The 71,334-nt window shown below is 30.4% G+C and overlaps 9 protein-coding genes, 1 long non-coding RNA gene and 1 pseudogene across 15 annotated transcripts; 7 read left to right on the forward strand and 4 right to left on the reverse strand.

The window, feature by feature from the left end:
* The first annotated feature begins 4,738 nt into the window (after positions 1-4,738).
* On the forward strand, positions 4,739-5,038 carry LOC109799237 (dehydration-responsive element-binding protein 3). Its single transcript, XM_020359789.1, has one exon. It carries the CDS (start codon positions 4,739-4,741, stop codon positions 5,036-5,038), a length of 300 nt encoding a protein of 99 aa, XP_020215378.1.
* A 5,846-nt stretch (positions 5,039-10,884) lies between these two features.
* On the forward strand, positions 10,885-14,483 carry LOC109799028 (putative beta-1,3-galactosyltransferase 8). Of its 2 annotated transcripts, XM_020359501.3 has the most exons (10): positions 10,937-11,039; positions 11,414-11,502; positions 11,684-11,884; positions 11,971-12,035; positions 12,234-12,427; positions 12,719-12,976; positions 13,059-13,146; positions 13,466-13,591; positions 13,762-13,871; positions 14,162-14,483. In XM_020359501.3, exons 3-10 carry the CDS (start codon positions 11,732-11,734, stop codon positions 14,308-14,310), a joined length of 1,143 nt encoding a protein of 380 aa, XP_020215090.1. In that variant the 5' UTR covers positions 10,937-11,039; positions 11,414-11,502; positions 11,684-11,731; the 3' UTR covers positions 14,311-14,483. The 2 variants fall into 2 exon arrangements, with proteins under 2 accessions (XP_020215089.1, XP_020215090.1); XM_020359500.3 differs by lacking the exon at positions 11,414-11,502 and having other exon boundaries at positions 10,885-11,039.
* Positions 14,484-14,629: 146 nt separating this feature from the next.
* Positions 14,630-19,521, reverse strand: LOC109798296 (protein BEARSKIN2). The gene is made up of 3 exons (XM_020358513.3): positions 18,975-19,521; positions 16,962-17,239; positions 14,630-16,816 (listed from the first exon to the last, which is right to left on the reverse strand). Exons 1-3 carry the CDS (start codon positions 19,135-19,137, stop codon positions 16,172-16,174), a joined length of 1,086 nt encoding a protein of 361 aa, XP_020214102.1. The 5' UTR covers positions 19,138-19,521; the 3' UTR covers positions 14,630-16,171.
* A 5,293-nt stretch (positions 19,522-24,814) lies between these two features.
* Positions 24,815-36,998, forward strand: LOC109798495 (uncharacterized). 4 transcript variants are annotated; one of them, XR_014428411.1, is made up of 4 exons: positions 24,815-25,169; positions 26,634-26,912; positions 27,159-27,442; positions 36,897-36,998. It is a non-coding gene; the product is annotated as an uncharacterized LOC109798495 (long non-coding RNA). The 4 variants fall into 4 exon arrangements; XR_003804168.2 differs by lacking the exon at positions 36,897-36,998 and adding an exon at positions 30,566-31,242; XR_003804169.2 differs by lacking the exon at positions 36,897-36,998 and adding an exon at positions 30,655-31,242.
* LOC109798494 (PHD finger protein At1g33420) lies at positions 28,046-31,017 on the reverse strand. Its single transcript, XM_020358810.3, has 5 exons — positions 30,693-31,017; positions 30,191-30,317; positions 29,884-30,099; positions 29,188-29,793; positions 28,046-29,088 (listed from the first exon to the last, which is right to left on the reverse strand). The coding sequence occupies exons 1-5, from the start codon at positions 31,015-31,017 to the stop codon at positions 28,242-28,244; spliced, it is 2,121 nt and encodes a 706-aa protein (XP_020214399.1). The 3' UTR covers positions 28,046-28,241.
* On the reverse strand, positions 36,381-42,878 carry LOC109799236 (monooxygenase 1). Its single transcript, XM_029271421.2, has 6 exons — positions 42,287-42,878; positions 41,696-41,842; positions 39,055-39,105; positions 38,647-38,818; positions 38,255-38,489; positions 36,381-37,193 (listed from the first exon to the last, which is right to left on the reverse strand). The coding sequence occupies exons 1-6, from the start codon at positions 42,364-42,366 to the stop codon at positions 36,676-36,678; spliced, it is 1,203 nt and encodes a 400-aa protein (XP_029127254.2). The 5' UTR covers positions 42,367-42,878; the 3' UTR covers positions 36,381-36,675.
* A 1,816-nt stretch (positions 42,879-44,694) lies between these two features.
* Positions 44,695-48,413, forward strand: LOC109798279 (protein ORANGE, chloroplastic). The gene is made up of 8 exons (XM_020358487.3): positions 44,695-45,004; positions 45,081-45,195; positions 45,400-45,516; positions 45,673-45,759; positions 46,963-47,039; positions 47,270-47,397; positions 47,657-47,793; positions 48,175-48,413. The coding sequence occupies exons 1-8, from the start codon at positions 44,841-44,843 to the stop codon at positions 48,250-48,252; spliced, it is 903 nt and encodes a 300-aa protein (XP_020214076.2). The 5' UTR covers positions 44,695-44,840; the 3' UTR covers positions 48,253-48,413.
* Positions 48,414-50,885: 2,472 nt separating this feature from the next.
* Positions 50,886-52,845, forward strand: LOC109799235 (putative polygalacturonase At3g15720). Its single transcript, XM_083062419.1, has 7 exons — positions 50,886-50,948; positions 51,095-51,232; positions 51,357-51,483; positions 51,673-51,924; positions 52,046-52,127; positions 52,212-52,320; positions 52,401-52,845. Exons 1-7 carry the CDS (start codon positions 50,886-50,888, stop codon positions 52,557-52,559), a joined length of 930 nt encoding a protein of 309 aa, XP_082918545.1. The 3' UTR covers positions 52,560-52,845.
* A 1,390-nt stretch (positions 52,846-54,235) lies between these two features.
* On the reverse strand, positions 54,236-55,853 carry LOC109798692 (UDP-glucuronate 4-epimerase 3). The gene has a single exon (XM_020359047.3). The coding sequence runs from the start codon at positions 55,597-55,599 to the stop codon at positions 54,388-54,390; it is 1,212 nt and encodes a 403-aa protein (XP_020214636.1). The 5' UTR covers positions 55,600-55,853; the 3' UTR covers positions 54,236-54,387.
* Positions 55,854-57,381: 1,528 nt separating this feature from the next.
* On the forward strand, positions 57,382-60,608 carry LOC109799031 (putative RNA-binding protein C1827.05c; annotated as a pseudogene). Its single transcript, XR_014428408.1, has 10 exons — positions 57,382-57,573; positions 57,674-57,775; positions 57,998-58,095; positions 58,182-58,296; positions 58,373-58,428; positions 58,923-58,973; positions 59,071-59,162; positions 59,984-60,053; positions 60,145-60,255; positions 60,366-60,608. The product of XR_014428408.1 is annotated as a putative RNA-binding protein C1827.05c (transcript).
* Positions 60,609-63,534: 2,926 nt separating this feature from the next.
* On the forward strand, positions 63,535-64,828 carry EXL3 (EXORDIUM like 3). Its single transcript, XM_020359149.3, has one exon. It carries the CDS (start codon positions 63,645-63,647, stop codon positions 64,662-64,664), a length of 1,020 nt encoding a protein of 339 aa, XP_020214738.1. The 5' UTR covers positions 63,535-63,644; the 3' UTR covers positions 64,665-64,828.
* Positions 64,829-71,334: the final 6,506 nt, after the last annotated feature.

The following is a 71,334-nucleotide window of genomic DNA, read 5'->3' on the forward strand; positions in this document are numbered from 1 at the left end:
GACATTGTTGTTTTTTATTATTTTTGTCATTGACTCTTTTTAAATTTGAATGTATGATTTTTTTTTTAAATCTTATCAAATGTTAAAAATCCACGAAAATTCTACAAAATCCCACAGAATCCATTAAAATCTTGATTTAAAAGTCTTGCAGAATCCATTAAAATCCTGATTTTAAGTCTTGTAAAATCCTACAAAATCTTAAAAGTCATGAAAATCATGCAAAGTCTTTTAAAATTCGTAAGATTTTTTTTAACTAAAAAAATCCTTTAAAATCATAATCCAATACACCCCCCTAAATTTCAGACACGAGAGTTTATTCAAAATTAGAATCCCTGCATAGCGCTGCGCCTTCCTAATTAATTGGGTTCTGATACAAAACGTAAATGAAAATTTGTGCTTTCCCTAAATATGCATGTTGCAAGCCCAATAACTAGGAACATATTTTGATGTTGGGCTGCCAAAGTCCAAATTTAGTTATGATATAATGACATTTTATGATGTTGGGCTCGACACAGTTTACTAGTCTGACAATATTTTGAAGGCTCATGATATATACACATGTATATTTTTATAAGTACACCTCTTTTATTTATTTTTTTAATTATAAAATATTGTAATTTTTTTAAAATTTTCTAATTTTACACCTTCAACTTTTAATTTGCTACTTTCTTTTTTTCATACATTTTTTGTTCTCTTTCAATTTTCACATATTAACAAAATAAGTGGGGTGAAAGAAAAGTAAGGGAGTATATATAAAAAATTTATTAAAAAAAGGGAAAATGTGTGAAAAAAGGTATTAAATAAAATTTTATAAGTGTAAAATAAAAAAAAATTTAAAAAAAAATTAAAATTTTAATTATTTTTTAAAAAAAAATTTACTTATAGAAAAAAAGAGGTGTATATATCATGAACCTATTTTGAAATTTATTGATATGTTGTTATAATGGAGCGGATGACACATTTGTAAACTGTAATCAACAACTAATTATGCTGGATGCCCGGAAACGTTTGCTATTTTTTCTTGAGTTAAGTTTTTAACCTCTCAACATTTTAAAAATTTAAACTTTTGTCTTTCTTATTTTTTTTTCTTCTAATTTTTAATCTTTTATTAAATTTTGTCACATAAATTAGTCCTTAGAATTTACTCTTATTAAGTGATAATGTGTGTTGATAAATTATGATTGAATCAATCATTGACACTCATATGACTATTTAATAAGTGTAAAATCATATAATAAGTGTAATTTTATTATTCATTCATGGTTATATTAGTAAAAATTTATTTTAATGTCATTTATTTTCAAAAAATAATGTCTGACCATAAATAAATAGAAAAATTACATATATCATATGATTTAATATTTACTAGATAGTCACGTAAATATTAATAGTTAAGTTAGTCATAATTTATTAATATATATTATCAATTAATAAAGAAGACTTGGTTCTAAAAACTAATTTATGTAATAAAAAAAATAATGAAAGACTAAAAGTTGACAAAATATTCAAGAGGTACTAAAAATTGAGTTCATAAAAAGTTAAAAGACAAAATTTATTTAGCTCTTTTAATAAAGATAATATGTATTTTTTTATGTACATATGTTGTTGACAGTTTTATCTCTAAACTTAAAAAAAAAAAATCTCTTCCATGCTTTTTTTTTGTGTAGTTTTAATTCTTTTTCTCTTTATTTCTTTGTAAATTTATTTTTTTAATGTATTATATCCTTTAAATAATTATTCAAAACTACTCACACTTTCTAATGGTTAGATATTCACACATATTTAATATTAATTAATTTTTATTATTTTTACATAAATACTAATAGACCTGAAGTGTTTTTTTTATGTTAGTTAAAAAATTAATAATTTCGTAATTATGCTTTATGACTTTAATAAAAAAAATCATGTGTTTTATTTTCGGCCTACGAATTTTAAATGGCCTCAAATAAGTCTTCCTTAGAGAGATTAAAGAAATAAAACAAAATGTTAAAAACAAAAGACAAAAATTGTAAAAATATCCTTATCTACGGATTGGCTTTTCCGACTTTTAACCACCATTTCTCATCACATAAGTTTTTTTTAACTCAAACTGAAGCGCTACGTCAAGCTATACAAAATAAATAAATACATAAATAAGAAAGATGCAACACTTATACCTCGAGTTGAAAAGAAAAAAAAAAAGATAAAACATATTTTTGAACTCTCTAAATTTATTCAAATTCATTTTTAGTCTTTTTAAATTCATTTGTCTTATTTTAATTTTTTTAATTTTTAAAATATATCATTTTTAGCTCTCTAAATATATTAGATAATGCCTAAAAAGTTATTCATCTTCTAATCACAAACTATTATATATAGTGAATTTGTTGGCTTTTATCATACATTAAAAGTATTTTAAAAATAATTATAAAATACTATTAAAAATATTTTAAATATTAAAAGTAGTGTATTTCAAAATTAGAGGAACTAAAATAAAATAAAAAAAATTAAAAAAGACTAAAATTAAACTTAATTTTTTTTAAAAGAATGAAAAGATATATATTTTAACGAAAAAGAAAATAATAATAACAAAAATGAAACACGTCGTTGTGTCTTACTCTTACGCACTATGTGATACATGATTTTTAAGTATACCTCACGTGAGAGTCGCAGTAGTCTATTGCATCTTAATTGAGGCAACAACCCATCTCTAGGAATGACAATAAGCTCACATGGAAGTGCATAGTAGGATATTTGTATTTGTTCTCATATTCGTGTGAGTATAAATACTTATAAATATTTATGAATATTTGTAAATTATTTTAAAAATAAAAAAAAAATATTATAACCTTTAAATTTATATTTGATATTAAGAATATTGAAATATTAAAAATAAATAATTTTTATTAATTTTTAAATTTGTAATTAATGATAATTTTTTTAAAATATTAAAAATAGTATAAAAAAATATAAGATAAAAATATGAATATCGTGAGTATACATACTACTATACTTGCCTTATCTATAAATGAATAAAAATATATTTGTACTTATTATCTATAAGTGTCTATTTAGATTATTCATAATAAATTTAATTCATATATACTCGTAGGTACGAATATTTTTTTCATCCATAATTACGTCCTTTACTTAGTATACACTTAGAAGCCAAATGTATTATTTATGTTTAAAAATATATTAAAAAACATGTAACATGAAATACAAAATATTTACATGTGTTTTTCAATGTAAATCACTTGAAAGCAATAATATGTTTTAAAGTAGTCTCACTTTGCAAAATAGTTTTCAAAAATACCCCCACTTTGCTCAAACAATTTAAAAATACAATTTTAACTTTATTATTTCTTATCTACTATTTACAAATATTAGATATATTAAGGATAAAAATATCTTTATGAAAAAATCAATTTTTTGTCTACTTTTCTATGTAATCAAATTAATAAAAAGAAAGCAACGTAATTGAGTTGGTTGTAGTATTAATGAGAAGTATAGGACAGTGTCAGTGCCCTGAATCCTGCAAGTTTCAGGTACAAGATGGGAAGGACAATACGTACGTACACACGATCCTTTGGGATTTCCATGTTAATGCGCGTGACGTGAGACTCAACAATCAACATTAACACTGCATGCCTACCTTCGCTGGCTTAACGCGTTTACGCATACTGCTACATTGCTCCCCTGTCCTTTCTGCCCCCAACTTACCAACATTTCAATAATTTATTTTTGTGAACAACTTAACATTTTTAGTTAAAATATTTATTTTCTTGCAACAAATTTTCATCCACAAGATATAAATTCAAGACATTATTTGCCTAACCCAATTCCACCAATAACAACGAAACATTACTTTCTTATCTTCACTTCCGAGACACAACTAAGAAAGGAGAATAAACAGTAAACACACACACACACGTCTATCCTTTATGCGGATTTTAATTTGCAAATGTTGAATTATGTCATGCTGATGTACATATGACCCATGCCATGGGGTAGAAAACTCACTTGGATCAGGATTCAGGATTACCTCCCTCATTTTATAATCCACCATCGTGTAACATTTTCATGTTTCTTTGTCTATTATATTAATATACTTCCTTTTTATTGAATTGAGCATTGTGTGAAGAATATGCTAGATGTATAGTACATTTTGAACAATCTTTCCATTCATAGGGCAATTAATTACCAAATAAGTTGGGATGGTGAATAAAATATTTAGCCGTCTCTATTAAAAACCTAACCAATTTAACATCACATCGGTGAAAGGCACAAATGTAGCAGCAAGTTGTTAGAATTGCAATTAAGAAGTTGCCTAGAACGGAGTGGAAAGTTACTTGACAAAAATTAACACTAATTGCAATGTGTCAGTGAGTGTAACCTAACCAACTTGAAGTAATAAAACTTTAACTACTTGACAAATAAAGGATGGTATGTTGTGTAGCACCTTCTGTTGCAAATTACAATTGCAATTGTACTTGAGTATATAGTATAGTTGGGAGAGAAAGGGTTACCCGAGTTGGAAGTTGGAAGTTTGAAGTTTGAAGTGTCTACAATACATAAACCCGTGAAAGGCTTGAAGGGTGAAAGGGTGATTTGAGTGATTAATATTAATGTGCATGAGTGAGGAAGGAGAAGGCAAAGAGGGGTCAAGGAAGCGGGCGCGTGGGGACGGTACGTTTCGGAAATAAGGTTGCCGGGCCAGAAAGGGCGCATATGGCTGGGCTCATTCGGGTCGGCTGAGATGGCGGCTCGGGCTTACGACTCGGCGGCTTTCTTCCTCAAAGGAGCCTCTGCCATCCTTAATTTCCCCGACCTCGTCGACTCCCTCCCTCGCCCTCTCTCCTCCTCCCGGAGAGACATACAATCCGCCGCTGCCATGGCCGCCCTCCACCACCCCACCGGAGACGACTCCACCACGACGTCGTTTCAGGATGTCTTGGAAGCTCCTCTTATGAGCCCCCCCTCCGCTTTGATTCCACTTTCGGAGACTTTTCATGGAACCAAGTCTTTGATCACATTCTCATCATGGAATCAACAATAACATCCTCTCTTCTTTAACGCTTCTTTTGCAATTACTTTATTTCTAGTACTAAACAAAACCTCTTATTATGTACTCATCACCAATAAAGGACCACTCCAGACTAAAACTTGTTACTCACACACTGCTTTCACTGTTAACCATCTTAATTCACTTTCATATATTTTTATCACTAGAAGAGAAATAAGAAAAAGTATAAGAGAAAGAATAGTAGAAATATATGCAAAAGATATGTTTATTATCCTTAATATTACATTTACACGATATAAAATAAAAGGGTAAATTTATCATTTCTCTTTATTTCACGAGTATCACATTCTTAACACTTTTCTTTTTTAATAAATTTCTTCAGTCTTGGTGAGAGAAGGTTTAGTTTCATCTTAGTTACTATAAATGAGAACAAATTTGGGTAGATTTAGATTGGGTTAAGTCATAAATGAATGGATGGGCTAAAACCTTTGGGTTTATTTTTTTGGTCGATAGACCCTTGAATTCTTACTAGTACTATATTTAAACTTCTTTTTGGGTTGTTAGTATGACCCGTAAATTAGATTCCTTCTGGTCTTCTGCTTCTGCAGCCAACATTAAATTAAAATAAAGGAGAAGGACAAATACAATATTATAAAGGGATAAAAACCAAATGATAAAAAGAGAAATAGAAATCAGAGAAAATAGTACTGCAGAGGTCCAGGTTCAGGCCCATTTATTATCTCTATACTAAAACATTCAATTTATTTATGTATGTAACCGTGGGCCTGTCATCTTCACCCTTAACTTTTCTTTCAAAATAGAAATGGATGTGTGAAGAATAGAGATTGTTTTTTTTTTTTAATTATTTATTATGAGAAGTAGAAGGATATCCGTTAGAGCTGTCAAAACGGGCCAACCCGGCCCATGTGGGCCGGCCCACCTTGACCCACTTTAAAAACGAGCCAACCCAACCCGGCCCACTTGTAATTTTTTCAAAAAAAATTTGGCCCGGCCCGGCCCACCATGGGTTGGTGGGTTATACGGGCCAGCCCACCAGCCCACCAAAAATTAAAAAAAAATTATTAACAAAATTCAAAATTTTAAATTAATTATAAATTAACATAATAGTCATAAAATTAACATCATTAATAGTTATAAGTCATAATTCATCATACAAAATTAAATACAAATCATGATAAAAGTTTAAAATAAAAATTTTCAATATATCATCATACAAAATAAACTACAAATCATATTCAAATTTTTATTGAAAAAAAAAATGGTGGGTTGGTGGGCCACCCGGCCCACCACGGGTTTAGCCCGGGTGGGCCGGGTCAAAGTGGGCCGGGTTGAAATATACCCACCTACTATAAAACTTCAATTTTTTTTGGCCCGACCCGGCCCGTTTTCAAGGTGGGCCGGGTTGGCCCACGGGTCCCGGCCCACTTTGACAGCTCTAATATCCGTGCATTTGTACATGTCACTATCATTTTTATATATGTTAAGAATATATTCTTTTTATAAATTATTATTTATATTAAGATAACATAATTAAATATTTGAATTTTTTCAAAAATATAAAAAAAATATTCAAATTGAATATAGTCTTATGTATATTAATTTTGTTTTAAATTATAAGACCCTTTCAACTAAATTATATCCTTAAAAAAATTAGTTAATTTAGTTAAAAATATTAAATTTCTCAATAATTTAAACTACTTTTTAATAACTTTATCTTTTTTTAACTCAATCATTTTTCACCTAATTAATTAATATTTATAATTTTAAAATATGAAATAATAATTGTATTTAATCATTTTAAATTCATGTTGTGAATAAAAATTTATTATATTTATAATATTAATAGATAGTATTTTTGAATATTTCATATGGATTAATAAAAAAATATTAAAAGTTGATGTGACAAAATATCACGTGTCTCATCACTCATGCCATCTCATCCCAATCAATAAAGTGAGTTAAAAATCTATTCCACTTCATTTGATAATAAAAAAAGAGTTATATGTATATAATATTTATTAAAAATAAAATAAATAAATAAATATTTTTTTAGTAATAAATAATTTAGACACAATAAATGAAATAAAAAACAAGCATTATAAAAATGAAAATTTTAAAATCATTAGTTGAACAAATAAGATTTTTTTTATCTGACTTAAAAAAATTTAAAATAACTATAAATTTCAATTCTTAGCTTAACAATCAATTTTCAATAGAATTTTCTTTTTACAAATTTAATATTCTTCAAACACAAAACATTAACAACATGTTAAAATTTTAGATCATATATTGTTAATATTTTATATCACTATAGTCTATATAAAACTCATCTGACTTCAACTATATTGTAAATAAAAATTTATTATATTTATAAACAATATTTTGAAGATTTTTTTATCGATTAATAAAAAGTTATTGGAAGTTAGAGAAAAAAATATCTTATTTCATTTCGCTAAGTTAAATGAGTTTGAAAATTTAACTCATTTAATTTAGTAATTAAAAAAGTTATATATATATACATATATATATATATTACAAATTAATAAATAAACTTAACTTTGTAGTATTATTAATTTAGACACAATAAAATAGAATACAAAAATTTAAGCATTATAAAAATATAATTTTCAATTTTTAGCTTAAAAATAACTCATTTTTTAGAAGAATTTTTTTTTACAAGTTTAATATTTCTCAAATACATAAAGATTTAATAACATGTGAAAAATTTAGACTAAGTAAAATTTATCACCATTATTTTAATTTATAGTATATATAAAACTCATCTAGCTTTTACAACTATATTGTAAACAAAAATTTATTACATTTATATTATTATAAATAATATTTTGAAGATTTTATATGCATTAATATAGAATAACAATTTTTTTTATAAATATAATTTATACAGTGTCTTGAAGTTAATAAGTAAAAACTAATATATTTTTGCGTGACTCCCACTTGTCAAGAATTATTTTAATATAGGGTAGAGATTGTTTGATACACTTTTCAAAAATAGTTTACAGCATGTTGAAATTTAGGGTTCTTAAAAACCATCATACTCATAGTGCCCACTCATGAACCACACCATAGTTGAAAAATCTGTAGCGTATGAATATTAGGATTTCTGTTCATATATATACATAAACTTTCGAATTTCGATGCCAAGCTGGATGGACTTGAAGAAACACGTTACTAATTAATTGTATTATATCATCTAGTGAATCTTGAAAGTTTTGAAACCAAATATATCTCTCAAGTTTATTTTTCATCTCCAAAACAACATTCAAAATAGATTTACCATGCTCTTTTCTACTTTTAATTTTCTTCTTAAAAATAGATTTCAAATTTGATTTACAATTTTTTTTTCCTGTTGAAGAACTATAAAATCGTGCATTAAACAAATAAATACAAGTAAGTAACTAGATTTTAGCGATACACATTTGACAAATATATTAACTTTCATAGGTAGTAAAAAAGACAAAAGTCCAAATTATTAAATTCATAAAAACTTGAATTTATAATTGTTTAATTTAATTATAGTATTAAATAAATATATAAAAGAAATTTAAATTTTTTTTAAATTGCAATACAAAAATTTATAAATAAAAAAATAGCATGTAACAAAACAATTGACAATTTGAATTTAGATAATGATAAGAGTAGTTAGAGGTTGATTTCATTAATTTTCTTCGTGTAAATTCTCTCCAATTTTCATTCATTGTTGTAATTATACAATTAATTCAACATACCACAATTATATTTTAACATAATTATTTAAGCAAGAAATTTTAGGTTATTTAAGAGAAATCTCAATTCATTGGTAACTTTTGTTAAACAATTATGCATTAAGTTCAAGGACCAAAAGTCGACTGATAATATTTATTCCAATTCTAAAAGAGTTTTCCAACCTCAGTTAAAATTATAAAATCATAAATTGACCAAAGTACACATTAAGTACAAAGTAAAAGTGACTAACTAAATATAAAAAAATATATTGAATGAGAACATGGAAGTTTAAATGAGTGTAGATGCTACACCAATTTCCTACGGTAGAAAACTTAGCTACTCATGACTAAGAATTACACAAGAAAAGAGGGATCTTTGATTGACTCATGATTACAATAATGTTCTCACAAAAACTCTCTTTAATCTTTCTATAATTGTATTTTGAAAGTAAAATAATGGATACAAAAACTTTCTATAAATCTTATTTTTATAATATTTTTTATTGGATTTTAGGTTATACATGCTTGCTCAAAAATCCATGTGACTCACTCTGATTGAGTTTATGCTAGTTCTAGTGATATTTTCTATTCTGATTCATTTAGAGCATTTCGTTGTAGCTTTGAGCAAATTTCACTTACTATCAGAGTGCTCAAGTAGCTCACTTTAAACAAGTTGGTGTAAACCTTTTATGATTCAGAACAATTTTCTATGTAACTTGAAACTAGTTTTTTTTTTTAAATTTGTAACTTTCAAATTATTTCTCCATACGTCATCATTATATCATCAAGAAAAAATATTAAAAAAAATATTATTTGAATAATTAAATTCTAAAATTAAATTATCTTTTGATTAAATATTTCGTAGTAAAAACAAAATTTATAAATAAAAAATATATTGATAATCTAAATTGAATAAAATATATATGCATAATTTGACAATTGACAATTATCAGTTTGGTTAAATTGGTTTGAGTCTTTTGGACCATACACTCTCGATCTCTCATAGTGTTGTCCATACTCCATATTGGGCCTGCTGAAAATTTCAACGTACAGCTACAAAAACTTAAAACCAAAAACAGTTATACATACAAGCCCTTAAAAATCCTTGACTTTTTTTGGTAATTTCCCGCGAACTGTCAATAGAAAATAAGTATATTTCTATAATTCAATATTTTAATCATGACATAAACATTAATCTTGTCCTATCATCTAATGTTGTTTTATCTTATTTTGTTAAGAGCTGAGCTGACTCATGAGATAGTAGAAGATTTAACTGCTTTTTAGACCACTCCTAATTGCATCCACCTGTGTTTGTGATTGCATCCACATGTGTTTGTGTGTGATGAACAAAACAAAAACTCAGTAGTCACTAGTGTAATTAATGTCTTATTATAACTAAATTACCATTTACTAGACTAGGGATGTAAAAGTTAAACTCTTTTCATGATGGTGATATAATAAAAAAAATTGACACTGAAATCAAAATTAAAACTGTTCGGAAAGAACATTTTTCAGCTGCTTACTCAGTCACTCATTGCGTGTGAGTTATCAACTTGCTACATGTCCACTGGCCAATCATTTTTAACTTTTGAGTCATATATAAATACTTTATAATTTGAAATGACAATGAGTATTAACTGATAATTGATTTAGTGTCCCCAAGTGTGTACATTAAATGTACACAACAATATGTTGGACATCTCTACCAGCAGTTATTAATCCACTTTAGTATTTTGTTGTAAGTTGTAACTTTTACTTACTAACAATTGTTAATAGGTGATTATGGGGAATGGGGTTCATTTTTCTTGTGCTTGAAAATATTGGTCATGATTTAACTTAGGAATATAAATATTTAAAAGCAACAAGAATTGTAAGCAGCGTAATTTCTGGCCTATGTTTCCATCCAATTCATGAAATCAATAAATTGTAGAATTATACTAACATGTGCTGCTCTCTCTTAACTCATACGCAGACAGTTAGTTTAGGCAAATAGCCAAACTTTAGTACACACGTAATTGGTGTTAGAGAGATTGCCCACACAAACAGAGGAGTGGAGTTCTTTTCTTGTTAATAGCTGAATTTGTTGCATCATGAAAATCACATGATCAAACTACCAATATTCTGCCAATCGAAAACATACCATATAACTATAATATTAGCATTTATAGAGAGCTATAGATAGGTACATTGTCAGACATCTCTGTCATTGATCCTTATTATTGTTGTATTTTAAGAATTTCCAGTCAAATGTAACATGATCCTGCTTTCATCAAACATTTACTTTTCAGGTAATTGGACCTCAAGTAGTCTAGTTTTATAATATTCTCTTATATTTTTCATAGTCTACGTAAATTAATTGTAAAATTTTAAAGTTGTTTTGCTTGAGTTTATTGACATTTATACTGATTGACAACCCCTTATAGTGATTCACCAATCTCTCACAAGTCACAACCTACTTAGGAATCGATAAATAGTTAGGCAATTTAGTGATTATGCTTGTTTACGTTGCTTTAGATATCTTTCGTTCAGTAACTATTTGACAAAGTAAAATAGCATAAAAAGTTAGCTGTGGTCAATTTTAGAGCAAGATAAACATTTTGCTTCACACATTCCTTGTTTTTTATAATGAACATCCCACTGATGCTCACATGATATGCTCAAGGCCTACCGTAATTTCATGGCTACGATGAGTTGGAACTTGGAAGTTGCATTAACATTATAGTTCTAATATCAACAGTTACATCAACAAAGGTAGATCACAAGATATTTGCTTATAACGGTAACCCGCATTGATTTATAATGCTGCATTTACTTGATTCCTGGGACCTAACATGGAAAATGCTGCATATATCAATATGTGTGCCCATGCTCAATTGTTTTCCATATATATAATTTTATCTAGTAACACTTTTCCATGAAAACCGTCCACAAGGCCTAATTTAAGTTGAAGGTGGTGGTATCGCTGGATCGTGAGGGAAACATGAGGGGAAAGCCAGCTTTGGGAAAAACCATTTTGTTTCTATGCATTGCATGCTTTCTTGCCGGAACACTCTTCAGTGGCCAGATGTGGACACGCCCCTCCAACCATGAAAATACACTCCTACCACCTAGAAGCGATTGTGATCACAAGCGAGTGAGTATCTATAACTATTGTAATGCTTCCTTTCTTTATTCCAAAGGATATATATGTCAAAATTCAATTTCTAATCTTTCAAGCAGAAACTGATTGAAGGCAGACCTGGTGATGTAATGGAGGAAGTAGTAAAGACTCATCAAGCTATCAAGTAAGATATAAATCTTGCTCTCACTTTTAAGTTGTTTTGATATTATATTATCAATTGATCACACATTTTAGAACCGAAGTTAATTTGAACTAATTAATTCAATCCAACAAATCCATCAGTACTGAAAATTATTTCTCACTTATATATTTTATTTTGTGTTAATCTTTGATGGGCGTGTGTGTGACTGAAATTAAATAGGTCTCTGGATAAGGCAGTTTCAACATTGGAAATGGAGCTGACAGCAGCTCGCACAAGCCAAACTGGTGGGCAGCACTTGCGGCAACAGCCTTCTAACCACAGTTCAAAGAAAGCTTTTGTGGTGATTGGAATTAACACAGCGTTTAGCAGCAAAAGGAGAAGAGACTCCATACGTGAAACATGGTTACCTAAAGGTGCGCTGCATGTGACCTCTAATTATCAATCAAGAGACAACTAGTTTTGCAACAAAACTTACATGCAAGTACTATCGATACTGTTGTTTCATCATAATTGAAATTTTATATTAATAATATGGATAATAAATAAATTAGAGTTTCACCTTGACATAACGTATCTAAGTTTCTATTTGTAGAATATGACCAACGTATCTAAGTTTTGTAGAATATGACCAACGTATCTAAGTTTTGTCATAGTTTTCTAGTATTCCGAAGGACTCAAGGAGCGTATTTTATTTGTGAAAACAGGAAATCAGCTGAAGGAACTGGAGAAAGAGAAGGGGATTGTTGTAAGGTTCGTGATTGGGCACAGCACCACGCCAGGCGGAATTCTTGATAAAGCGATTGATGCAGAAGAGGCAGAACACAAGGACTTCCTCAGGTTAAATCACGTTGAGGGCTACCACGAGTTATCTACCAAAACTCGCCTCTACTTTTCCACTGTTATTTCTATGTGGGATGCTGATTTCTATGTCAAAGTCGACGATGATGTCCATTTAAATCTAGGTACTTGTTTTTGTTTTTTGAGGTTTAATTTTGCTTGCTTTATATGTCGTATGTATGTGTCATTTGTTTCTTTGTAATACAGGTATGCTAGCGAGTACACTTGCTAAGTACCGATCAAGACCCAGGGTTTATATTGGTTGCATGAAATCCGGTCCAGTTCTGTATCAAAAGTGAGCTTTCTCTCTTTTTCCATAAATTACTACTAGTAATTAACTAACGTGTCTCTGATTAATCTCTGCATGATATATAATGAAGTGTTACTAATTTTTTTCTTAAGTTAAAACTTCTAAATATATATCATGCAGAGATTGGTAGAAGACCATGAATATTTGGTTGTTTAGATCTATCTAATAATTTCTCATGTTTTTCCTTCCAAACATTAATTGTCATCGATTATTGTAGGGAAGTGCAGAATTATTTATGTGTAGTAGCCTCACTTTTGTTTTTTGTTTTTAAAATAAAGTAACCTCGTTTTAACTTGTGTGGCAGAGGAGTAAAGTATCATGAGGCTGAACACTGGAAATTTGGAGAGGAAGGAAACAAGTATTTTAGGCATGCCACTGGCCAATTATATGGCATCTCCAAGGATCTTGCTACTTATATATCTATCAATTGGTGACTTCATCATTCTTTCCCATTGTTCAATCATTTAATTGATAAATTTTTTAAGTAGAATTATACTCTCTTCTACCTGTGGCAAATCACTTGCAGCAATTAACTAATTATTCTTTAGTGATTAATGATTATATTAGCTTATGGGCATCACATGCAAAATTACATTGCAGGCCCATATTGCACAGATACGCAAATGAAGATGTATCTTTGGGCTCATGGTTATTGGGCCTAGAAGTTGAACATGTGGATGAACGGTCTATGTGTTGCGGGACCCCTCCAGGTACATTTTCCTTGGTGAAAGGTGAAAGATAAAAAAGGATATTGTATCCCCCAATATTGTGAGAAAGTGTGATTATAACAAAACGTAGAAAATGTAGATTTACTAGCAGTTAACCTGTGCGTACGCACGGGTTTACATATAATTTACATTTTAATTTTTTATTATTATAAGTAACAAATTATTTGTTGTAAATGAGATATAAAATAAAAATAAGCTACACTATCATTGAATGTAATTTGAAAATAAATATCATTAAAATAGTTTCATTTTTGTCTTGTCTGTATATACAGATTGTGATTGGAAGGCAAGGACAGGAAATGTGTGCGTGGCATCTTTTGATTGGTCATGCAGTGGTATATGTAAGTCTGTGGAGAGAATGAAAGATATACATAAAGCTTGTGGAGAGGGAGATGGAGCTGTTTGGAACGTTGACCTCTAATTCTCTAATTGAAACACAAAATCTTATAGCTTTACTAGTTTTGCATGAAGAGGAATTGAATGCCGTTTCCTTTTATTTAAATTTTTAATGAAATTTGTTAGTGTGTTCAAGAACAATATCTATAGTAAAAGACTTTTTTCATTAAAAAAATATAATAACCTTGGTTTTGTTTATCTTTTGAATTTCTAATATAATTTCCATTTCTATATTTTACAGATAATTATCTAACTAATTCTATAAAAATTATTTTGTCAATTTCGGCACTTGCAACAATTACAAAAATGTAAATACAATTCCCTCTATTATTAATAGCGATTGTTCAAGTCTAATTTTTTTTAAAAGTATAACCTAACCATTATAACTCTAATACTACTAGGTTATATATACATGTATATATTTGCATATTTGAATTCGGAGATTTTCATAGATAATTTTTGAAAATCTCAAAGTAATTTATTCAATATTTTGGTAAACAAATTACTTAAATATAGTGGCACAATAGGCCTCTTTAGGCCTACAAAATTGGTATGGAACTAATTTGCTTATTAGTATGTCAAATTGACCTTTCTTAATTGGTAGTCAAAAATGCTACTATAAGAGATTGAGTTCTCACTCAAGCGAGTTTGGTTTGCAGTCAAATGACTAGATAACTTTAGTTGATAATTAAAATAACATCTGAGCAATTATTAGAAACATATAGGATTAAAACTTTCTTCTTAATGAAGTCAATTAGAAATCAATCATCTAACTAATTTTGATTGGTGAACCCAATTGGAATTTGATCCGAAGAAACAAATACTTTGGTTATTATTTCATATATTAACTTTCTCTTATAATTTTGGAATACATAAAGTAGAATTTGTTAAATTTATTGATATTTATGCAACTTATTGAACTAGAGTGAACAATCCGAGTTGCCCTAATGATGATATGAAATAAATACATAAGTACTAAGTTTAACTGATTTCTATCTTTGTTATTATAACCTTTTTTATTGATCAAATTTGTTTGAAGTAGTAATAAACCACTATAATTATTCGTTAATGTTTAAACCCTTCATTAAAAAGAAAAAAATAACTTTCTCATTCTGAATTACACATATGACAAGTGTACAATTTTAAAAGTATATAAAAAATTTCACATATATATAAATTTCTCTCTCCCATGCATGTCTGAGAGAAAATTATTTGTGCATGTATAAGAAAGTGTGTACATATATTTTATTAAACTCACCAAATTGCGAATTCTATCCCATTACTATTTTTATTTTTATTTTAAAAGTTGAAATAAAATCCCGCATAACATCTCACGGGTCAAATTAGCTCATTTGGAACTCACTAATATTTCAAGTTGTGACTAAGAATTACATTGGGTCCTAAGTCATTTTTTTTTAAAGAGACTTAATGTCATATTAATTATCAATTTTTATGTTCTTTCTTTTGACTTTTTAAGCTAAAAAATCTTTTATCAATACTTCATAATTAAGTGATTCTAATATTTCATACTCTATTATTCAATTTGTCTTATATTTTTAATTTTAAAAAACTTTTTCCTACTGGCAGCAACTATACGATAGTATTTTTAAAAAACATCGCTTACATTTGGAAAATATAAGGAAATCTTAGGCATACAATCAATTAACACCACCATAATTGTATTATTTTTAATGGACAGTTGACAAACAATGGATTGGAAGATTACAATTAATGAAGTCTTCTAATCAAGTGAAACATAACAAACAATATATCTTAAATCAGTATAAAAATATATGTCCTCTTTATCCATTTTGAAATGGTTAGAGCCATCCAATTATCTCCAACCTTGCAATTAGATTGTTTAATTTCACTATAAGAAAGGGAAATCATTGTTTCCCATAGGCCCAGAAATCCATCCCTCCCCGTAATGAAAGTTGGTTGATCTGGTGTGGATTTGCCTCCTCAAACCTCACCCCTTTGTTTGACTCTTCATTTCCAAGTTGAGAGGTCACCAACCTATCAAGAACACCCCATTCGTTTATTCCTTCTCCTCTTCCGCCACCTATTTCTTGATTCGGTTCACACGACCCAACTTCCATTCCAGACTCCGAAACTTGATACCTTAGGCCCTCGCTACCGCTCTCACAGTCTCTAGGGTTTGTCATGAGTTGCTTTGCCATGATGGGGGTGTCCGAAGGTAGAGATGATGCGTATGAATAATCATAAACCATAGGTTTTTGAGCCTGAAGAAGAGGTTGGGATTGGAAGAGTGAGTATTGAGGGTTTTGATGATGCAAGTGTGGGTAGTGGAGAGCAAGTTCAGGCTTATCAAGCTCAAGCCCTGACGAGTTCCTAGGGTTTTGCTGTTGATGTAGTAGGTAATGGTTTTCTCTATGCATGAAGGACCGTGCATTGGTGCTTGAGGAATTGTTCATTTGTTGATCTGGATTATGTGTTGAGCCCCCACCTTCATTTCCAATCTTGAATAGATTCTTCTTCTTGAACACTCTGCACACCACCCAGCCATCTTCCTACAAATTCATTCATATGCATAAAAATCATAAGCAAAGGAAACATGATTATGCAGAAATTTCTTATTGATATGATTTTGGTGAAGGATGATTCAAAAAGAAAATTGATATATTATATTAAGGCGAGATGTTGAGAGATACGTACATTGGCATTTCCCTGAGGATCATTGCCTTCTTCTAGGCGATACTCATGCATGATCCAATCAGTCTTTTGTCCATGAGGAGCTCTGCCTTTGTAAAAGACAAGGGTTTTTCTCATTCCAATCTTCTTATAGCTATTCCTAATGCATTTATCTCTTCCCGTTGCTTTCCAAAACCCTGCATTTGTTGCTCTATTAGTCCTTGAACCTGTAGGGTACTTTCTATCCTTGTGACTGAAGAAATACCACTCATTTTGTGGAGTTGATCCAATTCTACATCTTTCTGTTTGAAATGAAAAAAATTAACTTTAGCAAACACCATAAATAATGATAATGAAAAATACATTATTCAATATTTGAGTTTGTTGGTCATTGATATGCATGGCTTCTCCTAAACAAGACATCATTTACAATGATATCAATATATCACATATCAGTGACATGTGCCTAAACGATAAAGTCGACAGAGAGATGATAAAAAGAAGAGAGAAGTGGGAGAGAATTGAACACTATTGAGAAGGACATTGGTACTGTATCCAACGAGATCCACTAATTAACGATCTCTATAATTGTGCAGATTAATACTTAATTATAAGATAATACTAGTAATTAGCTAGCGTAGTCTGAGCCCCTTGCTTGACTTATCAAACAGTATCCTTTTTGAGAGTTTTCAGATTTAATTTGAGGACAAAGGCATTCTTCCTCAGTAATAATAAAAGTTTTTTCTGTTTTCTTAATTGGTATGTATGTGGTACTTGAGTAACATTCTATGAAGAACAAATTAGAATGACGGTACTGCAAAAAACACAAGAAACAGAATGTGCGCTTATGCCATCAATTTTATTTCTTTATTCACTAAAAGAAATCAGAGTCGAATATAGTTGTAGTAATCAAGGTGATGAGATCTATTAATTGATATCTATCTTACACACAAAGCAAGCGACGACCGGTCTAAAGATAATCAAAATTTGACGTTGAGCTTTCTCATTCAGTTTTTTCTTATCCCCATATTATTATCTTATAATATTCTCATTTTTTTCTTATAATTCTTATATATCTCTTGCATAATTGTAGAAAATATTGTAAAAAATTAAGAAAAAATAGTGTTTCTGTATTTGATTAACTAGCCATGCCTTCTTTCTACTTTTTTATTTATTTATAAGCGTTCCTTCTTTCAACTTGATTAGAATAAATATATATCCCTTTGAAAAGAATTGCATACCATTCCTTCGCGTATCTGATAACAGAATTAAAATTCAATCACAAATTAAATTTTAATAGGTCATTATTCATAAGAACCCCCCGGCTCCAGACATCAAATTGATCAACTTCAAACTTTCACATGGTCCAGGAATATGACATATAAAGAAGCTAACATATTAATTCTTATAATTCAACTAGAACGCTGTTTCATACTCTTGCAGCTATTAAAGACTAAGAAATTTATACGTAACAAAATATATAACTTGTAAATGAAAAACAAGAACGAATAATTAGTTAAACAGGTCGACGTAGGATCAAATAAACCATATGAATTTTGTCATCTTGCTTGAAAATTGAAATTCATGCTTACGGGAGCATTAAAAGGATGATGCAGATCAGAAAACAACTAAAACTTGTCTTTTTCATAAAATTGGTATTATTAAGGATGTATAATATTTAGAGTAAAAATTAGCATGATCAAAATTGAGCATTCGTAGCAACTAAGATTTGCATGATGGTGAGAGATTCGAGTACATATATGTCTGTAAGTACTTAAGTTTAATTCTTGTTACTTTGGTTGTAAACTTTTCATCATTAAAAAAAAAATTGGGCATTTGAAACCAAGTAAATTTGGATACTAAACTGTATAAAGAATGGTAGTCGAATCATACAGAGACTAACATTTGCTTATCCAAAGTCATCCCAAATAAATACATATATATGTATACTGAAGCTTAAAGTTAGAAGATAAAAAGCAAGAGAAGCAAAGAGTAAATGAAGTAACATAAGAAAGAGGTAGTTCAATTTATAATTACCTTGCAAATCCCAAGGCTCCATCTTGTTCAAGTCGACCTCTCTAATAACATCCATGTCAAACTTCTGAAAGGACACCTTCTTCTTCAAGTAGTAATGAAGCAGCTCTTCGTCCGTTGGATGAAACCTAAATCCCGGCGGAACACCACCATTAGACGAACCCATCTTTCTTCAAATTCTCAATCACTAAACAAGTAGCTCTCTCTCTGAACAATTATATAACTATCTGAAGAACTAAGCAATCAATTCGTACGTGGTGTTGCAAGCATGGCACTTATATACCTTCTTGATTGTCAACGCCACCAATACACACTGTGACCACAGAAAGGGTTGACGGCCGGTGACTACGCCGACGGGAATGGTTAAAGCTACCTATCGTAAAAAACAAGTTTACGGAATGAATGTGACCAGTATGCATGATTGTTATTTTCTATTCTTATCTTTCATTTTTTTGGATATTTAGTTCAAGTTTTTCATAGGGTTCCCCACAAACGTACAGGGAGCGTAAGGTACACTCTCCTGTCCCTAGCTAGTAATTAACCTACATTAACAAAAAGAAAATATTCCTTTTTGTTTTGAATTAAGAGAAGAAAAGTCTATAATATAATTGAGCCAAGCTTGGGAAATTTTATTAAATTAAAAATTAACTAAAGGTAATCTATTTAGTAAAATGGAAGAAGCTTTAAAATTTGTTAAAATGAAATAGAGGGTGGGCGATAATGTTCGTGCTTATGCGTGAAGGTATATAACATTCTTTGCCCTAAGTTGAGGTCATCTTTGCTACTAATTAAATTACTGAAATATTGAAACTTGCATATCCTGCACTTGATAGTGATCCATACAAAGCTGTCCAAACTTCATTATTATGCTGATGCGAATCTGCCTTAATTAGGTATACAAATTGGGCATGCTTAATTTGTGGTTAAAGGTAGGGAATGATAATGTGAGTCAAATTTAAAACCCTAGCTTGTAATTTTGACTTTTTTCAAGTAGGGTTTGTGGTGTCAGTTAGCTTAAATAAAACCCAACCTTGATTAACTAGTTTTATAATAATTATCCATTTAGCGATCGAAATGGTTCACTGACATCATAACTCTGAATTAACAACTTTTTTAATCATGTGAAGAGAAATAACTACCGAAAAAATTCTACGTACGTGAGACTTCATCTTCCAATTGGAGAGAAATCAATCCTCCTGCCAGGTGAGATTCATAAGAAAGGCATATATATATTAAGAAAAGTTTTATGTAAATCGAAGAGAATACTCTTGTTAATATAATCAGCCAGTATTATTATGCTATTATGTTGAATAATACTATATATTCCACGCGCTTCTCAAAAGACTGTCGACTAACTTGCAATAAGAATCAGTTTGCTAGTTTTCTGGAAATATTTAAATCTGTAAATGATCCCGAGAATTGAAAACTAACATAATTTATAGGTTATTTGATTGTTCTTAAAGCAATGTTCGGAAAAATAGCTACTAAAGCTTCTTGGGATTTCCGCATTTCATTGGACGGCCGAAGTTTTATACTAATAAAATTCTTGTTGATAGACAATTTTTAATGTAAATTATTGGCAATCATATAAAGTTATAACAAAATTTGGGTTTAGTCTTAAATGTTCATAGAAACAGTTAGAGATGCAGTCGCCATAGCTGGGGCACGCACATGTGGGTATGACCTGAAGCGCATTCAGATTGCTTTACTTGATTCAATTGCACGCTTTCTTCCTGTACTTTTTGTGATTTATTATCCTTCCCAATGGAGCTTGCGATCTTGCGTATCAATCCTATATATGAGATATGTTTATAAAAGATATTTACGTAGGCTAACTTTCTATCACTGAGGCAACGAAAAAATCTAAAGCTAATTAGCTGCAAAATAACTAATTATATACATTCCTAACATGCGGTGATCTCATCTTCTACAGAGAAATGATTCGGTTAATTCATGGAAACATCTATTCTCAATTCTCAAAGTCCATTTGCATTCGTGCATGCATGTTTCTCCTGTAGACCGGATATTCATTAAAATTAATTGATGACATCTGTTCGCCATATATGTTGACTCAAATTTTGTGGAAAAAAATTGTATAATAAAAGCTTATATTACGAATTATAAGTTTCTTTAACCGACTTATAATTTCTATTTGGTAAGACGACTTACTTTAGAAATTTATCATTTATTTTCATAAGTTAATTGAAACGATTTAAAGTTTTTATTCTCTCTTTTTTTTTTATCCTAATTTTACTTGATTTTTTTTTATTTTTTTAAATTTAGATACTATTTTTCATACATCTTACTATTCTCTTACTCTCATTATTAAATAAATATATTATTTTACATTAATCCAATAGATTATTAGTTAATATTATCAAATATTTTTAATTCATATTTCACTAGCTTATTATAGGTTTTCAACCAACTTATAAATTTGTTTTACTAAACATTCCCTATATATTAGAGAATAAAATCTATATACAAATTATGTAAATGAATTTTATACCATTAAATAATTATAAATCGATCCTTATATATTAAATAATAATTGTTATGTGAGATTATTTTTAAGATTTTTTTAATGAAAAGTCTTTTTAGAAATTCTTTTAATTTTTTATTTAATTCAACTTTTATTTGTTATATTTGTTTATAAAATAAATTTTAATATTTTTAAAATAAATTACTCATATTAAAAATAATATTACATCACAATATAAAATATATTTTATATGTCTAAAAATATCTATTTATATATTTGAATATTATATTTATATGTATATATGATTTATTAGTCCATATACATTAGACACAAACGTCTTTTATGTAAAAATATTTTTAAAATTTTCTCTCTAAAAAGATGGTTTTTAGGGATTTTTCTAGTCTATTATATGTTTTTTATTTTATTTATCATATTTAATTATAAAATAAATTTTAGTAATTTGAAACCAATTAAATAAACATTTATATATTAAACATGACCAACCTTGCAAGAGTGGCACAATTGGTTATTAAGTCCATTTACTCTTAGTAGTTAGGATTGAGATCAAATTTAACTTCTCTTATATTTTGTCCTTTTATGCATGTAGATTTGTGCTCTAAATGAGATTAGTGGTCCATAATTTCATTGAAAACTCTCAAAGATATTGATGATAAGCTCTCCGTAACTCTAATAAACAAACTTAATACAAAAGTGATCGGAATATTTCTCATTTCACCATATAGATGTGGAAGACTGGACAGGAAGAATAATATTAAGGAGAAGGAAGCAAGGAAAATCTAATCTTTTTTTCATTCATTTAGCATTTGATAACTATCATATTTGTACATATTGTTGACAGTTGTTATAAGCTATATTTGTTCTGGAACGGAAAATAGACGAATTGTTTTGATCCTCGGGGCATCAAAGAAGAAACATTTGCCAGCAAAACACTTAAATCACTTAACTACATTTGTACCCCTAAACTGTTACTTTGTCACGAATTTTATTCTCAATTTTTTTCTTTTGCAGATTTTGTCTCCAAATGTGTTCAAATTGTCCATTAAATTATATATGGAATATTATATTTAATTGTATTTTTTGTGCCGAAACTTTTGTTTCGTCGAATTTTGCTCCAAATTAAACCTTCTGTCACACAATATATTTTCTAGTACTTAATCCAACGCATGTGTTACACAGGTGACAAACTGAATGTGTACTTTCAATATGAGAATCACTTGTCTTTACCATATGAACTTTACCATGCATGGCTTCTCTGTTTTGGACATGTGTTCAAAATTGGTGTGAACCCAAACCTGCCCTAGTCAATGGATCGTGTAAGGTTGTAATGTCTGAAGAAGATGGAACAAAAATGTTGCAATTTGGATGTTACAGATTACAACACAATTACGGACCGTCTGATCTTGTCGCTTACAATTCCTTAATTCATGGGCTTTGTGACTTTGGTACATGGAAAGAGGCTGCAACTCTATTGGCAACTTGTTGACATGGGGGATCATGCCAAATGCGCAAACTTTTAATAGATTTTGCAATGAGGGTATGATTTTTAGGGCTAAAAGCATAGTAGGTTTCATGCTTCATTTGGGGCTGGATCCATATCATTTCACCTATAATTCAATTATTAGTGTTCATTGTTTATAAAATCAAATTAAATACGCCATTAAAGTATTTTCACTTGATGATTCACAAGGGCTGCTTACCAGATGTCATAACTTATAATTCATTGATGTGTGGGTGGTGTAAATCTGAAAGCATAAATAAGGCTATCCATTTCTTGGGTGAAATGGTTAATAATATGGACTAATAAATCCTGATTTTACTTGGAGCACTCTTTTTTACAGAGCAACATTTCTATTCCACAACATACAAAAATAGTTCCGTAGTTTTAGCCAAGTGATTGATGAGTAACAAGTAACTGCGAAAGAATTGTTTTCTACAATGCACAAGCATGACCAACTTCCAAATCTCCAAACTCATGCCACTATATTGGATGGCCTATTAAGTGCCACTTTCAAGCCGAGGCAATATCATTGTTTAGGGAATTTGAGAAGATGAATTTCGACCTTGATATTGTAATTGACAATATTATGCTCGATGGAATGTGTAGTTTTGGAAAGCTAAGTGATGCACGAGAACTCTTTTCTTCTCAGCCTGCTAAAGGTGTGAAAATAAGTGTTGTAACTTATACTATAATGATAAATGGTCTATGTAAAGAACTATTGGATGATGCTGAAATCTGAATACTAGGGACAAATCCTTCACATTTATTGCAACTGTTATGTTCATGACAATTCTTCCTGTTCCTGTCACTGGGCCTGTTAATTTGGTCTTTGGTTTGATTTTTTATTCTCTTATATCGGCGCCTATTCTGTTTTCGATATAGTTACTTCTCGCTTAGGTTTTTAAATTAGTTGTCCTGAGACACAGAAAAACTAGCTGTGAACTTTTATTGTGGGGTTTTGAATATATCTTTGAATTTGCTCCCTTTCTCATAATTTCAGTCTTATTCTTATAAGAAATATATAATATTAATTAAATACCTATAATCACCCATCATACATAAATGTTAATAAAATATAAATTGTCTTTCGATGATTAAAATAACAATTTATTTTAAATATATTTAACTTTAATAATTCGCATCTATTTTAATTAATTTTAAATTGTTCTAAACACTTTTTGTAAGCTTTAAATATCTTAACATTAATATGTCGTTATAATATAATTATAAAATAATTGAATTGTTGTATAATTTCAAAATTACAGACAACATTTTAATTTAACATAAATTATATTTTTTTTAAAGTTTTTTAAGACTTAATTTTCATCTTTGTAAAATAACAAATTTTTATTCTGTAACAATTTTTCTTTACTTTTTATCTTTTTAAAATTTAAAATAATTATTTTTAATCATCAATATTATGTAATCATTTTACACTACTACTTGTTTGTTTATTAAAATGTCAAATGATCATTGCAAATGTTACTTAAAACTATTAATGATATGCATGTGATATTTTTTTAAAAAAATATTATAAGTTATGAAAATCAATATTATTCATATACTTTAAAATCATCTTTGAAATAAAAAATAATTTTAAATTATAGAGAGATAAAAAAAAATTAAAAATTATAAAAACTAAAATTAAAAATTACTTAATTTAAAATAATAAAAAGTAATTTATAAAGATTAAAACTAATATTTACAAATTTTAAGAGGATAAAAATAAAATTAAAAAAATTAGAAGAAGGACGAAAATTATAACTCACTCGTACGGTCATTAAGGATATATTTAAGTTGTGCACCGTAAATCTAAACCATTCATGTTATCCAATGGCCGGGAAAACTCTCCCACCGTGTTTCTTTAACTAGTAATAGGTTAAAGATAAGAAGTCTTCTCTCTGAATCAAGAACATTATGTATTTGTTTTCCTATTATTCCCTCTTGGTTAAATCTAGTATGAACTTGTGCAGCCCTACCCTAAACATTGGGATTAGGGCTTTTAGTGGCGTAACTGAAATAGAAAGCATGAGCTAAAGCCTGTACCCATTGATTCTTATTGGAAGCATGTTACTCAACGAATTCAAACGAGAGTTTCGTTGGAGGGATCAACATCTGTCTTCTCTCTCATCGATCTGCATTACATGCCATCAATTTCAATGCGATGCCTTGTGCGGCCTTCTCTCACTCACCACATGTATATTTCAATTCTTGTTACAATTCTAATTCTAACATTTACCAGATCCTTCATTGGTACATTATTCAACAAATTCTGCTTCGATTAATTTGCTTCGTTTATATTTAGATCTATATCTCTTCACCGCAGCATCATTCCCTGCATTTAGTGCTCGCGGTTCTTGACTGATACTGATACAGCAATGCTTTATTAATCGGTCTCTAGACTCTCTCTACTCAAGAAAGCATGCTCTACACGCTTGATTTGTGAAATTCATATTTAATATTGTCTTATTTGATTTTCTTTGTAGTCGAAAAGGATAGTAACTTATTCTCTTCTGTTAAGTTGGCAATCTTGCAAACAAATCTCAAGAGTTTCGTTGCAAGAATACTTGGAAAAGCCATTCTTAGCTGATTGCTTTGTGGTTTCTTATTGTTTTTTTGGGATGCTTATGTTGAACATATTTGCTCTTTGATGCATATCTCAGTGCTTAATGTAAAATATTTCATTAGATTCATTGCATCAATTTTACTTTACCCTTCCAATCCTGAAAGTTATGGGAATGGAGAGCAGGAATTGTTCTTGACAACAGAAAGCGGAGCTACATCCACTACATATTACATAATTTCATATGTTATTGATATGCTTATAAGTTTTGAGTGATGTCGTCTTGGCTATTGATTTAGGGGAAAACAAGTTGTATTAAATACAATAAGGCGTTTTCTGCGCTGTTTCATGTCATTGGCTGTACTTTGTTGTTTTTTGTAACGCTAACTGTTCTTCGACATATAAAATCCAAATAACATTTTTAGATGACTACTGTAGAACCTAATGGCTTTTTGTAATTGAATTTATATAGCTGTTTTTAGCAAAGTTGTTGTGGTAAATAGAGTCACTGTCAAAGCTGATATTGGCTGTCTAATTCATGTTTTGAACCTACGATCAGTTACTTTATTTCATCGGAAGGGAAAGATATCTGCTTCCTGTTCACCATGGTTGATTATTTCCTGTTTTATTCAAACATGTGTCTACTCATGTGTTATATCTACAAGGTTTAGAGAAAAGAAAATGATTAGATCGTTCTCCTTGACATCTGCTTACCTGAAGATGCAGAGATTCATAATAAAATCTCAGGGAAAATATGCTTGTTTTAAACCTTTTTCAAGCCTAATTATTTGGACATGCTAACATTTCTTTGTAATGAAGCTTGATTGCTGCTATTAATCATCACGATATATGTGTTTGTACTGAGTGATTACATTGGATAGGCCTTGGCTTAGACTGAGTTACGAAAATATTCTTCCATTATCTGTAGAACTGTCATACAAGTTCTCGATATAATACTCTTGTATGACCTTTTCACTCTCGAATATATTATTTTAATGCAGCAAATAAATCATGAATGGATCATGGTATCTTTTTTTGTTAATTTGGGATGTTGGAGATAATTTCTTATTAGAAACCCTTTTGGTGTGTCATCTTCAGGCCAATCCTCCCCCATTGCATTCTAACCTCAAATGCATCAAGTACAAAACCCATGGAAGCTAAACTCATCTCAGAAACTCCATGTTATTGCACAAATCTTGCGTTAGCAATAGCATTTATAGTTGACTTAAATGCTACATCCCTTTCCTTGGATGAAATCAAATATGAGAGAATGCAAGCAGTAGCTGAATTTTCAGCAAAGTAACACAACGAACAACGAAGGTGGGGGAGGCGAGTGCACTCCATGAAAGAAAATGTATGACAAACTTGAAACGGAAGGTTAGTTTGACTTTTCTCTGGAGCATTGGTCAAGAGATTCTCTCGTGTGAAAAAAAAAAAAAACAAACTGGAAACTCTCACGTATGAAGATTTCACCATTATTTTTCCAAAAAATTCCACTTTACAATAGAAATATATTTAAAAAAATTATTGAAGAGGTAGGATTTCATAGAATGAACATTCCCAAAGTATTGCTTGTTTGATCTACTACATGCTTTCCAGCCCTTGTAACTACTGTTTCTCTAGGTGTGCCACTTGAATCAAATTGCTTCCCATATCTGGATAGACAAGAACCGACAGTTGCCAAAGACGTGGACAGATGAAGTCTGTACAAATGCTCACTCGCACAAGCCTGGGTGAATCGGCTGCCTATAAAATTAAGAGGGCCACCCGTCATCATCAAATCAAAGTAACAGAAAATCTGCATGTTCAGTAGCGCCATTGAATTAAACAAAGTACCGATGAACAACCGACCACACCTAGATGAATGGTGTGAAATTGATCGTAGTATCATCTTAGAAGCAACTCAAGTAAGTAGGCTACCTAATTCTTCAATTTATTTGTGTAAATATTTGGACTTGTAAAATTCGTATCACTTTGCTATTGTTTCAGTTTAGTTTACAAGAATTTGATCAAGTTAACATAACTTGCATGCATTTGAAAACTAACCCTTTCTTTGGGTAGATAAAAGAGAAAAATAGAATAGAGAAAAGAAAATGAATAGAAAATAGATAATAATAATAATAATAATAAGTATTTAAATTGAAAAAAGTAAAAGTTGAAAGAAAAAAAAAATAGTCAATAACTTATTTGGTTTGATAGAAAAGTAAAAAAGAAAGAAAATAAAATTTCTTTTAAAGATATTTATCCTTAGTATTTGTATGTATAATATAATATTTTATAAAAGTGAAAAATAATATACCAAAAATAAATATGTTTTTAAATTATACATATATACTAAATAATATTTCTTCTATTTTTTTCTTTTAGATTTTCTTTTAAATTACATTTGAAGGTTATTTTTGTAGTTTTAGCATAATCGTCTCACTTTGTCAATTTTCCTTTCATGGAAGAGGCGATTTATTGTTTAGTTTCATTTCACTTGATGTTGCTTTCAATAATTGCAAGATAAATCGAAACAAAGCTGTCATTGTTGATTCATATTTTGGTTGAGCTCGATAAAAACCAAAGCAGTACTGACAAAAGAGCCCAAGCTCTCAAAAAACAGAGGCTTTCGAACAATCGCCTTTTTTTGCCCCGTTTGCTATTACATAAAATCCTAGCGAAAGGCAACTAAAAACTATACAGAAACATACAAAAGCTATACACTCAACGTACACCAAAATTCACAGCTATGTTACATGATACTGTTGCACAGTCCTTTGTTACTGCCTCGTCTCTGCAATATGTGTTCAATATACAGGTTTCTTTTGTTTCCTCACCAGATACTGGTAACTTTTTAGTCTCCTCACGGAACAAGTTGACACATCTCATACACACAAACTTAGAAGGCATGCCATCTGGATTATCAATTCCAGCGCATCTGGTATGCTGCCAAACGCCACAGGTATCGCATGCCAACATTTTCTCTCCATCGTCATCCTTGGCCCCACATGTGCAATCAACCTTCCACACCTCAGTTCCCCGTTCCATTCGGAATCGACTTAGCCCATGTTTTGCAGGGCATTTACCTTGAATTTGGATTGATCCACTTGTACCGAGCAAGAACTTTACGGTGAGCGAATCATTGATAGCCCCATATCCTAGGAGGTCCTCAGCTTGAAACCTCTTATACATTGCATACACCTCTTGAAAAGCACTAGTCGCCTCACTCTTGAGGTCACCAACGGTAGCGTTCAAAGGCAATACAATTAGCTCCGGTGGTGGGGATGGATCATCCTTAGGCTGATCAGAAAGTTCCACATGACACCACAGCCTAATGACTGAAGGCAGTTCAACGGCCATTTCATATGGCTTGTAATCCTTCATAAACTGCTTGCAGTCAAGGAGCTTCCTGGCCGAATCAGCCACCCTTTTCCTCATAATCTTTGGTCTGTAGTACACCATTTTTTCAGGGTGAATAATTGAATCAAATAAGAACGTCAAATCAGAGGTCATTTGTTCTTCTGTCGGATAGCTTAAATTTGCTCTTAATCCATTTCTGGGGGGTTCCAAACTGTTATCAAGGATATATATAACACAAGCGTTAATATATAAAAGTGTTAGTTACAGTAGTATTAGAAGCAATTGGCAAATGCCACATCTCCAGTCTTACCTGAATTCAATGGCACTGGAAATGGGATTGCATCGTGAACAGACTACCATTCCATTGGCAGCTAATTTCCCCGGCAAGTGCTTAAAACAATAGTCCAGAAGCTCTGGAGATGAAACACCCCGGCTTACTGCACCCTTGAGAGCACGCCGTGTCACCCATTTGGCCTCAGTATAGGCACCCGACGCAAGCAATACCTTGATCAGAGCATGTTGCACCTCTTCAACATCATTTCCCGTCCAAGCACACAACAAATTACTGGTGCAAGATGTCCTCGTGGATGTGGGCTTACGACATTCATGAATCAACGTCAGCAAAAAGGAAAAGAGATCTTTAATCGTTACAAGTTCAGTTTCTGCCAAAGAATGGTAAAGGGAAATGACACACTCCAGGCGGGTTCGTGGTCCCCGACCATGGAATGAAAAGGAGGACAAGGGCATGCTTGACAGGGTATTCACTGCATTCTTGTACGCATCTTGGGTAAGTGCATAGCTGCCAGATCCAAATTCATAACCCCAATTGCCATACCAGGAATGTCCGTTTGTAACTGCATGAAGCAATCGGTATTCCAGCCCAAATTTCTTGGACAAATCCATCACGCTAACCTTCCTACTCAATTATATAACACAATTAGCTTAAAAAAAAAACGGGGTCAAACTCATCCTGATGCAGAATGAGAGAGAGTTGAGTAATTCAGACCTAACAGAAATTGCAGCACACAGCCTATCCCAGAAATCCATGATATCAGATCCGGAGAGAAGCTTGGAGCCGCCTTCGCGTCCATTAAGAGTAAGCAGGTGACCATAACCATTGGAATGGACAACACCGTGCAGAAGATGCGTGTTATCTTCAATCTGAAGATACACCCAGTCCTCAAGGTCATCAACGGTGATGGCAAAGGTACAGGATCTACACCTGCTAACCCAAACAACTAAGTACTTTTGCATTCAAAAATCGATACGGGTAAAAGTTTCAATTGAAAAATTAAAAGAGCCGAATCCCATACCTTGTTTCAGATAATTGGACAAGATTTCCACATCGTGAACAAGGTCTTTGATATGCTTCAACGGCGTTACTTGCTGCCCTTATTATGAAATGGTATCGCTTTCTACACACCGGATGTCCACTCCAACCTTTGTTTTATTCCAACAAAAGGTCAACATTAGAACACAACCATGTATCCCACCAAAGATCACATAAAAATCTATTCACATGTTTTTTTTATATTGTCTATTTCACATGCTTAATATCCACCTCTTTTTCAGACTCACTTATATTAATATTAGTATTTATTATTTATTATTATTATGATAATAAGTAATAATATATATATATATATATATATATATAAAAGGTAAAATACACTGTTGTTTTTATGCAGGCAAAAAAAAAAGGAGAAGATATTATAGTAAAGGTATTTGTTTAATTTTTATCCTTAACAATATGATTTATTTATTTATTTTATTTAAGTTAATTAGAATGGCATTGAGTGACAAATTGGGGCTCACCAACGACTCGGCACTGGTCACAGTAGACCGAAGTACGTGAACGTGTAACATCTTCTTCAACAATATCGAGAGTAACCATGGCAGGCGATAGATCAGGTCCTTCGACCAGGTCTCCAACACGGAACAAGATCTGCCATGTCATAAGAGACGGAAATAGTGAGGGGGGGAAAGTGATGCGTGCGTTGTCAGAGAGGAAACGCTGAACGCAGTTCCGGAAGGGCTCGCAGGAGGAAGCGTCCGCGGCTGCCGGAAAAGTGAGAAAATCGTAGAGATCGGCTGTGACCCTCCTCTTCATCCTCTTGGAGGGTCTCTCGTTGACCACCATGGTCTGTTCTACGGGTTTGGGAGAATAGATCTTATCTGGAGATGGAGAAGTGAGTGTGTAGGACAAAGTATAAGAGGAGACGACGGCGTTTGCCTTGTGTTGTGATTTTGGGGATGGAGTAGAAGGCGCTAGTTGCTAGGGTTTCTTTCTAGGTTTGTTTTTGCATATATCCACTTTTTTGAGGGCATCATTGTCATTTTCCTTTAGTCATGGCGGTTCACTTTCCCTCTCAGGTCTCAACTGCCTTTTTTATTCTACACCTTTTTCATTAATTTCTTTTTACTCTATTTCAACAAAATCAGTCTTTATTTTCTAAAATTAATATTTATAATAAATAAAATTGTATAAATTATATTTTAAGCTAATAATAAATAAATAAAATTATAATCTAAAGTTATTTTAAATAAATGGATAAAAAATTAAAAAATTAAATTAAATATACAGATAAAAGGGAATAGTTTACTATGATTAAAAATATTTTTTATCCATTACAAATCGGTCTCTATCCGTTTCCATAAATAATAGTTTTACATTGGAAAAACAAAATATCTAATAATATTAAATAAATAAAATTGTAATATAATAAAATTATATATATATATATATTCTCTAAATTTGTCTATGCATGTCCTCGTCAAAAAAATTGAATTCAAGAATCAAAGTTTTATTAAAATATTAATTAATTTTTTTAAAAAATTTGATTATCTATCGAATATATCAAATCTTATTAGTAGTGGAGTGAGAAATTTATGGTTATAATAAAGTGACAAAATCATGTCCAATAATGCAATAAGTATATGTTTAAATAAATATAAAGATTTTTATTTTATTAATTAATTAAGAATTGAGTTAAGTAATATGATTATTAAAATATTTATTTTAAAATTTAATAAATTTATCTATACCTGTATATAAAGCAGATATATAAGTTTGTAACAATTTTTTATCTTCATATTTTTTAATTAATAACAAAAAGTAATAATAATCATTCGTAATCACTCAAATTTTCAAATTTTAAATTATTTATTTTATTTTATTTTTTCATGATATTAACATAAATATCTATAAGTTTGGTCAAAAATACTTATTTTATTACTTAATATTAATTATTTTTTATAAAGGATCCCTTTAATTTCACATGTACATTTATGTCTCCTTAATATATATATATATATATATATATATATATATATATATATATATATATATTCATTCATTATTAAGGGTGTTCATAGATCGGGTTGATTCAAGTTTATGTATAAATTTAATTCAAATTAATTAAATTTAATTAGTTTAGATTAGTTGGAATTTCATAATTTTTTTGTTTAACATAAATCGAATCAATTTGATGTTGGTTTGATTTGGATCATTAAATATTCAATAAATTTTTTTAAAAATGATTTTTTTTTCAAAGTAAATAGATTTTTTAACATTTACTTAATTGATATATTATCAAAATTCAACTAAATCGATAGATTTGCAATATAGTCACAATTTTTTTTAATCTACTTTCAAATTTCAAATGCATTACAGTATATGAAAATGAAACTCAATATAGATTTTCTTGATTTGTTTAAGTGTTTGAAAAAAGGAATAAAAAATGCACATGTTATAACACAAAAACATCTTCAAAATAATATATACATATTAATTGTTGACTAAATAAAAAATAATAATATATAATTTTATTGATTTGATTCGAGTTTATTCATATTTTAAATGTGTAAAATCTGGGTTTAATTGATTTGATTTAGTTCAGATTGTTCGAATCGTTAGATTAATCTTATGAACAATCTTACCCACCATCATATCTCTTAAGAGTAAAATAAAGGAAAAAATATATAAAATAAAATTAATTATTCACTCTATTAGTAATAACTACCTCTTATTTTGTAACTACCTTAGGTCTCCAAATTTGTTTTAGATTATTTTGTTTTTTTAATTATATATTATATCACTTGATCTACATTTTGTAAACTCTATTATTTTATTTTTTTATGATATTTTTAAATAAAATACATAGAGTCACAAAGTGTCCCATCCAATTAATTATATAGAATTTTTATCATTTACTCTTATATTATTATTTAAAAATTAAAACTCACATTCTCTTTACTCTCTCAATGAAGTATTCCAAATATTTTATTTGCTCTTGTGCGAGACTTTTGTTTTTCATAACTAAAAATGAAAATTAGTCCAGCCTTAAATAGGGCTTATGACCTGGCTTACCTTAACCTGTTTAATAAAATTTTTAAGTTTAAACTCTTAAAAAAATATATTTATATAAAAAGGCCAGACTTAAATTTATACAAAAGTTAGTTAAGTTTGGTAGATCAATCTATTTATTTATATAATATATATATACACATATATTATTAAAAATATAAATAAACAAATAAATTTATAAAAGAAATAATAATATTTAAAATATTTTTCTATACAATTATTTTTTCTTTCATTATAGATTTATAAACTTATGATCTGTGCATGAATGTATATCGACATGTATGATTACATATTATTTTTTTTCAATAAAAAATGATTCACTTTTTCTCATATTTTTCCTTTAAAATTTAAATTTTAATAATATTGAGTAAACTATATTTTAAAAATTATTTTTTTAATTTTAAAAAATTAAATTTACTGATTTAATTAACATTAGTAATTTAAATAGACTGTTAAATAAATTATTAGGTAAAATCAAACTTATAAAAAAAAACCTATGATAAGTAATAAGTCAGATTTAAACTTTAATTTTGTAGAACAGACCTAACTTATATATCCAAGGTCTGGTCCAATCTATTCTTATCCCTATTGTTAACTACCTTTTAATTAGTAAAAAAAATACATCTCTCAATTATCTTTGACGATTACTTCATTTTTATTTAAATATTTGATTTTTATTATTTATCTATTTATTTTAATTTTAAAAAACTTTATATTATAATATAAATTAGTCATTGTTAAATATAATTCTATATTTAAAAATATTTAATATTATAATTTGTATGATTAAAATTAACTATATACAATATTATAAAATAATAATTAATTAGTTTAATTTTTTTGAAAAATAACTCAGAATTATTTCTTAAAAAATGAAAAAATAATTTATTTTTTTTGAAATCTAGATAAATATATCATTATTTTATTAAAAATCACAAATTCTGACAAAAACAGTTCAATATAAAAACTTATTACCAATAACTAATTTAAATTAAATTGTAAATATTGTGTCTGTAGTATGAAGTTGGATAAGAGAAGTATTTGAATTTGACAAGTATATCTATAAATATATTTATTTATTGATGGAAGGTGGGTATACACGTGTCTTGAATAAAATAAAAAATAATTTATCACAACTCCCAAGAAGTATGATGTGACTAGTCGAAAGGCGGTTGTCTTTGCGTTTTAGTTTTTATAGTTTCAACTTTCAGTGGCGCCTCTCAACAATTTAACAATTTTTTGAATTTTTATTTTCGCACTAAAATCCTTCTACTTTTTTTAGTTCTATACTCAAAAACTTAAATATAGTTTTTTTAAAGTATTTTAGAACTATTTTTTAATTAAAACTAATATTTTATATAATTAAGATTTATAATAAATAAATAATTTAATTTATAAACTATATTATATTTTAAACAAATATTTTTTACTGTATAAATTATATTTTATAGTCATGATAAATAATTTTGAATTTAATATAAAATTCTCACCGATAAATATTATGAACAAAGATGCTTTAAAAATCATTCTGCGATTAAAGTGTTTTTATTTATTTATTTTTTCTTCTTTTGAGAATGTTTTAATGATTATTTTTTATTCTTTTATATCTTTTAATTTATAAGTTTCTATTTTTAAAATAAAATTAATTTTATACCATAATATAAATTATTTATTATAAATTTAAGATATAATTTATATGATTAAAATATTTGTTATTTAAAATTTAATTATAATATAATTTATATATTTAAAATTATTTATTTTATATAAATTTTAGTCACATAAAATTATTTTTTCATATATATTGTGCGAGATTAGACTTATTTTTAAATTAAAATAAATAACTAATTAAGAAAATTCACATAAGAATAATAATTTTGAGATGATCGAAAGGAGATTTTTGACTAATTTTTAATTGAAAGAGTAAAAATTATACTAACATATTAAAAAATTGTATTAATAATCTGCGTTCTTTATTACAAGACTCTTAAAAAACACCTCAAACTTTATAATCAGAAGAAATGATAAGGTAATAACAAAATTCGTAATTTAATTTTAGTTATCTTTCAATATTTGATACATTTGCAAGAGGGATAAAAGGTTTTAAATTTTTTTTTAATATCTTTATTTGTGTTTTTAAATTTAAAATTATATATATTTTTTAAATTCATCACTTTCTCTTGCAAGAGTTACATCTCCTCTCTCCTCTATACATGATAAATGAATTACTGTCTATAAGTTCATAAGGATGTATAACTAATTAGAATAATAATGGTTATATTTATTCAATTTATTATGTCTTATATATCATTCATTAACTTCTTGTAGATATATACCAATAAAATATGACATATATACACTTAGGAATCGAAGTCCAGAGATGTTTGATTTAACTTAACTTCTATTTATAAAAATATATTTAGAAAAGTTGTGTAAATTAAGTTATTTAATAATAAATATTAATATAATTGATTGTTAATTTGGACGAATTTTTGTTTATATGTATTTGGTTGAAAAATGATTTAAAAATATATAATGTTGTTTAGACTTTAGATACAAAGAAAAACTAGCTTCTATGTTGTAAATTAGTTTTAGGAAGAAAACAAATAGTTTAAAAGAATCATAAATTTCATATTCCATATTCATAAAAATAGTTTATTTTTCAGAAGAAAAAATATATGTTTACAAATTTCAGTTATTATCTTATACGTATAGTTTTTTTTTTAAATAGTTTGTTTTCCTTCTAAAATCAACTTAAATGACGAGAATCTAATTAGGTAGATAAAATATATAAAGCTTTTGCACATTAATAACAATAGATTATCAAAAAGAAAACGCAATAAATAAATAATAATAACATGTAGATTTAGAGTGAATTTGGAAAGGTAAAAAAAAGTATATTATTTCAATAATTTTATATATATATATATATATATATATATATATATATATATGATTGTTATTGTAATCGATATAATCAAAACCAAATTTTGTTTGAATAAGTTTGATAAAAAATGATTTTGAAATATTTAATTTTGTTTAGATAAAAAATCATAGGAAAAATTATTAAAAAATAATCATAAACTCATTTTTCAACTTCATATAAACATCTTATTTATAAAAAAAACGACTTACAAATTTAAGCTGATGTCATAAAATATATAATAAAAAAATTATAACTGTTTTGGGTTGGGTGAAAGACAAATCTGAGGGGAAAAAGTCAAGTGCATAAAATATTTCAGTATTTATATATACAAATGAATATAAATCATCGTAGTTTTTATTGGGTTATTGGCATCTAATAACTAATTTCCCCATAAATTGATTATTGTTCGTTTAAGAGTAAAGTGTAACCTTCCAATGAAGTAATCAAGAATGCTATGTGCGTAAGATTATTTGAAATCACAAATATTTAAACCTTGTTCTTCTTAATCATAGATTTCCACAATGATAGTGAGTATGCCAGTTAGGGTCTGTAAAAAAAACGGACACGATTGCATGGATAATAAATCTCACTATGGATGATTTTGTGTCAAGCTTCTTCCCAATAAGAAATGAATGCAAAGAGAGCCAAAAGAGTCTCCTTCTCCTTTCTTTCACATATTCATCAAATGCTTCCTTTGCAACTCTAACGTTAATTTCCTTTTTCTTAGTATTGTGCATCTTTTGTGACAAGCATTTAGCAATAACAATGGCATCTTCAATGGAGGCTGAGCCACCCTGTGCAATGAATGGCCCCATCGCATGCATTGCGTCACCAGCAATTGTTACTGTTCCATCCCTCAAGTTGTTAAAGACCAATTCCCACGGTGCTCTATACTTCAACTCAGTGAGGTGCAAGTCACTCAACTTGCAATTTCGTATCATGTCCACTACCTCTTCTGGGAAACCTTTCATTGATTCCATTAATGATTGTCTAATAAGAATCGGGTCTTTCCAATTTGTTGCATCTGCTTTCAATTTGTAGGTTGAAACATTAACATATAAGGTAAAACAAGAAACACCACAGATGAATTATTAGATAATTTAAAATTATCATGTCTCATCTAAACTAATTTTCATATAATATCTAACTAAAATTCTTGAATGTGTTTTATAAAATATTGACAAAAATCATTTACATGGAATGATTCAAAATTACTTGATTATACCTAGACTCCTAAATTTATGAATTGAATATCTAAATCATTAGTACAAATTAAATTAGGTAAATTTTTTAAGAATTTATGTATCTCAGTTATATAAAATCAACTAATAAGATAAAGATTATCTTGATTTGTATATTTCAATTTGATTATATTATCCAAGATATGAAATTTATAATACACTCTCTCACACAAAAAATTAGACAACTCAAACATGAAAATATAAATTCTGATACTGTCTTAAAAATATAAATTTGAGTTTACTTCAATATTATAAAATTAATTTGCAAGATATAAGAATTATATATATATATATATATATATATATATATATGAGGAGGGTTCAAACGACACCGGTGTAACTTTTACTAAGTGTTACACCGCTCAATAACTTTATATTAAATGTGAATTTTGAAAATCCAATCGTTAGATTGAAAATTCATATCTCTTAGATCATATATATCAAATTTTATATTAATCTAAGATGATTTGATATTTCATTCTCGTAACACAAAATTGACGTAATATATACATTTCAAAATATACTAAAATATGAACACTTTGATTACCTTCAAGTTGTTGTTCGATTTTAACAAAATTTGATATATATGATCTAAGAGATATGAACTTTCAATCTAACGGTTGGATTTTCAAAATTCACATTTAATATAAAGTTATTAAGCGGTGTAATACTTAGTAAAAGTTACACTGGTGTCATTTGAACCCTGCTCTCTCTCTCTCTCTCTCTATATATATATATATATATATATATTCTAAGTTATCCACAAAATTAATCAATGTGTAATCTAAACAAATTAGTTAGTTTTAATTAAAAGAGAGATGGTGATAAGAGTGGCACTAGTGACCTTGAGGAGTCCTAAGCCTTGTGACAAACCAATAAACAAGTTTGTCAGATATTGGCAACCTTCCGAGCTGGACTTGAGCTTTGTTTATCACAGCAAACTCACTGCCATATTGGTGACCATTTGGATAATTTGTGAAGCCTCGTGCAACACATGTTGAGAAGATCAAGAGCTTGGTTCGGTGTAACCCAAACATACTTGCAATAATAGAGTTCACGCCATCACATCCAATCACAACCTGATATCAGTACAAACATGCATGCACAAGGGTAATTACAGTACTGCATTAATTTACTATTTATTTATTCTAACTTAACAAGTCAAACATTATTTTTCCTTAAAACTCACACGTACTATAAGAAATTAATGTAGAAAAAATACACATCTATATATACCTTAGCTTGAAGGATACTTCCATTGCTAAGCATAAGTTGTGGATAATGTGTTAAAGGATCTATTTCAATGGAAAGAACTTGACAATTGGTACGTACAGTCCCTATTGGTAAATTATCAGCCATGGCTTTGATCAGATCAGTACGCTTTAGGCAGCGAATTTCCTGACTAACCCTGCTTATTGACAAGATTGGGTTAACCGGCCATCAACTTATTTGGATACAAATTATAAATATTTTTAAGAGTATTTTTATAGAAGATACAAAGTATTTTTAAATAGAAAATTTTTTAATAACAATTTTAAATTTGTATCCAAACATGTTAACTCTATGACATGTTATGTTCACACAATTTCTACTAGCATTGATATTATTTTTTTATCGGTTGTTGAAAAGTACTATGTAACTGACCCAAATGAAAATTCCAATGGTGCAGTCTCGTTAAGAGATATGAATCTTCCCCTGAAAATGAACATTTTGTTAACTTATCAGATAACTATGGTTGATATTTATAAGTCATAAAAAATATATTTTTCATTTTTATATAATTTTAATCTGAGATATGAAAATTATTTTTTAAAATATATATTTTGTACACTTGTACGAGACATTCACATTTTTTTCATATATTTTTTAGGCTAAATACCTATTTTGGTCCCTTATAATAATTGTTTGTTTCAATTTAGTCCCATTTTTATTTTCGGTTTCAATTTGGTCCCAAACTAATTATTTGGTTTCAATTAGGTCCCTAATAAATTAATTGGTTTCAATGTGGGACTTCCGTCCAAATTTCTTTAACGGTGTTAACTGTTGGCCACGTGGATGCCACATAGATGCATAGGTGGATGACACGTGGATGTCAATTTTTTTGAAAATACCTGGAACCAGAACGGCCCGTTCTGAAACCAGAACGGGTCGTTCTGGATGCACTCTTGGTGTGTTAATTTTGCATTTGAAACGGGCCGTTCCAGATGCAAAATTAACACACCAAGAGTATAGCAGAACGGGCCGTTCTGGATTCAGAACGGCCCGTTCCAAAACTGAGAATAGAATATTATTTATTAATTTTATTAAAAAATATAATAATTTTAAAAAATATTTTTTTATTGTAAAAATTTTAAAATTACTTATTTTTATAAAATACAATCATCTTATAAATAGAGTAATATTTTTTTCTTTTTCTCTTTCTATCTGAATAAATATTTAAGTGTCACTTTATAATTTTTTGTAACTTATTTAAAATTAGAGAAATAAAATGATAAAAATTAATAAGATAGACATAATAAAATTATTAATTTTTTTTTTTTAGTATCCTCTAAATTTTTACATTCATTTAAAACAAAAATATTTTGTATGTTAGTTTGAATTAATTTAACGAAATATCATATGATTTTTAATTTTTTAAATTTTTTTATAAATTTGATCTATGAAAAACTTTTTAATTTAACAATTAAATTCTTAAAATTTTGATATAGAACATTAATTATTAGATAAAATAAATCTATCAAGACTTATTATTGAAGTAAGTAAATTTTTTCTTCATTAAAAATGAAGATAATTTTACCACAAAATAAAAAACAATTAAACAATAAAATAAAATATAAAAAAAATATTAATATATTTATTATATTAGATATAACAACATAATTAAAATATAATTAATAATATATATTTTATAAAATTATTAATATTTTATATATAAAAAAAAGAATGAAAAAAATTTTAGTGGGGGCAAGTGCCCTCACTATGATTAACTTAGATCTGTCCCCGCATATGGTTGTGTGGTGAAATGTTAGTCCTGTGTATCTTCTCCTTTTACTTCAGGTTCTACCTCTTCAAGAACAGGTTGTTGTTGGGGTACATCGTTAATGACTTCAAGGAAAAATACCATGTCATTTCATCATTTACTGGTTTCAATTAGGTCCCTAATAAATTAATTAGTTTCAATGTGGGACTTCTGTCCAAATTTCTTTAACGGTGTTAATTGTTGGCCACGTGGATGCCACGTAGATGACACGTGGATGCCAATTTTTTTGAAAATACTTGGAACCAAAACGACCCGTTCTGGTTGCACTTTTAGTATGTTAATTTTGCAACTGGAACGGGTCGTTCCGGATGCAAAATTAACACATCAAAAGTTTAACCAGAACGGCCCGTTTTGAAACCAGAACGGGTCATTCTGGTTCCAGTTATTTTAAAAAAAAATTGTCATCCACGTGGCATCCACCTATGCATCTACGTGGCATCCACGTGGTGAACAGTTAACTCCGTTTAAATAATTTGGACGGAAGTCCCACATTAAAACTAATTAATTTATTAGGGACCAAATTGAAACAAAAAATAAAAGTGGGAATAAATTGAAACAAACAATTATTATAAGGACGAAAATAGGTTTTAACCCTATTTTTTAATTTCCAACTGAATCATAAATTGTAATGCAACATCCGATTCTTTATTTTAGATTAGGGTACAGTTGAGAAAATATATTAATTGGATCTTATATTTCTAAAACATTAATAATTTTGAAATAAAAATAAGAGTGAAAACATGCATCAATAAATATGAAAGGAAAAAATGGGAATGCTTCTTGTACTACACTTTTGGTGTGAACAAGGATAACTCCCGCCCATATATAGTTAAAAATTAATTCTTTTGAAATGTATATGTGAAAATAACAAAGTGAATTTTGTCCTTTTTTAATAAAGCTTTTGTATACATAAAATTAGAATTAATTTTTTATTGAATAAGTGTTTATCATGCGAGCATTTATGTATGTAAATGTTGTTTTTACAATTGAAGAGAAGTATAGATTATATTATTAACAAAATGAAATTTAGTTGCATTCTTAAATGTTTTTAGCATTATTTTCTAATAAAATTAAAGGTTTGTCTGAATAATTTTTGTAAAAAAAGTTTGTATTGAAGATCAAACAAAATTATTAAGAAAAAAGCTTTAATTTAGAAGAAAGAATAACATTAAAAAAAAAAACAGAAATTTGATGTTCTCTAAAATACGTTAGGGTGGAAGATGGAAATGAAGATGGTTAGGTTACCCTAGTATTCGAATAGCACTTTCTCTAAGTGTTGAGCCAATGCCAATCAAATCAAGTGCACGCCAGCCATTTGCCTGTACTATTATAGCTGCTCCTGTTGCTCGCAAACTCTCTGATCTTTCTAACACCAAGCTTTTTATTCTCTTCCTGCAAGTATGCAAATGGAATCAAATAATCATAAATATTAAGATTAAGTGGTGATTTTAATAAAGTATCATCAAGTGTTTGGTGCCACAATTTTAAATTATGAATTAACAAAACAAGCCAAATAGTGTGGATCTTCCATTTCAGAAGATGAATAGGTGAAAAAGGTAGCACTGGAAATATTAAAGAGTATTAGCTTCATGTCTTTATTAGTTTCTTAATTTTCGTTTTATTTAATTTCTGCGATGGAAGTGGCAAAAGAAGAGAAAAGAAAATAACAAAATGGTGAAACAGCGATGTTTGATATATGTCACTTGATCGGCGTAGATATTACAGAATTTAAAATCATCTAAAATCCATTACATGTAATATAAATTGTTGAATAGGAGAATTACGCGATTTGAATCGGAAAATGATGAAAGCATAAAGAAGATTGCGTAATGAAACCTGTGAAGGGCAAGGGCAGTTGCAAGGCCACATATACCACCTCCCACGATCACAATGTCGGCATCAAAAGTTAAATCCATCTTCTTCACATTGATTTTCAACAAAGTTTTGTTTATTTCTTCTACTTACTTTTATACCATCTATCAAATCTCAATTTCACATCAATTGTCTCACACACCTATATGTATATTACCAAGATTAATTTTTGGGGTTAATTCCTTTAATTAATATCAACAACCCACAATTTACTTTGCATGATCTTGCGTAAATGAAACAATAAAACAATAATTTCTTAATCCATCAATATTTTTATTTTTTTTACTCGTTAGAATATATTTTACATAAAAGTTTAATGTTAATATATTACTATTATAAAAATAACAATTTTAAATTTTCTTTTAATACTTTTTTTTATATCTAAAACTTCACTTGAAAATTAAAATTAATGATAATTTTAAACATCATTTTTTTCTTAATTTCCACGATCAAAGTTAAGCGTGATTTATAAATATTTTTATTTTTATTTTTATTAATTATGATGTCTTTTTATTAGCAAAATGACGATGGTTCGAGTTTCAAAGTCGACAATAATTTAGACGTTGGTCACTATAATATTTAAGAACAATTTTGTTACGATATATATTATACTGTATGGTGACCGACCAACCCGACCAGTCTGAACACCCGAGATCGACACCAGACACCCGAACCCGCGGACGCTTAGGCCTTGTTCCGAAACCGCCGACAACTCATAACTTGAGCGTAATAGGTCGGTATGCTCGGTCGAACTCCGCACCTACGTCAGGATAATTACAGAGATTAATTAACATAATGGATCGGATTAGCCCCCTAATTTTCCGGGGCCCAACCCCTAATCACGACCCAATAAGAACCACTATAAATAGGACCCTAACGAGGTATGTAAAAACCAACTCAACTACCGCATTTATTACGCCGAGCACTTACTTGAATGTTGAAGTATCTTTGCAGGCACCCCCTCACTTCGGACTACTTGGAGCAGGACGAGAAGACCTAGACCCAAGACTAGACCCGCTGCAACAAGGATAATTGAAGTGTGTATTCTAACACAAGAAGATATATTATTTGTATATCAAAACTCATTAAATTAAAAGATATCACAACACGTTTTTAAATTGGGTATAACATTTTATACTTACAATATAATTAAACTCTTTATACAAAGTCGGATAAAAAAAAACTCGCTATATTTAGTGTGTAACCTGGTAATTAGTAAAGAAAATATGACAACATACCGTTACTTGTCTTGTACAATCTAAAAAATGCGTCAACTATCTTACATAAATGATAATAACTATACCGTATGGTGCCGACTAGGCCGAGCCATCCGAACGCTTTGCGTACCCGAACACGCCGAGTACCCGACACCACCGACCCCACACGAACGTACGGAACTTATCGGTACGGTCGGCCAAGGTCAGCGTCATTACCGGCTTAATTACGGATAGTTAATTAGCATAAACTTCGGATCAGTCCCCTAATTTCCCGGGGCCCAACCCATAATCACGGCCCAACACGAACACCTATAAATAGAACTCCTGAGAGGTATGTAACTACTTTTGACCTACCGCATTTATTACGCCGAGTACTTACTTGAGCGTTGGAGTGTCTTTGCAAGCACCCCCCCTCTCGCTTCGGACCGCCCGGATTGAACGAGAAAACCGAGACCCAAGACCAAACCTACTGCAACAAGGATAATTGGAGTGTGTATCCTAACACAGGAACAATAACTATAGAATAATTGTTTTAATTCCTAAATTGATCTCAACAACCAGCTGTGTTCTTTGCGTGAGAAAATAAACAATTATTTCATCTTTTAAATCCATCAATGTTTAATTAATTAGTTTACTAAGTTAATATTTTTAATCATCTTTTTGACTTTTACAGTATGAATTACATACAAGTTTTAATTATTTTATTATTCAACTATGTCAAATTCTTTAGAAAATTTGGCAGCACGTAATTAATATAACAGATTCATTAAAAGATAGAGATTACAAGTGTAAAAAAAACTATACTTACGTTGTATTGGTACCAAAACTAACATAGCAGATTCATTAATTAATTTATTGGTAAAAAAAATAATGAAATTCTTAACTTATATGTGTGTGACCGATTTTCTTTTTGTAATTAACTGTAGTATCTGATAGTTGTAATTAACTGTAGTATCTGATAGTAAAATTAATATTTTGTTGAAATAAAGTTATATATATATATAAATAAAAAAAGATGTTGGAAAAGAAAAAAAGAAATCCTTGTAATATTGAATAAAAAATAAGTTTGTGGTGGCTTTAGCAAGAATGTAAGAAATAAAGAATGCATTCCCTTTGTAATAAAGAATTAAGTGCATTGATTATGTTTAATTGTGTTATAGAAGGGATTTGGATTTAGCGAGAATGGAATCGGAAGAGAGAAAGGGAGGGACGGTGCTCCACTAAAAAAAAAAAAATGGAAAAATCTGATTAAATACGAAACATTTGCCGACTCCACTACTGTCTTTGGGTGAATCGGGAGGATGCTCTGTTTGGGTGGATTCAGTTGCAGCAGCGGGGTCTCTCCCCCAATCAAACCGAATAACAGATTCCTCCTCCACAGGCCCACATGGCGCCGATTCAAGGCCCAAGAGTCTGACTCTTCTTTTGCACCCTCTCTCGACTCCGACAAAACCGCTGCTGCTGGGTCACTCTCACATCCTTTTATCCCTATCTTCTTCCTTCTTTTCCCCTGATTTACCCCTTTCTTCTTCTCACCGCAGATTCTGCATCATAGAAGGTCCAGAAACGGTGCAAGATTTCGCCAAGATGGAGCTTCAAGAAATTCAGGACAACATTCGAAGCCGGAGGAACAAAATTTTCTTACACATGGAAGAGGTCGCTAACTACATCTTCATATTACTTGCTGCCTAGGGTTATATTTTTCCTGTATTGAACATTATGTTCATTTTTTATTTTCTCTTTATTCACTTTCCAATTTTTGTGCAAATAACTTGTTCAAAATTGAAATTGCCAATCATGCATTTTACTCTCTGGGAAGTCCTATTTGCAAACTATATCCTCTTTTTTTTTTTTTTGTAGGTTCGTAGACTTAGGATACAGCAAAGAATTAAAAATACTGAACTTGGAATTGTAAAAGAAGAGCAAGAGAATGAACTTCCTAACTTCCCGTCATTCATTCCATTTTTGCCTCCTTTGGTAAGTTTCTTGGAGTTTGTCTTAGTTCCGAATCACCTCAATTTTGCCTTTAATAACAGATCACGTGGATTTCTCATTGTTCTTGATGAGCACGAATAATTTACTTTTCATTGCAAGGGTTTGGCAAATTGGTAATAATACATTTATTATTTGCAGACTTCGGCAAACCTCAAGCAATATTATGCAACCTGTTTTTCTCTTATTGCTGGGATAATTCTTTTTGGTGGTCTCCTTGCACCCAGTGTAAGATTTTTCTGCACCTAGTTCTATGTTTTCAAGCATATATTACCAAATATGAAATTAGCCGGGAATTTATTACTTGGTTGTTCCCTTTGCAATATTCTTTTGGATTAAATAACTTGGAACAAATTGACTTCATTTACTTTTGCATTAAAAAACATTTTTCTTGATTTGAATCTAAACTCATTGTACTGGTGCAAGAAATGTACCATTACATATTCAACTCCATTATTACTTCTCATCAATAACAAAAAAAATGAACATCAGTAATTTTTTAAAATCCAAGAGACTTTTCAAAGAGAAAGGAACGAACTCAGGCAAAAGTTGTAATATTTCACTCATTATCAATAAATAAGCTGACCTCTCTACCTCATTTTACGCTAATATTTCAAGTGTTTATTCCCTTTGCATTGGGTGCATTACAAGTACTTAATTACTTAGCCTCATAGCACTATCTTTAACTATGTTCTTTGCAATGACAATACTATGCATAAGAAGTGCTGTAAATAGATTGGTACTGCTTTATTTATTTATTTATTTATGCACATGTTACTTTTAATATATCAATCTTAACATAGAAAGAGTTATTACCATGTGCACTATTAGAAATTATAAAATGATAACTGAGAAAATGAGAGAAAGCAGGAGAAAGAGAGAAAATCTCAGAGAGAATTTGATATACAACCTATTCTGATGCAGAGTGAACTATATATAGGACACGTAAAACACATAACTTAGGGTCTTTTTAGATAAACTTCTCTATCAACACTTTTAAGAGAATAAAATAAGAATAAATGAAATAAGTTTTTCTAAAAGTTAAAACTAGCTTATGCTCAAGTTAATTTGTAGAAATTCTCTCATATTAATTTCTCCAAAATATTTTTTTAACTTATATATAAGTTAATTTTAACTTATTGAAACTTATTTTATTTTTTCATTTTTTGTCTAAACAAATAATTGACAGCTATAACAGACCGTGCTAACTAATAACAGATAATTGACAGCAAATTTTTTTAGGAAACATAATATCTATTAGTGTTTGTAATAGAGACTGTGTAAGGCACACCGTATACTCTAACATGCACGTATGAAAGTCATACTTAATGATTTATACATTTCCTACTTTTATCTATCTTTTGTGGCATTTAGTAAACATGAATTTCATCTATTATTATTATTATTATTATTATTTACTTTTCATTTCAGTTGGAGCTTAAACTGGGACTTGGGGGCACATCTTATGCAGATTTTATTCAAAGTGTGCATCTGCCAATGCAGCTGAGGTAGTGCTCTTTCCTGATCCGCTGTTGTCATGTATACTTTCTTCTTGTAAGGAGCAACAGAAAATAGTATTTTTTCCCAAAATCCTGATAATGTTGAAAATTTATGAATAGAGCTATGTGTTATTTGTCTATATGGATATTTATTAGTGTTAGTTCATTACTGCTGAGATGAATATAAGTGCATTCTTATTATTATTTCCTAACTTAATTGAATTTGTTGGATATTGTAGTCAGGTTGACCCCATAGTAGCATCATTCTCTGGAGGAGCAGTTGGAGTAATCTCAGCATTAATGGTTGTTGAGATAAACAATGTAAAACAGCAGGAGCAGAAAAGGTGCAAGTACTGTCTTGGTACTGGTAAGATTTAAAATCGTCTCAAGTTATCTGCATTTTCTACTTTCTGTAATAATATAACTGCTGAGAATTGTGGCAAAGAATGCATACCTTACGTCCTTGTGAAACACAATGCATAGTCCTGGCAGTAACTATTTATTGCATATCACTCAACATCCAAAGTGTTTGGTTGCGTTTTATCAGGCAATTGGAGATTTTAATCATTTATCTGTTGAAGCTAACTGCTGGAAAGTTGACGTATGTATTATACTTTTGCTGTCAGGATATCTTGCATGTGCTCGCTGTTCAAGCACAGGGGCACTTGTTCTGATTGAACCAGTGTCCACGGTCAAAGGTGGAAATCAACCTCTATCACCACCAAAAACTGAGAGATGTTCAAATTGCTCTGGATCTGGCAAGGTTGGTTGTTTAAAAGTATTGGCTTCATGGTCTGTTAGCTTTGCACTAATTATACTAGAGAACAGCCATAATCTACATAGCTAAAGCTTGATGTCGTTCATTTCAAAACATCGGAATTATTACGAACAGTAGTAAGTGTAAAATTTTTACGTTAGGATGTCTTTTCCAACAGTGAACATGTGTTCGGCTATTTTTCAAGATGATTGCTATTATGGTTGCATCCTGTATGAAGCAACTCAAGCAAGTCTTGAGGGGGAGCTTTGTGTTCATATGAAAATTTTATACATAAGTTTAACTAGAATCATACTTTTCAAATAAAACTTTGCTAACATTTGTTGTTGAGAATTATTGTGTAATTGTCATTCTCAACTCTGACTGCAGGTTATGTGTCCAACGTGTCTTTGCACTGGAATGGCCATGGCAAGCGAACATGATCCACGAATTGATCCTTTTGATTAGAGGCTCAATAAATATAGTTATCCCGATCAGGCAATTTGAAATTATAAATTTCAAATTTGTGTTTTTTTTTTTGTTTCCTTGGCAGAGGAGGAATTTCTGTAAATATGTACAAACTTATAAGAAAAAGAAAGTTGGTGAAGAATATAGTCACTTTCCCTTTATTTTTTAGTATTGAAAGTGGTGCAGCAAGAGGTATATCATTATCATGTTTACTTTTTGTAAATGTTTGCTGGAAACCGCAAGTGATTAAACAGTCGCGTTTTTCGACCAAAGACCGAGACTACACCTCATGGTTATTAAAAGAAAAACCATTTTCTGTGGCAAGCTTCACTCTTTTACAAACACGACCTAGCAAATATATTATTGTTAGTTCATGATTCTTCTAATTATATACTATTTAGTTTTTATAGAAACTAAAAGGCTTAATCGTGTTTTTTATTCTTCTAATGTTAATATGTGATTTTGGTTTTCAAGATTCTAATTGAGATAATTTAACTCCTTTAAATATTTTAATTGTGGGATTTTTGTTTTTTCAATATTAATTAATGAAACAATTCTAGTTATTCAAGCATGTGAACAATTTAGTCAATTCATCAACAAATAAATCATTAACTTTTCTTATCTCAACTCCAAGTCAAAGAAGGGAAAAATGAAGAGTTAGTTTTGAGTTTTTGAATCTCTAAGATGTTTTGCATCACACCTTCACATTGATGATCTTTAGCTAAGGCCTCTGATTAACACTTAAAACTTAAATAGGGATCTATTGCGCTCCCGAGAAGCCTAGAAAGGAAGAAGGGTTTAGAAATTAAAATTTCTTTCTAATTCTTTCTCTAAGTTTCTCTAAGACTCAAGTTTATGAGATTCAAATTCAATATAAAAAAAAATTATATACTCTTTCTTCAGATTAACTGGATCTTTAATTAGAGAAATCCTCCAAACACTTTAACAATTCTATAAGAATTCTTTAACTTCTCAGAGTTACTCGATCACATTTCAAGTATCACATATGCAATTATAGGTTAAAACAACAATAAAAAGGTACAAATAAAAGTAGGAAAAATCTTGAACAAATTTTATTTTTCAAAATATATAAAATAAATAAATAAATTTTGTTATATAAACGTCTAATTAAAGAAACCCAAACAATATTTTTATATAAAAACTAAATGAATCGCAAACAATTTTAATCTCATGTAAACTATTTTTTTCACCAATCTCATATAAACTATTGAAATCAATAAAATAATAATTTAAAATATAGAATTTGTCGTATTTCATTTGTGCACTATTTATCGTATTTCATTTGTGCACTATTTATCGTATTAATAAATTAATCATGATATGTTAATATATAAATCCTTAAAAAAATAGGAGATTATAATAAATAGGAGATTATAATAACAATTGAAAATAAAATACAAAAAATAAAATTTTTGCGAATAAAAAAAATAGACTCATTGCACTTCTTTCCATTCCAACAAAATATGTCTGAAATAAAAATAAAGTTTATACAAAAGATGAAATAATATCTATTTACAATGTCAATAGGATAAAAGCTAATATATTTTAGTGCCACGATATGATATCCTTAATGAATAAAAGGGACAATTTGTGAAAAATAAATATATTAAAGACCTTTAATTTTGAATTATATCGTGATGAAATAAAAATAGAAAGAATATCTAATATATTTATTATAATAATCACCTTAGTTAGTTTAAATTAAAATATATATTAATTAATATTAGATTATATATGTATGATAATAATCCCAATTACTATAATAAATGTAATAATTGATTTTTACAAATAGAACTAGGATATAAGTAGAATTTTTTTTTAATGTTTTTTGGTTAGTTGTAATCAACGTAGTTATTTAAAATTAAAAAAATAAATTTATTTATACAAAAAAAAATCATATATATACACTTATTTCTTTTAACGAGAATATATATACTTGTTAGTTGTTATAATCACTTTAATATTATAATTAAATATATTCTATTTACGATGTCAATACAACACACCGAAAGCTAACTTTTTTTTGGTATCACGACATGGTATCATTAATGAATAAAAGGAACAATTTAAAAAATAAAAAATTAAGCATAGAACTTTTAATTTTAAATTGTTATATTGTTATATACTTATATAACATATAAAAAAATCCGTGATGAAATAAAATTAGAAAGAATGTCTAATATATTAATTATAATAATCACCTCACTTAATTGAGATTAAAATACAAATTAATTAATACTATCAGAGAATATATGTATGATAATAATCTCAATTACTATAATCCATTAGTATCAATTGAATTGAATTTGTTTAAACGGAGACACCATATATTAACCTTCTTTTGAACAAAATCATTCCAAATTACTTGTATTAACAATTAACAATTCTATCATTTCATTAATGATAAGATCAAATGGACACACTATAAATTCGTTTATGTCTATTCTGGAACACACTCATTCTCACTTGCACTTGGAAATTTGTTTTTCACATTCTCTACCATTGTTTCTGAAAAAAGTAACATCGTCATGGAAATTCTGTTTATCATTATTTTCATATTATACTTTGTTTCACATTGTTCATGTAACAAACTACAAGAAGCTGCTGCAAAGATGAATACCTTCAATGTAATGGATTATGGTGCTTTAGGAGATGGTCACAGAGATGATTCTAAAGTAAATCTTTGTTATACTTTTTTGTTTAGATTGAATAATTTATTTTTTTGGTTTAGTGCATTAATTTGTCTAATTCCACTATGAAATTTGGTTCTTGTTACATTTTTTACTTGGACGTGTGGGGATCATAATATGCAATTCACAAGGCTTTTCTGAAAGCTTGGAGTGATGTTTGTGCAATGAAAGATGGCACTGCAACCCTCGAGGTGCCACACGGCAAAACATTCAAGTTGAAACCTCTTCAATTCAATGGTCCCTGCAATTTCCCTTCGGTTCATTTTCAGGTAAAAATGTGTACCCACGTGTAAGATCAAGAGAGTCACACAAAAAAGCTTACATTAATTATTTGTTTCATATAAGCTAGAGCCATTGGATTATGACATTAACATTTGATATAATGTGTAAAAGCTTGAAGGAAATATTATTGCACCAAGGAACACCAAAGCATGGAAGGGGCATGACTCTGAAAGATGGATTGAATTTTTGAACATTGATGGCCTTATAATTGATGGAGGTGGACAAATCAACGCCAGAGGTTCTGTTTGGTGGGAATTTTGTAGAGTGAGTTTTACTTTTCTACATTTAGAATTTATTTCATTTATATCCAATTGGGTTATAAGAAGCATCCTTAAAGTTTTACTTTTTATTTTTCAGGAGAATAGCTGTTCAAGACCAACTGTAAGATATATAAATATATGCGCATAAATTTTGTGGTGGAATCGAGTTGGCATTTTTATATTGAATAAATCATTTATTTCAATTGTGCAGGCCTTGTTTATTCATAACTGCAATAAATTCCTGCTAAATGGGACTCGTCATCTCAATAGTGCAAGAAATCATATATCTATAAATAGTTGCACTAACTCAAAAGTATATAATGTCACTACGATTGCCCCAGAAGATAGCCCAAATACAGATGGAATTGACATTTCTCAGTCAAGCTACATTCTAATCCAGGACTCAACCTTTGCAACTGGTATGCCAAAGGCATTGAAAATTATCAGTAGTAGCACTTTCTTGGAATTCCAGGGCATATAGTAATGAGAATATGTCAGTTTAAATATTATTTTATTAATTTAAATATTTTATTTCAATAGGAGATGACTGCATCGCCATTAATGGTGGCACATCATATATTAACATTACTGGTGTAACTTGTGGACCAGGTCATGGTATAAGGTACAAATACATAAGTTTTAATTTATATATCGATTGGATTTAGTTAAAATCTGACTCATTTATCTTTCTTATGGCTGTGTCCAGTGTTGGAAGCCTCGGAAAAAAACAATCTTATGAAGTAGTGGAACATGTTCGCGTATATAATTGCAGTTTCACGGGAACAACAAATGGAATGAGAATAAAGACATGGGAGGTACAAATATAAGACTTATATACATGTCATTTTTTTTTTGTGGTAAATGTAGGAACTAATTTCATTCTCCCTTCCTACAGGGTGGATCTGGGTATGCAAGAAATATCTCCTTCCAACATATCATACTTACAAATACCTCAAATCCTATAATTATTGACCAGAAATATTCAGATCTAACAAATGAAGGCAAAGAGCAGGTAACACTTGATTGCCTTATTAGCAGTATTTGGTATATATAGATACAGATGTATTGCAAAGTTTCAATGTGTTTTGAAGTATGATCTTACAGACATCTGCAGTGCAAATAAGTGGGGTGACATATCGGGATGTGAAGGGAACTTCTCAAAGTGAGATAGCAATTATTTTGGATTGCGGGGGCGTTACAGGCTGCACTGATATCTTTATGGATTCAATTAACATAACAGCAACTTCATCAGGATCAAAAGTTCGTGCTTCCTGCAACAATGTTCATGGATTTACTACTTTTACTTCACCTCCCGTGCCTTGCTTGTCATAATAACCCATTTCATCTAGTGTATATGTATATTTAGATATCAATTTAAATTGCATTCAACCAAAAAAATACATATTTTAATATTAAAAAAGTAAAAATTTGTGAATGTAATTTTTTTTTCAACTTCAGTTATATTTAACTCAATTGGTTTAAAAATGTTCCTTTTATTTCGATAAGAATGTACAATTTAGAAATTTCAAGCTCCAAATAATTAAGATAGCATTTTTTTTGGCTTACTATTTTCTTTGGTATTAGAGTTATTAATTTTAAGATATAATTAAATTTTATAATTTATAACCGTGAGATGAACATGAAAAAGTAAATTTATTCTAATATTAACATTATTTATAACCTCCCGTTACAAATGTATGTTAATTATAAGTTCATAAAATCAACATATAAAACATGAATCTGGAGATTACAGCAAATATCTGAATAAATTCGAGTGACGCACAATGCTGATCTTACGATTTCAATAAGTTCATAAAGATATATATATATATATATATATATAAACCCGTACAATAAATGAAAAATAAACTAAAATGGATCAAGCCCTTCAGCCCAAACATGTGAAAGCAAGAGTGAATCCAACTCATTATACAGCAAAAAGTACTCGCATCGTGTGAACTGAAATAATGTCCTAAACCAGACAGTAGAAAAGTAAAAATAAAAAAGAAAAAAGATTGACTTATAATTTTTGTCCCCATTCATGACACAAGCCCTAACAATTCTTGAGTGCTTGCCCGTGAGCGCTTGCAAATCATACTGCTCATTCTTACACTTGCACACTGATATTCATCTCAACAATCAGCTAATCATATTTCAAATATGCCCATCTAAACTATACCTCATTGAAATCCATATATAGTGAAATGAAATATCCAAGCACATCTACCTTAAAACTAAAAGAGGAGCAAGTAAACAATAAATTTCATTTAGTAACAAGATTGGGTAAAAAAAAAGGAATTTCAAAATGCTATTGGTAGTTTAGAAAATTTCTTAAAGAAAAAATTGTAAACGTTAGACGTCCAAAAAGGAAATGTCCAATTAAGCTCGATCGAGTAAAAGTGTTTTGCAAGCTCTGGTAAGTTGATAAGCTCGCATTTGTTTACATTAAAGGACGGGGAAATTAATTTTTTTTATATCCATTGACCGATTATTTTAGCTCTGGTAAGTTGATAAGGCCACTAAGAAGTAAGAACATAAACGGATAACACTTATTGCGGATGACTAACCAATCATTTGGTCACTTAGAAGAGTAAAATATGTTTTCACGGTTTCACCTCAATTGTGATTGACACCTAAACAGTAGTTCCACGTTCCAGTTGACTCCCATAAACCAGAACACCGTAGTTAAACCGAGCTGCATAAAAAGATTATAACTTGGAAAGAGTCGTGTGAAGTGAATAAATAGCTCCTTATAATTGAAAACCCTCTTAAATTATTGATCAACATAACATACATAGAATACACGTTGAAATTAAGATTATGGTACAGTTCCAAAAGCAGTGAAGTGAATTGAGTTGTTTGTTTGAAAACATTGTAAACCCTCAAACGGTGTTGGCTCGAGAGGCAGAGGAAGAATAATATTGTGTATACCAATGCACAAATTTGCTCAAGCCGGTTTCGAAATCGGTGGTGGGCCTGTAACCAAGGTCGTTCCGGGCGAGGGTAATATTAGCATGCGTCAAAATAACATCCCCGTTGCTGGGCATTGCCAACACTTTCTTCTTCGCATTCACTTTCAGCAACTTCTCCAATGTGCTAACCAGCTTAGAGACGGGCACGGGCGAAGTGTTGCCCAGATTGTAAACCCTTAACTGGGCCGGCCCATTCTTCTTTCCCCCACTCCCAGTGCTCTTACTTGCAGTGTCCAACGCCCCCAAGCAACCCTTCACAATATCATCAATGTAAGTAAAGTCCCGCGCAACGGACCCTCCATTCGGACCCTCAAACACCGCAACCTGCTTCCCTTTTAAAATATTCTTAGTGAACAAGAAGTAGGCCATATCGGGCCGCCCCCAAGGCCCATAAACAGTGAAGAACCGGAGCCCAGTAATGGAAAGCCCGTAAATGTGGTTATAAGAGTGGGCGATTTCCTCGCCAGCCTTCTTCGTGGCGGCGTAGAGACTAGCGGGGCGGTCAGTGCGGTCTTTTTCTGAGAAAGGAACCTTCGAATTGAGGCCGTAAACGGAGCTGGACGAGGCCCAAACAATAGCGGGCTGGGGGTTGGCGTTCTTGCAGGCCTCCAGGACGCTCACGAGGCCCGCGATGTTGCTGTGGACGTACGACTTAGGGTTTATCATGGCGTAGCGAACCCCGGCCTGGGCCGCCAGGTGCATCACGTGACTGAATTTCACCACTTCCAAGAGGGAATTCAGGAGAGAGGCGTCGTTGATGTCGCCGTTCACCACCAACACGCCGTGCCGCGCCAGGAGGTCGCTGCGAGCGCGCTTCAGGGAAGCCTCGTAGTAACTGTTGAAGTTGTCGATGCCCACCACGCCGTCTCCGCGCCGCTTCAGGGCGATCGAGACGTGCGTCCCCACGAACCCGGCTGCTCCCGTGACGAGGACGGTGAGTGCTTTGGAGGAGGCAGGGGTGGCGGATTGGCGTACGGAGCTCTCCCAGGCGGCGGTGGAGGGTGGAGATCCGAATAGGAAGAGAAGAATGAGGCTGAGGAGCATTAGCGTGAAGAAGAGGAGCTTGGTGATGGAGAGTGGGAAGCGCGTGCGGTGAATGTTACTCATGGCTTTATCCACCATTAAAGATAAATGGTGTCGATAACCTCTCTATCTCAATTCTCAACTCAACTCTTTCTCTCTTATCTCTCAAAAGTCAAAATTCTTTTCTTTCAATATAGGTTTTGTATTTTGTTTTCCTGTTGGGCCTATTCTGTTATCTTATATAAGAAAATAAACATCAGATAATACCATCAATAAATAAATAAGAAAATGAGGAATCACCGTTTTGGGAGGCAGTTGGGATGCGGTGGATAAAGATCCAGTGTTTCGTATCGTCATCCCTTTCCTTTCGGTTTCTATTTTATCTGCATTATTTTTCCCACTCAATTTCTATCCAAATTATTATTTTACTACGTCCAATGACATCATAATTATTTATTTATTTATTTATGTAATTATAATTTTTAATATTAAATTATATTTGTACAACATTATTAACCTGTTGTTCCACTTCTTTTTGTTGTATAACTTTTTAATAACCGACTTTAACAGAAATATGCAGTAATATTCCACAACTGACCAGCTCCATATGAAAGCTTCAAACATATCTTCGATCACAAAAAATATCAAAAAGTATTTTAAGCTAGCTACTGTTTTTAAGAGGACATAAAAAAAATATCACTTTTAAAAGACATAAAAACTTGTAAAAAGAAAAAGAGACAATTCATCATTCTCAGATGTTCTAACGATAGTATTTTTTAATGATCCGAACAATATTTAATTAAATTTTGCAATAAATAAATATTATCCAGATAAATCATATGTTATACTTAAAATAAATAATTCATATAGTAATATAAATTTATTTTAAGTATTGATAATTCTCTTAAAAATAATATGAAAATTTAATTTGAGAAAAATTGAAAAAATTAATCTTTATATATTAAATATGAATATTTATTTTTTTAAAAGAAATTTTTATGAGAGTTTTTTTTTATAAAATCAACTTATTTAATTCAATTTTTATTTATTATAATTATTATGAATTAAATTTTAATATTTTAATTAAATAAAAATATTATTATGCCAAAGTGATCCAATATCTATCACCTATTCATGTTGTACGTGGCAAAGTTAGTCTTCTCATACAAGAGAAAGTTCAGGATGCACAAATGGCAACTAGTTACAAGAGAAACCTTCTTACTTTGTTTCAAAGTTCAATAATTATCTTGTTAAATTATATATAAATATAGTTTAAATAATTATTGTATTTAATTGTTTTTAAAATGTTTAAAAGGGGGCCTACGGTCTCGTTGCTATTTAGTCAATAATTTCAGTAGTTTTTGATATATATAAAAAAAAAAAAATATTACAATATATCCATAAATGGTTATAAGTGTGCAAACATTATAGTTCAATATGCATATATATAGTTGATATATAATGTTAATAAGTGGTACATTTTAAAATTAAGAATCGGATTAGTTTCCTCCACTCTCATTAAGTATAAGTTGATCACCGTTTCATAGGGGTGTGCAAAAAAATCTAAATTAATCTGAACCGATTCATAACCGATTCGATCCATTTTGAAAAAAAATCCGAACTGAATCACTTTATAAAACTAGTTCAGTTATCTGATCTATTTTTACCAAGTAAATCAGTTCGGTTCAGTTTGGATCAGTCTAAAAAAACCGATTTATATATAAGTAAAAAAGTAGATAACTACACCGTACCGAACCGATCTAATTTTAAAAAAATTGATCCATATTTAAACTATAGATTAACCGATCTACTTTTTATAAAACCGTTCTATTCGCTATCCACTTTTATAAAATTGTTCGATTCACTTACCAACACTCTACTGTTTCACGATGTTTAAATAAAACAAACGATATGTAATGTAGCAGAAAGGCTACTAAAGGACCGGTTTACATCTTTGATAGAAATTGGGTGCAGCAGAGTGGAGGCCCATCCATTACTTTCGCAGAACGCCCATCACTCTCTCTCTCTCCATTGACAAAACACTAATCGCGTCTCAAATCGAACTTGGATCAGGTATTAATTTTCTCATCGTTGTGGTGTCATTCTGATTCTCTCTTCCCCTCTCTTCTCCCTGCTTTTCATATTTACTTCTTTTTTTCTCCTTGTGTTTTAGTTAGCGCGAAGACAAAACAAGTTGTTGATTCTGCTACCAAACATAGCACGGTGGTGGATTAACATTAAATAAGGCTACAGATATTATATTCTTTTCAACAAGGTTTGAAATTGTTTATATTCTATATATGCTAATGGTAGTTTGTCTTTCACAAATCTGTTTGATGCTCATGATTTTGTTCTTAATCTCTGTTATTCATGAATACTTCTTGAATAATCTGAAGTTGTAGGTATAGATTTTATGTGTGGTTTATTTTGCGTAGTAGTGCTCAGTGGTGGTTCGACTCTATGGCTAATTATCTAGTTTGTTCTGTAATATTTTAAGGCTTGGATAGTGAGATGGGGACCAAGGCAGAAAAAGCTACGAAGAAGAATTTGAAAAGGGTTACCGCTAATAAGTCATCTGAGGATGCTGAGGTTTTGGTATATGAATTTTGATAACCTATGCTCTCAATTTTCATTTTTTTAATCTCAACAGTGTGCATAATTTTGCTGCCCAATTGCTGAAGCCTTTCGAAGGTGGTCCTGCTTGCAAACGACCTGAACAGAAGCCGCTACAGAATACTGCCACAGTTTTGTATGTTGGTCGGATTCCACATGGATTTTATGGGAAAGAGATGGAAGGTGCTCATGGGTTTTGTTGTTTTTAGAATTTTAGATAACTTTCTTGGAGTACGGTGTTTATAATTGCTATTTCTAGGTTATTTTGCACAATTTGGAACCATCAAGAGATTGTGAATTGCTAGAAATAAAAGGGTTAGTGGCATGGTTTTTTGCTTATTTCCTATTTATCTGTGTGTTATTGTTTTCACAATTGTGTGATTGTATTAACTTGATGATGATTTGTGACATAGTTGTTTACATCGATCTATTTACTCTGATGTGGTTGATGGTACCAATTTATTTGGTCGTATTTTTGTATAATTTTTCATTTTGATATGTGTGCGGATGTGCATGTATGATGTGTATCATGGGAGAGGATTCAATCTTGGCATCATTCATGTGCGGTTGTATGTTCATGATTTATTTTGCTCATCTAATGCTCTGTTTGTGTGTGAATTTAAGAAAAAGGTTCAAATGTATTGTTAATAGTTTTCATTAGAACCGACTTTCTGGAAGATAAAGCCTGTTTGAATTAATATTTTAGCACCGAGTTCAGAAATACATATTCGCTGTTGAATTACCATTTTTCTGATGATTGAAATTGGTTTTAGTTATGCTGACCATATGTGCTTGTTGATGTTTAATAGACAGGAAAATCAAAACATTTTGTGTTCATAGAATTTGAATCTGCGGAGGTAGTTATTTCAACTGACTGTTTGATGTGTTTTGACTTTTGGCAATTATATTCGTCACAATATTTGATTTCCTTCTAATAATGCCTTGATTTGTAGGTAGCAAAAATTGTTCGTTACCATGCACAATTATCTTCTTTTTGAACACCTTCTCCAGGTTTATGTGATACCTCCAGAACAGGTTCATCCAAAAATGTAAGTCATTAATTAATTATCCTTTTTTTTCCATATCTATTTTCTTTTAAGGATACGTCTCATTTTTCTTTTCGTCTCATTTCTTTTCTTTTGTGTGAAAAAAGTATTTATTAAGAGATAAAAGAAAATACTATCAGACGATCAGGAATTCCCTAAAATTTCTTTGAATTTTATTTCTTTTGGGGGTAGCTAGAGTCAAAGAGAAGGAAAGATAAATCAGCGCACTAAAGCTTTCTAATATCTGGATATCAGATAATAGGGGTTTATTATCATTTCTGTTCCATAGAAATTCTATGAAGTTGTAGCACTACAGGCCCATTAGTTTGGTGACACTTTTGTTCAAGACGATTGTAGGCAATATTATTATTCTGAGCCCTATAACCGAACCTCCCAAAAGAATAGAACTCGCAAGATACCGTGTGTAGAGAAACCCAAATAGTAGCTAGGATTTAGGAAAACTTCCATATCCAAGAATGGGTGAGAACAGCTGGCTAAAGCCTTTCATTGCATTTTAACCAAAGGGATGTTATAAATATACAACAATTTGTGCAACACCATTATTTGTGTCTATTTCTCGCTATCTCATCATTTATTACATTTCAATTTTCTCTCTATCTTTTTTCCCTTAGTTGTACAAATTACATAAATATCATTTCTTTTAACCAAATACCCCACATGCATGAAAAATGAGCGGAAATCCCAATTCTTTAAAATGCTTATTTCGTCATATTATGTGTGTCTTGACTAAGGTAAACGAATTAGTTTCTTATGTTGAATATCATCAAAGGGATCAAATGAATATGTGGGAATTTTCTTTATAGATGAAGAGGATTCAATTATCGTCACAAGCCATTGGACTCTGTCCAAATTGAACTGAAGCAACATGACAAGGTATCTAGTTCAATGGATAAGTAAGTCTGCATTCTGTTTGATTCTTGCTATTAACCAAAGTCTGTTTTGTTCCTTGATGCTGTTCTTCCAGGAAAGAACTTTGGAAGATTACAAGAAGTTGGTGGAAAAGATTATGAAACATGACAAAAAGCGGCGTAAAAGGATAGAGGCTGCTGACATTGATTATGAATGGCCTCAGATTGTGAGTTTTTCTTCCTATATTAATTTGTGGTTTGCTTATTTGTTTTTGTAAAAGTAGAAAAGTCCTCATTTTGAGTTTTGCTCTCATGCTTCATGCAATTGCCGTTACAGGTGGTGGGTGACATCCAGCCTACTCCAAAGAAAATAAAGTTTGAAGACTGAGTTGGGTTACCTGTCTCGTCATCTTGAGCTATTATTCTCGGTATAGGTGGTGTCATTTATGTGCATTCTTTGTCATTATGTCTTGCTTGATTTATAGTATTTTCTGTTCCACTTATCGTGTAAATAGATGATTTTGCTGTATATCCTGCGAGGTAATATTGAGAAGTTAATTTAAGTGAGGTTGTTTTGTTACCTTTCTTCTTCCCTCAGATGCGTTAGAGGAAGGATGATGATCTTCAATCACAATAGGCTGTTTTTTGACTTTACTAACGTCAGCTTTCGCAGTTTTGCGACTCCGGAAACCTCTTGTATTCTAAAGTATATTTATAGAATCATAAGTCATTTCGCATTTTCATCAGCCCTTGAAACAGCTGCCCGTGCCTTCACTTTAACAATTTTTTTATTATAAAATAAATCTTCAATATTTTTGCCAGGATTCAAATCACCGTGGTATTTTGAACTTAGAAAATTATATAAATTTATTGACCAAAAAGAAAAGAAATCTTTTGCCAGTTGTATACTACGCTATAATGGTATATAAGACACCAAAGTTAGCCCAGAAATTGTTTATATGCATGTACTTTTCCAAACTTTAGCCCCTTGTATTTGAAACAGCCAACTGCGCAAAAGTCCCGTGTTCACCACAACTATCACATGTGCATCATCAAAGAAATAGAGTTATCTATTCACAGCAACTTGCAAATAAGATTGCCAAAACGAAGCATACATCGGTCTTCCATGTTACGTTAATATTAGACGCCTTCATCATCCAGAATCCATATCTTGTAATCAAGTTTAGTAATTGTTTAGATAATCCAGATTTGTTACGGGTTTGCTAATAGTTTTCGAAATTAGTGTCTTTGGTATCTATTTTAAAGGAGTAGCATGCACAAGATTTTCTAACACGTATGGCCCAACGTGAAGGTACTAGGTTGACCATATAAAATATTTAATTACATATAGTATTATTATTTAAACACATTCTTGACATGGACCAGATAGTTTGAAGAAATGGACATTTGCTATTCGTGTTCCTTTCACCGTTGGTATCACATGTTCGTATGTGCATTTGGCTATTATTATCAATTGGAACAGCTGTGGATGATGTGTTGAAAGCCCTGTCCCAGAGCATTTATCAAGACATTGAAACAGATTTTGTAAAGATCATGTGGATTTGTGAAACATCTGCAAGTTGATAAAGCTTTTCAGTAAAGGTGTGAAAAGGCAGTCTTGAAACTTTTTATGGTATGATTTTGGTTGGACCTCACTGCTGAGCGTATCCGATCAAGGGCACGGCAGATAATAGGAGTGTTAAATTAGGTTTAATTTAATGGATTGATCGTATAATTCGTGCAAATGAAATGGGTTGAGTTACAATTTTTTTACTTTCCAATTCGAGTAAACCAACTCGTATAACTTGATAACTCTGCAATTGAATTATGTATTTATTTTATTATTTTTTATGGATATTGAACATTTAAATTATTTGATTTGTTATTAGTTTAATAATATTTTTCTCATGAATTTGAAGATAATTTAAGACAAAAGTAAAAATAATTTGTAATTTTTTAATTGATGGATACTTGATCCAACTCCAACTGCAACTCATGAGATTGGATTGAGATTTGAAATATAATAGACCATCTATTAATATTTTATTGATCAAAATAAATTCAACATAATTATTTTATCAAATAAGTGTTTTATTCAAATTTATTTGTTAAATACAGCATTTCTTCATTTGTCTGCATTAACTATAAGGCAGCATTGAGATATGAAATAATAATTTTGGGACACCTGGACAGTAAAAATTCTCATGGAGATTGATAATTTTTCTCATATTATCCCTTTTTGTTAATTATATTATATATAGTATCATATCAGCTTATTCAATTTACATTTCTTTGACTCTAGTAGTCTAGGAACATGATCCATCATTTTCATATAAATAAAGTTAAGCCCCCCCGACACTCCTCATGTCCTGGAAATTAAAGTAGACAAGAGACTTGAAACGATAATTGGAGAGTGCAATGGGAATGAATCCATAACGTTAGGTGATGACCTATACGGAAGCTCTTTCGTGCTTGATTTTTAGTTGAGATTGGTGGTCTTGGCTCCAGCCAAAATATCTCTGCTTAAAGTGCTCCGGTGCCCGTATCTCTTGCCAACTCTCTTCTTGCTTTGTGGGCATCCTCTGTTCATTGGGTTCATACTTCCCAGTGCTCCCTATTAGGGGTGGCTTTTTGCCTCTTTGACTTCCTGCTTCGTTCAAAACCTTAATTCAAACCATTCTGTAATTTTTTAAAAATATTAAATTGAATAAAACTCTAGATTCTGAAATTTCCAACGTGCACCCCTTGAAGTTGAAGCAAAACATTATTCACAGTAATTGTGAAACTGATATGGTGCATTAAAAACAGAGGAAGAGACAAAGTAGCGCTCTAATGCATTCAGTTAATGTTGGAAAGCATCCAATTTTTGTAACAAAGTAGCAGCTGATGTGAAGGGTACTGACATTCCTCTCCAAAAGAAAACGAGACTCCCTCAGCTTCCTTTATTTCTTTTGAGTCCTCCTATTTGGAATAATTAAAATTGTTTGATTGATGAATGGGGTGAAAGGAAAAGGGGGTTAAGATAAATTAAAGTGGATGAAACAAAAAAAGAAAAGAGGAAAGTAGAAAGTGGAAAGGACATGGAGAAGTAGTAGACGTGGATAGGAGCATCGATCCTCCAACAGGGCAACACCCAATGGGTGGGTTCGGACCACGCTCTTGTGTTGGCGGTCCCCCTTTTCAAACTAAAACAAACACTCCCAAAATCCCCATTCTACCCCTACCCTTCCTTTTCCCGCGCAATTCTCAAATCAGATGACGACAACCACCATCATCATCATCATCAATGTATATCATCCTTCCCTCGGCCCCACACCCCTCTCCTTCACTTTAAGAATCTATCTGTCCTCCATTACCCGCAAATCAATGTCACCAAAAATACATACAAACATTTTCTCTTCCTAGTTTCATTTTTTTATTTTTTTTTATATTTTTTTAATCCACGCCGTTCTCTTCAACTTAATCACTATCACTTCACACTCTTCTATTTCTTTCTCCCCCTAATAATAATAATAATAATAAATAACACAAAACGAATAAGCTTTTTGGGATGTCTATAATATAAAGAACCTTCGCCCACTCAAACATCACGTTTCGTACTCACCTCACCCAAAAAATGTGCCCAACCCCATCGCCGCTCCTCCCCCTTCTCCTCCTCCTCCTCGCCGTGGCTCCGGCCTCGGCATGGCGTCCGTGGCCGCCGCGCAACAACAAAATGAACACCACCGATTACGCCTTCGGAGACTCCAAGAAATACGAGGGTTCCTCGGAGTTCGTGAAGCTGAGGTACCACATGGGACCGGTTCTCACCAGCAACATCACCGTCCACACCATCTGGTACGGAAAATGGGAGAAAAGGCAGAAGAAGATCATCCGCGAGTTCATCAACTCAATCTCGGCAACGGCGGCGCCGCACCCATCGGTGGCCGGGTGGTGGCGCACCGTGGAGCTGTACACGGACCAGACCGGATCCAACATTTCGAAAACGGTCCGGCTGGGGGAGGAGAAAAACGACCGGTTGTACTCGCACGGGAAATCCCTGAGCCGTCTCTGGATCCAGTCGGTAATAAAGAGCGCCATCACAGCGAAAACGAGGCCCTTGCCGATTAACCCTCGGAGCGGGTTATATCTTGTGCTGACAGCCGATGACGTGTACGTGCAGGACTTCTGCACGTCGGTGTGTGGGTTCCACTACTTCACGTTTCCCTCGCTGGTGGGTTACACGCTCCCCTACGCCTGGGTGGGTAACTCCGCCAGGTTCTGCCCCGGGCAGTGCGCCTACCCCTTCGCCGTCCCCCCCTACATCCCCAACCGAAAGCCCTTCAAGTCCCCTAACTCCGACGTTGGAGTCGACGGCATGATCAGCGTCATTGGCCACGAGATGGCTGAGCTTGCCACCAACCCCCTCGCCAACGCTTGGTACGCCGGCCAGGACCCCTCTTTCCCCGTCGAGATTGCCGATCTCTGCGAGGGCATTTACGGCACCGGCGGCGGTGGCTCCTACACCGGCCAGGTCCTCGACGCTCGAGATGGCGCCACGTATAACATGAATGGCATCCGACGGCGCTTCCTCGTTCAGTGGGTGTGGAGCCACGTTCTCAATTACTGTACTGGACCTAATGCTCTTGATCACTGATCACTTATCACTCTCTGCACCCTATTTTTCTTTTTCTTTTTCTTTTTCTTTTTCTTTTTCTTTTTGGTACCTTTCCTTTGGGCTTGTGGCTTTTCTGGTAATTTTGTTAAGCTAGTAGTTAAGTTTGTCCATTTATGCAAATAATGTAATTTATTGTTACTTCATATCATATATCTTATATCATATATCTTATATCATATGGAAGGGGAATCTTGAATCACACGGAGATTGTGTGTTATGAATCATGATTGGAATGGGGGAATTAAATAGGATTAGGCGTATTTTTGTTTCATTTCTGGAAAGAATTAGAGCGGCGGAAATGAGTAATCTATTGAATGCCACAGAAACGAAGACTCTTTCTCTTTGGCTCATGTTCCGTTCCTGTTGCACCTGCACCTGCACCCCACAATTGCCCATTCTTTTCTCCTTCTAAACCTACCATCTACCCTTGTCACACAAAAAACAAAATAACTGAAATACCAATAATGCAATTATTATACCTATTAGCCTACCCTCTCCAACGCTATCTACGCTACTCTCTTCACTCCTACTACATACCACACTTTCAATTTTCAAACTCACCCTATTATTTTATTATAATCCAAAATCAACCCAACCCATTTTTATCTGCTTTCCTATCTTTCAAATCTCACAATTTCAAACTACTTTCCAACCATCAAAACTCAAAACTTTAATACAAATCCTAATAAGATACATATGTTATCTTACTATTAAGATTTATTACCAAAAATAATCAAATAAAAAACATTCGATCTAAAATTACATCTTTTTATTATATTTTATCAATATAAACTTGTATGTACTCCATAAATTTTAAATAGTTTAGATATTTTTAATCTTTCAAATTTAAAATTATATTTTTTAGTCTTTATAATTTAAAAAAATATTTTAATCTTTATATTTAAAATTTGTATTATATGTAGATATAGAAAAATTCAGGGACACTAAAAGTAAATTAAAACAATTGTTATATGTAATTAAAATTGTTTAAATAACTTTAAAATACATATATAAAATACTTATAAATACAAATACTTTATTATTTGTTTTCGTATATTAATAAGCTATTATTGACATAATTATCTATTATTATGCATCTATAAAAAATATATTCAAAAATATCCATAAGTACGAATTTTCTATTTTATTTTTAGGTATGAAAGGTTCCACGATGAAGTGTGTACGAAAATTTTAGACATAGGTAGAACGTTAATTAATGTCGAATGATTAAGAGATTAATAGTAATTTTTATTAAAAATTACATAATATATTCATTAAACATTATGGTAAAACAATATTTAATATTTTATTTAGGCGTTTAATTAATACTTTTAATATTTGTCTATAATATATTTAAGATAGTATTAATGTGACACCAATGCTGTCTTGTCTTAGAGGATATTATCATTAAGATCACTTTTGGAATCTTTAAAATTAAAACGTGTGTCGTGTAGGACTTACATTGGAATCAGCAATCATGCTTTACTACTTTAATTAAGCATCACTGGTTAATCTTCTGGGACAAAAAAGAAGTCATCAATTATTGATATGTATTATTTGACTGTTTGTTAATTCATTGGGTCTAAATTGGTCATTCAATTAAGTGCAATGCTTGCTCGAGTTTGAAGTGCTTTTTGTTTTATTTGAATACTTTTAATAAATATTTATTAAAAGATAATAAAATTTATTTTTTATAATTAAAATTAACTTCTATACTTAATTTTTTATAAAACTAGTTTCCTTAGTTTATTTACAAAATAAGGTGTAAGAGCTTAGTTCCCCGGTCGTTTACAAAATAAAAAATAAAAAATAAAAAGTGTAGTACATCGAAAATGTGTGCGATATGACATGTATTGTTGTATCACAAAGCTTCAAGAATTCTCTCTAAATTATAATATAATAATATATAGAATACAAATCAATTTATTTCCACAATATTATTAGAATTTATATCATTAATTATCTTTAATTTGAGAAAAGATTTCACACATATAAATCATCCTCTAGAGAGGAGATTCAAAGAAGAAAAAAGACTTATGGACTTCAAAGAGTTTCTTTCTAACTTATTTTTTTAAGATTATAAAAAATTAAACTTCTGAAACTTGATTTTTAACAAATTTTTTATACTTTCGTTCTCAGATTAAATTAGACTTCTGTCCATATAACTTATTTAAAACACCCAAAAACTTAATTCTCAAAGTCTCTCAATTACACTTCAAAACAATTCAACACATAATTATTGCCAAAAAACAAAAATTAACATAAACTTATAATATTATAAAATATCTAACATTTTTTATAAAAAGATTAATCGTAATTGACGTGTGAATCTATACTTAATGGAATAGCATGTTATATTAGTCGATCTTGTTTATTTTCCCATGCTATACACTTTTTAATATATAAAAAATATCAAATTATTTCAATTTATTATAATAAACAATACAATATTTATGTTGCAATTTTATGCATAAACTCATTTAGTATATGCTTTAATTACTGCCTTTATTATGTAAACTCCGGTAGAAAAAATTCTGTTTATGGAAGATATTTTAATCCTAAGAAGAGTTTAATAGAATTCATTGTACTAAAAGATAAATGGTAGTTGTGCCTCCACATATATTTATGAAAGGGTCTATATGAGTATCATATATAAGAACTACTCATTTTCTTACACATTGGAGTAGATTGGGTAAAAAAATAAAGGTGAAAAAGAAAAGAAAAAAGTGAAAAGCTATCTATTTGATAGAAAATAAAGCCTTGAATACATTTTTAATTTATTAAATTTAAAGGTAAATTTATTTTTCATTTATAATTTAAAATTAATTTTTAATTTATATAATCTAAAAAAATATACTTTAATTCTTATGACTAAATTTTGTTAATGAATAAAATACTATCGTATAAAATTTATTTATCAACATTTTTATTAATAAAAATATCACACTAAATCTGATTAATATTGTATAATTGTTTAATATGTTACTGGTAGGTATTTTATTGTAATTTGAAAGATTAAAATAATTTTTTTTTAAATTATAAAAATTTAAAAATAAATTTTAAATTTAAGAAAAAAAATATACTCAAAATTTAAAAAATAAAAAATAATTAAAAAAAATAAAGTGAGATAAAAATAGTATTAGTGTGGCGGTATATAAGATATTATTTATTTAATATTAAAAAAAAGTTGTTAAAAGGAGGAAAAATGAAGAAATGATGGGGGCGTGAGAGGGCCTACCCTCTAAAAATTTATAAGAAAACTTTATGGGGATTTGTGAGGCGAGGCCTATGATGTACAGTACTGCTCCTTTTTCTTTTTTGAAAATTAATCTTGAAAATGCTTTTGGGGATCTCTTTTTCTTAAAAGTGGGGCACGTTTTGTTCTGTACTAATACTAAAGCGCTCTATTGCTCCTTACAAACCCAACCATCAACCCTCGTTTTTACATCTTCACCACATACTCACCCTTCTCATTTTGCAACACACTCCCATGCCCTACACCTGCAATTGCTTCTTTCATTTTCACTTTCACTCCTTAATTTCCCATCTTTTGCATTCAACTTAACCATCAACAATTATTTCAGCAAGTTTACACATAACATGACCATCCAATTCACATGCTTTCTTTATCACAAACAAAACTAATTTATAAAATCAATGGTTGTCAATTGGATTAATCGACTAACTATGTGACGTGACGTGACATGCAAATATATATATATATATATATATATATATACAACTGATTTAAAAAAATATAGAATTATAACTAATTTATAATATAAAAATTATTTTTTGTAATTGTAACTAAATAATCATATTCTTTATATAATTTTTAAAAATAAAGTATCTTCTTATTATATTTAAAAAAATTTCCTTAAATTTTTAAAAGGCCCATAAAATTACATGTTTAATGGATTTTGTTTGATCTAACAAATTTTTTTTATCTAAATAGTTCAATTATAAAAAGTAAAAATATAAAATTTAAATTTAAGAGATTAAAATAAAAAGAAAATAGAAAGAGAAAGAAAGTTAGAGTGCATTAAATATGGAGGTTGACCGAAAAGTGTGAAAAATTAGGAGACGATTGGTTATGACATGAATTAACGCAATTTCCGGAAAGGCAGGTCCAGCTGGAATTCACTTTGACCGCAACACAACATTACATTTACATACATAGACTACCTTAGCTCATAAGTCATACCCCTAACACTCTCTTCTCTTCTCTTCTCTTCAGCATTCAGCATTCAGCATTCAGCATTCAGCATTCAGCATTCAGCAGGCCTCAACCAAAATAATTTATTTATAACATAACACCAAACTACACGTAAAGATGGCCATAGTTTAGCTATGTGTACTTCTCTACAACTACAACTTCTTCCCCCTCCTACCATATAAGTTTGGGTTGGATTTTGTAACGTGATTTTTAACGTTAAATGGAAGCAACTCCTTGTAAATTGTAAGTTTTGTTTAACCATAACATTTGGACGTGAAAATTTGTTAGGACGTGCGTGCGTATATAGAAAGGTGAACCAAAGTGGCATTACAACTCTGGCGTGGCGTCGTTAATTTCAAAGAATAAAATAAAAAAAATGATCGAATAATTTAAAAATGAGAAGTGAGAAGGCGAAATTACATAAGAGGAAAGAAGGAGGCCAACATTCTGATGGGAAGGTCCCACTTGTAGGAAAAAACACCCTCACCTACACAAAATGCACAAACACCTTTCTACCAATTCAAAGCCACTCACAGTCACACTATAAAACTAGATAAGCACCAAACCCAACACACAATATTACTCTACTAACCTTCACCACATTCTACAATCCATCTCCCAATATAAACTGTTTTAACATTTCTGGTAAAAATAAAACTATTCATACGACTTCCGATGGATTCGTAAAAAAATAATTTTAAATCCAAGGTAAAGTAGACATTTTAAACCAAAAAATAAAAATGTTTTAATATTTCACTTTTTCTTTTAAACAATTTGATAACGAAAAAGTAATGATAGATGAAGAAGGTAATAATGTCCAAATCTCAATAGCTTTAAGGAATATCAAAACTATGATTATAAAGAAGATAGAAAATTAATTTTTCATCTTTAATCTCTTATATCATTCCACATTAAAAGTGTTCCGAGATAATTTTTAAATATATATATAGATATATATATATATATGAGAAAAAAGTATTATAATAATAAATAACTTAATACTTATTGTTCTTACCGGAAATCTGCTGTAGAGCTGATCCGCCGGGTAAGATCGGTGAGCCTCCTTTGCTGATGTATTGGTGCTCCAAGATGGGGGAGGTACCTGTAAAAGAGACTCCGATGCCAAAGTTAGGGTTTGCACAAGTAATAGTCTCATATATATAATGCACGTACCTTGAGGTGATCTAGGTTTTCCTTGGGCTTTTGGGCTTGAGATAAGATATATCATGATATGATATGATATAATTGAAGGGCGGATCTGGTCTGGGACGAGATCCTCGGAATCAGGTATGATTCGCTCAAATACCTGGCTGACGTCATGCACCGCGTGCTCGGGGTTACTTATTTGCAACACTAATCCGGGTTAGCCCGAGTGCGAAGTACGGTTAGTACACTTATATTATTTAATTGAGGATTGAAGTTTTATTTCTATCAATGATCATAATTTGATTTTTATTTTAAGCGTATATTTGAAAAAGAAGAAGAAAAAAAAAATAGATGAGAAATAATATATAAAAGAAGTGGAGTTCACTATCTTTTAATTTTTCACCTCCTTATTTTTTCTTAATCAAATAATATCACTTATTTTCATTCTATCCATTTTATTTTTGATGTATTTTCTCTTAATCAAACAAGACATAAATATATAATTATCATTGAAAATATCACTTTATTCTTATATTCTTATAAATATTAATTTGATGAGAAAAAGTTATATTTTTTTTAAATAAAAAAAAATAGTAGTTTGAACTCGTGACCCCGGTGGAAGTAGAATACTTGCAAGTTCGAATGCTATGTTAACTTTATTGGACGAGATATTTTATTATGAACAATCGTCACGATTAATAATGCATGCTACACTAATTGTGTAGGACTAGGAGTATCTCTCACATGCTTTTCATTTTCTTCACTTAAATGTTAATGTTGTTGAAATATTTTGTTGAGGATATGTTTTGAAATATGAGAATACACAATCATTTAGATTTATGGAAGTTGAAGGCAGCAATAGGCAATAGGTATTTAAAAAGTGGTGGTAGCGGCGCCTGATTTTTTGTCGTTGACCTTTAAGTTCTTTCATACATATAATAATACGCAATTGGCTACATAGTCCATTCTTTTTCTATTTGTTGAAAGCTACATAGTCCATACTTTATTTGTTGCTATTTTTCCAATTATTCATTATTACACCCCCAGGCAATAATGACCTTTATTCAATCTTGTCCACTTTAAAATGAGTAAAAGAATTGTATCATTTTTATAATTTTTTTTACAATGTTTTAATAAAAATAATAATTTTATATATATATTATATAATTATAATCTTATGTGTATTATTTCGACCGGCTATATCAATCTGTTAATCTTTTTATACTTAAGTATTTAAGTTAAGAAAGTTATATATCTTTTAAGTTTACAACTATTCGATGATACTTA

This window comes from Cajanus cajan, chromosome 8 (genome assembly GCF_000230855.2).
Source record: "Cajanus cajan strain Asha chromosome 8, NIPB_CcT2T_4, whole genome shotgun sequence".
Taxonomy (NCBI): Eukaryota; Viridiplantae; Streptophyta; class Magnoliopsida; order Fabales; family Fabaceae; genus Cajanus; species Cajanus cajan.

Bases quoted from the DNA above. Each gene is read 5' to 3' on its own strand.
- LOC109799237 (XM_020359789.1), top strand. From the start codon at position 4,739: ATGGCGGCTCGGGCTTACGACTCGGCGGCTTTCTTCCTCAAAGGAGCC.
- LOC109799028 (XM_020359500.3), top strand. From the start codon at position 11,732: ATGAGGGGAAAGCCAGCTTTGGGAAAAACCATTTTGTTTCTATGCATT. The intron at 12,428-12,718 runs GTGCGCTGCATG...TTGTGAAAACAG, and splicing joins TGAAACATGGTTACCTAAAG to GAAATCAGCTGAAGGAACTG. The intron at 13,872-14,161 runs GTACATTTTCCT...CTGTATATACAG, and splicing joins GTGTTGCGGGACCCCTCCAG to ATTGTGATTGGAAGGCAAGG.
- LOC109798296 (XM_020358513.3), bottom strand. From the start codon at position 19,137: ATGGGTTCGTCTAATGGTGGTGTTCCGCCGGGATTTAGGTTTCATCCA. The intron at 17,240-18,974 runs GTAATTATAAAT...CATTTCAAACAG, and splicing joins GGAGCCTTGGGATTTGCAAG to AAAGATGTAGAATTGGATCA. The intron at 16,817-16,961 runs GTACGTATCTCT...ATGAATTTGTAG, and splicing joins ATCCTCAGGGAAATGCCAAT to GAAGATGGCTGGGTGGTGTG.
- LOC109798494 (XM_020358810.3), bottom strand. From the start codon at position 31,017: ATGGTGGTCAACGAGAGACCCTCCAAGAGGATGAAGAGGAGGGTCACA. The intron at 30,318-30,692 runs GTGAGCCCCAAT...AATAAAACAAAG, and splicing joins TGACCAGTGCCGAGTCGTTG to GTTGGAGTGGACATCCGGTG. The intron at 29,794-29,883 runs GTCTGAATTACT...ATAATTGAGTAG, and splicing joins TGTGCTGCAATTTCTGTTAG to GAAGGTTAGCGTGATGGATT.
- LOC109799236 (XM_029271421.2), bottom strand. From the start codon at position 42,366: ATGGATTTAACTTTTGATGCCGACATTGTGATCGTGGGAGGTGGTATA. The intron at 38,490-38,646 runs GTATATATAGAT...TACTGATATCAG, and splicing joins GAAGTATCCTTCAAGCTAAG to GTTGTGATTGGATGTGATGG. The intron at 37,194-38,254 runs GTCACTAGTGCC...AATTGAAAGCAG, and splicing joins AAGGCTTAGGACTCCTCAAG to ATGCAACAAATTGGAAAGAC.
- LOC109798279 (XM_020358487.3), top strand. From the start codon at position 44,841: ATGCTCTGTTTGGGTGGATTCAGTTGCAGCAGCGGGGTCTCTCCCCCA. The intron at 45,196-45,399 runs GTCGCTAACTAC...TTTTTTTTGTAG, and splicing joins TTTTCTTACACATGGAAGAG to GTTCGTAGACTTAGGATACA. The intron at 45,760-46,962 runs GTAAGATTTTTC...TTTTCATTTCAG, and splicing joins GTGGTCTCCTTGCACCCAGT to TTGGAGCTTAAACTGGGACT.
- LOC109799235 (XM_083062419.1), top strand. From the start codon at position 50,886: ATGAATACCTTCAATGTAATGGATTATGGTGCTTTAGGAGATGGTCAC. The intron at 51,925-52,045 runs GTATGCCAAAGG...TTATTTCAATAG, and splicing joins GGACTCAACCTTTGCAACTG to GAGATGACTGCATCGCCATT. The intron at 52,128-52,211 runs GTACAAATACAT...GGCTGTGTCCAG, and splicing joins GGACCAGGTCATGGTATAAG to TGTTGGAAGCCTCGGAAAAA.
- LOC109798692 (XM_020359047.3), bottom strand. From the start codon at position 55,599: ATGGTGGATAAAGCCATGAGTAACATTCACCGCACGCGCTTCCCACTC.
- EXL3 (XM_020359149.3), top strand. From the start codon at position 63,645: ATGTGCCCAACCCCATCGCCGCTCCTCCCCCTTCTCCTCCTCCTCCTC.